The 72,089-nt window shown below is 36.6% G+C and overlaps 4 protein-coding genes across 5 annotated transcripts; 2 read left to right on the top strand and 2 right to left on the bottom strand.

The window, feature by feature from the left end:
- The first annotated feature begins 8,038 nt into the window (after window positions 1–8,038).
- LOC105231488 (venom serine protease Bi-VSP) lies at window positions 8,039–14,193 on the top strand. 2 transcript variants are annotated; one of them, XM_049456877.1, is made up of 8 exons: window positions 8,039–8,461; window positions 12,150–12,319; window positions 12,390–12,427; window positions 12,458–12,762; window positions 12,851–13,247; window positions 13,310–13,385; window positions 13,455–13,838; window positions 13,911–14,193. In XM_049456877.1, the coding sequence occupies exons 1-8, from the start codon at window positions 8,395–8,397 to the stop codon at window positions 14,052–14,054; spliced, it is 1,581 nt and encodes a 526-aa protein (XP_049312834.1). In that variant the 5' UTR covers window positions 8,039–8,394; the 3' UTR covers window positions 14,055–14,193. The 2 variants fall into 2 exon arrangements, with proteins under 2 accessions (XP_049312834.1, XP_049312833.1); XM_049456876.1 differs by having other exon boundaries at window positions 12,390–12,762.
- A 2,573-nt stretch (window positions 14,194–16,766) lies between these two features.
- Window positions 16,767–24,759, top strand: LOC125778586 (venom serine protease Bi-VSP-like). The gene is made up of 8 exons (XM_049456878.1): window positions 16,767–17,136; window positions 20,875–21,014; window positions 21,084–21,399; window positions 21,458–21,845; window positions 22,510–22,585; window positions 24,023–24,107; window positions 24,182–24,480; window positions 24,561–24,759. The coding sequence occupies exons 1-8, from the start codon at window positions 17,079–17,081 to the stop codon at window positions 24,696–24,698; spliced, it is 1,500 nt and encodes a 499-aa protein (XP_049312835.1). The 5' UTR covers window positions 16,767–17,078; the 3' UTR covers window positions 24,699–24,759.
- A 5,215-nt stretch (window positions 24,760–29,974) lies between these two features.
- Window positions 29,975–49,463, bottom strand: LOC105231486 (NGFI-A-binding protein homolog). The gene is made up of 6 exons (XM_049458069.1): window positions 48,516–49,463; window positions 34,747–35,008; window positions 33,776–34,673; window positions 31,017–31,108; window positions 30,849–30,927; window positions 29,975–30,606 (listed from the first exon to the last, which is right to left on the bottom strand). The coding sequence occupies exons 1-6, from the start codon at window positions 49,168–49,170 to the stop codon at window positions 30,247–30,249; spliced, it is 2,346 nt and encodes a 781-aa protein (XP_049314026.1). The 5' UTR covers window positions 49,171–49,463; the 3' UTR covers window positions 29,975–30,246.
- Window positions 49,464–54,164: 4,701 nt separating this feature from the next.
- On the bottom strand, window positions 54,165–68,630 carry LOC105231426 (protein masquerade). Its single transcript, XM_049458006.1, has 11 exons — window positions 68,408–68,630; window positions 58,927–59,131; window positions 58,718–58,867; window positions 58,222–58,494; window positions 58,002–58,160; window positions 57,868–57,941; window positions 56,926–57,805; window positions 55,889–56,855; window positions 55,379–55,577; window positions 55,195–55,273; window positions 54,165–55,115 (listed from the first exon to the last, which is right to left on the bottom strand). The coding sequence occupies exons 2-11, from the start codon at window positions 59,030–59,032 to the stop codon at window positions 54,793–54,795; spliced, it is 3,210 nt and encodes a 1,069-aa protein (XP_049313963.1). The 5' UTR covers window positions 59,033–59,131; window positions 68,408–68,630; the 3' UTR covers window positions 54,165–54,792.
- Window positions 68,631–72,089: the final 3,459 nt, after the last annotated feature.

Below are 72,089 nucleotides of genomic sequence, written 5' to 3'. Positions count from 1 at the left end.
GAAATGTGTTAATACTGGCGATGATTCTTGTATTTGTTTTTAAGACTCAGAAACATACCATCAATTGCCCGAATATCGTGGCAAAGGTGAGCCGAAGCCGAAAAAATCACATCAAAGAACGTCTAAAATTAAGGTTATGTTGACAGTTTTATTCGATTATTGAGATGAAGTGCACTTCGGATTCCTTCCGACAGCCTGAACTGTCCACTAGTCGAGTTTTATGCGTCATTTGCACTGAGCTATTTGTAAAAAGAGGCCGCAATTATGCGCCGACAACTTTGATTTTTGCACCACGATTACGCACCTTCGCAAACTGCATTGATTCTTCGTGAGTTTTTCGCCAAATTTCCTACCAATATCATACCGCAACCGCCGTATTCGCGTGATTTAGCTTCGTGTGACTTCTGGCTATTCAGAAAGGTCCAACGACCGCTTCGAGGAAATAGTTTCGAGTCCATTGAATACATTAAACTTGAATCGCTACGAGCATTGAAGACTATTCCGGAAATCGACTTTCCAGGATTGGAAAAAAAGTTGGCACAAGTGTATTGCGACCAAGGTGAATTATTCTGGCATTCTGACGACGAAGAATAAATTAAGAATTTTAAAAATTATAAACAAAATCTAACTATTTTTTGCTTATAGTAGTAGTCCCTCAGTTATTGAAATATCGATCTGAAATTTTGTTTCATTTGTCGGAACCGATATCGGACAACTATTAACATAAACATTGCTACCATTTAAACTGAGCGATCAAAATTTTTTACTGTGAAGAGTATTATAGCGCCGATGCCACCGATTTAGCGTTTTTTCCTGTTTGATCTATACAACAAATTTGTATTTTATATGAATATTATAAAAAAAATTATGTGCCGAAAATGGGATAATTGTTTTTGTCAAATTATACGTTCTGATACCCAACAGATAACGGTACCTTATAATTATAAACAACGAAAGAGTAAATTGCTATTTTCATCAGACTGAAATGATAATTCATATACATGTTTGGTAAATCTACGAAATCTTTACCTAAAAGCCAAGGCATGTGCTATTATGCGCACACCTACAATTTACATTATTTGGTATCAAATCAATATTCATGCCATTTTTGTGCATGAATTAATTAAAAGTGTGAATATCTATATATACGAGTATATCAGTCTAAATCAATAAGGTGAAATCTAAACTGTGAATGAATAACGGTAATTATACAAATTGTTGGTTTGCGGCTTGAACTTGAATTTATTATGAAGTGCAAGTGTGCGAGTTGGTTAGCTTAATTCAACTTATGTGTGTGTGTGTATGTATGTATTTTTGGTTAAATGTATTATACATATGACGACATATGCTTGACAACGGCATATAAACATATTCAAATCTGCACTTGTATGTAAATACTAATTATTTATGTGAAATGTAGCACGTAAGAGAATACGTCACCGAGCATTTTGCCAAATTGGTAAAATGGCACTCACACAACAACAACAAATGATATTAAAATTTTAAATTTGAAGTGTTAAATAAAAAAAAAAAAAACAAAAAATACGTGCATATTGTCTTCTATGCATGCACATACATATATACATATGTATGACTAACATATTCGTGGTGAAAAAGTTTCGACCATGGCAAAGAGCAATGCCTCTTTGAGTTCGGTCACGTTCAACGATATCTACTGTATGCCAAAAATTAGTTTTAGACTTTTAATAATATATCTATAAAGGTAATGAATAAATCACAATTGAGAAGCAAGCTAGACCTAGAAATCTGGAGCAACGAACGGTATAGCTTTCAATAAATATTGCTGTAATGAGATTAGAGATGCGACCGGACTGACTACCGGAACGGGAAAGGTTTGGGCTAGTTAGCGGTTGAAGCAAAACTTCTCAGCCGTTGTTTTTCAAATAGTTTTTAATCGGTTCTGAAACATGAAGTCTAGCATTGGGCTAATGGAAAGCTATTTCCTTGTATCTAGTCACAAATTCTGGATATTTTTCGACAACCGCTCGTTTAATTTCAATGAGCTTTTGCCGTTAGCGTTCCCCATTAATGGTTTCACCTGGTTTTAGAAGCTCATATAATACAGCACATCGTTCGGTTACCATCCAATACAGAACATTACTTTGACGTCATTGGTATTCGGTTTTGCCGTAGATCTGGCTGTTATGCCAGATTTCACATATGGGTTTTTGAATTTACGGCATTCGTCATAGTTCCATTTTTCATCACCTGTCGCAAAACGATGCAAAACTACTTCTTTTTAAGCAAAATTTCTCACACCCAAAATCATCTGCCAACATTTTCATTTTTTCTTTAGGCTTCAGTTCGTGTGGCACCCAATTTCCTTGCTTTTTAATGTTTCCAGCTGCTTTTAAACGTTTTGTAATGGTAGCTTGAATGAATCTCATGGTTAGTTAGGGACCCAGTAGATCGATTGTTTCTTTGTCGAATAATGTATCTTTCATCTCCTTTACTGTTAGGTTGCAAATATTTTAACTCTTAGGTTCTCGGAACTAATATTAAATAAATTAATCCAGTGCATTTCCTAAAAATCATTTAAAGCCACCTTCTCTGATCCTCATACGGGTCACGTTCAGCTGGTTAGGTTCACTTTGACAGTTTTTTGGTGTCTGGCGTGCTATTGTGGAATCACTTAGAATTCAATAGGTCATTTACATTTGTATAGGTTATTTGTTCATTACTTCAAACCAGATGTATTCACGATAAACATACTTCTAATTATCATTTCTAGACACAAACTCTCAAGTAGACATAGAAGTACATGAAGAGAGAGTCTCATAAGAATCACGTTGATTCAAAAACTTAAGCATGCGAGGGCATGGAAATATGTGAAATAATATTTCTAAATATATATGGAGCTAAGCATTTGAATAAGTACGAGAATAAACACTAAAACAACAATAAAATAGTGGGTAAACAAACGAGTATCTGTTTTGTTGATATGAAGGCGTAATTCTCACAAATAAACCGACAAAATCACTAAACACTTAAGTATGCGCATTAAATACAAGTTGAAGTTCAAATACGACTTGTTGTTGTTTTTAACTACGTGATTATATTGAACAGGTTGGTTTTGCGGTTAAATCAAATGTAATAACTTGTTAGCATCACACACTGGACGCCTGAGCATTACATGCAGAGAAGAATGGAATGCTCTTATCACCGAAGATGAGAACGTGTGAATATTTGAATATAAGGCGGGATCACTTTGAGAGCTTAATTGGCAGCGAGCGGGTTTGCGGTTACCAGGTGTAAAGCCGGCTTAGCTGAACTTGTTTCGTCTTCAATACTGCGTGTTCATGCGTTTATATGTTTTATTTTAGTTGGACAGGGTGCAATGTTTGCGCTGGTTGTTTGTATGTAAATTGAAGAAACATTTGTAATTCCCCCGTTTATTATGTTTATACGATTACACGTCAGTGTAGCAGATGATAATTAAAGACATGAAGGTGATTTTTTTGTTGTACTATTTCTTCCAATGTCTTCACTTCGCTCTCATCTATCTTTTGGTTGATTCTTTTGATTTCCGTAAATCTTTAGTTATCACCATTTTTGGCGCCACTTTTTATTGTGAATTGACCTGCTGCACCAGTGACCTCCAGACATCTCAGTCATTTGCGGTTTCTTTCCAATTTTGTGTGACAAGCTTTTTCATGCCTTCCTCGAGTTCATCAATCTGTCTTGATTGCGAAGTTTCCCTTGCGCTTTCTTGTTGTCCATTCTCGTTACGTGGCCGAACCTTCCTAGCGGCTGCCTTAGTCATCCGACTTAAAAACTTATAAGATTTAAAGGCTAACTTCGCCTTTTCTGGATTACGTATGAATGGTGTTACTGGCTAATTTTGAGATGAAGCAGATGTGATTAGATCTAGAATTGATATTTGATCACTTGTTGTTGGTAGGAAGTTCAGAAAATACATATGTGTTTAAACAGAACTTGATTAGCGAGCCGGACAATGGTTCACGCAGTTCAATTATCCTCTACTGACAGCAAGTCTCTCTGAGGCAATATTTTCTTGGAGTTGATTTCGAGATGCAACCAAAAATTTATTATCTGGATTGAATCTTCTTTGGCGTGCCCCAAACGTAGCGCACAACCCTGGGAAGGGGCTGTTTCGCCTTCTCCCTTTAGCTCGCCTATACTATAAGTCATTCATTACGAGTATTATCGTGCTGTTATATGATGCGGAGGCATGGACGATGACAACATCTGATGAGTCGACGTTACGAGTTTTCGAGAGAAAGGTTCTGCGGAAGACTTATGGTCCACTCCATTGGAAAGACCGCCGGGACAAGGACCTGGTCGCACTTGCAATCTTAAATGGTCGTAAAGCAGCAAAAAGGAAGAAACAACTGGCGCTCTATTGTTAACTCGGCTATAATTGCGTAAGTGGTTTCTATGACACTAAAGAAGAAGAAGAAAAAAGTTTAGAAACTAGGCAGAAGATGGGTTGCATTCCATGGTGTAATGGTAGTGCGCTCTTTTCCCTTTCTCCCTAAAGTTTTCGGGTTCAAAGTTGAATAACTTTCATTGTAGAAGAACAAAATATTTCCATAAAGCAACCAAACACAGTTAAGTAATTACTAAATAAGCAAAGTAAAAACCAAAATGTGTTAACAAACGAATTCATGAAATATTTGCTCTATAAAATCACACTCATTTGAGGTTTTGTCATATGTTTCACTTTCGAAATTTCAATCACATAATGACTCACTTAGAATTCTTGAAAATTGTGTGTACACGCAATATCAAAGCAATGAATAACAAAAACAAAACAAAACATAAACTGAACCACCTTGAAGCGCAAATCCGTTTATAATTTGGAATATCCGCGTGAACTAGACGCCAGTCTGTCGAAAATAGTAAATAAAATAATCAAAACTAAAGTGTAACTGCAGCACAGCGTTGACATTAAGTATGCTGACAGCGCTGTTATTGTTGTTGCTAATGTAGCTACTTCCAATTCGAGCATTTTGCTATGCAGCAATCGCGCACGACTGAACCAAATGATGACACACTGGTCATAATTCGAATGCCGGACACGCCAACAGCATTATCTTATTGTAATATCCTGTGTAATGTCCGAAGAATTTTAAATGTCTGAATTTATCAGAGAATTTCGATTTGTCATATTTTAGCGAAAATGCTTGAACATGCAAGTGTGTTTGTGCTATGTAAGGAATATGTGTGTGCTATTACAACTTTCTACATAAACGCTTAGAAAGGTGATTTTCTTATAAAATTAGATCAATGTTTGCATAATTACAAACATATTTACATAATTAATACTTAGCAACAGGCAAGCCTATATAAATTCGTTATTTGGAAAACAAAATTGTTTTAATTCTTAATGCCAAGGAAATATGAATAAAATATTAATAGATATGTGCGTATTAATAACTGTAATTACGGCGATCACTTGTGAAAATACTCGCATGATTTGGCGGTGTAAGTTCGCTTCCTCAGTCTTCTGTTTACAGCGTACTCATTTACGTACATACACACGCTGCTCTCTTCATAGCGTTGGCGCTCTTCTAAAGATTTGCGAGTTGAGCATTTATAGCGCGAATTTTACGCTCCCAAATATGAATATAGCGGGAGATTTGAATATTTTGAATAAAACGTAAACTTTAGTTAATATATTATCTTCTTAATACATACATATATACGTATGTTATAGTGGGAGGGAGAGTATTTGTGTCTAACTTTCTGCGATTAAGCATATTGATTATGCAAATTCGAAGTGTCATTTAAATAATGAAAATTAACTGGGATTTTAAGTAAAGTACATGCCACTAATTGCTTTATATTAATAAAGTTGTCATTCATTAACTTTCGCATATGTAAATGTGCTTGTATGTATGGATGTACATATATGTAGATATATGAATAATATGAATACGTATAAGGGTGGTTCGTTTTGACTACAGTTGGTTCTAATATCTTCATAAAAAACCGTTTGGCCGAATTGTATTTAAATATCGTTATAATTATGATTGGGTATGAGAACGATTTATTAGGAATTGAATGAATGAATAATTTCGATATATAGTATGATACAAAATGGGGTAGCATTCCTTAATTTCTATATAAATTTTACGAATTTTAAATTAGGAAATTCTCTAAAAAAATTTTGCTTATTGAAAAGTGGAATTTCCTCTCCGAACATCGCTTATAGATAACAATGAACCAAATACGCAAAGTTCTCTGTGATTTCTATATTTTCTATGATTCTATTATAAATTTGTCATTTATACTAATATTATGATCTAAAAATAATAAAATTTTTAATTTTTTACTATTTTAAATGTAGTTCTTAATGAATTAGTTAACAGGGCATACTAACTTTGTTAACACCCAGAAGCAAACGTCGGCTACATCATATATAATGTGCAGTAAGACGAGCTGAGTCGATTTATCCATGTCCGGCTGTCTGTCCGACCGTGTATTTCATACAAATTACGCATGTGTCCTTTTATATTTCGGGATTTGGCGACTCTAATTTTACAATTTGGCAATTCACAACAACAACAACTACAAATTTTCACAATTTTGATAAAGTAGATACTCAGAACGTTTTGACAAACATGTGTTTACAGTAACTTAAAATACTCATCTCGTCCAAAGAATGGAATTTGATCGCGAACATTTTTACGTCTTTACTTTTTTGCAACTTTTTACTTGGCTTATCTCAGTATTAGTGCATCGGTAAACTTAACTAAATTTTTGGTGTTGAAGCTCCAGCAAAGACCAGTGTTTATCGATTGTATGGTGAAACCAATCGATATTGTAGATCACTCCCAGACGAATTTCTTGAAGGTCGTCCAAATGCAGTTCTTGTTCCGGAAGCTATTGATGCTGTGCTCAAACTGGTATTGCAAGATCGTCATGTGACTTTTTTTTATGATTGAGATAACTGCAGGCTTCAGTGGAACAAGCATACAATCAATATTGCATGAGCATTTGAATAAAAAAACATTTGTTCACATTGGATCCCATACAATTTCTCAATTGGTCAAAAAATGCTCACTCATTCTTCACTACGCTAATGCGAGTTCGCATACTTCGCCTGAAACAACTGCGTTTTTGAGTACTTAAAATAGCGGTTTTAGGAATCATTATCCGTATAGTCCAGACTTGCCACCGAATGACTGCTCTTTATTCCCGTTCGTAAAAAAAAAACTAAGACGTGAATGTTTTTGTACACTTGAAGAGACGCTTGATGGTTTCAGAGCGCATGTTTCGGAGATACGACCAAAGTGCTTCGACAATTGGTTCACTGGCATACAAAAATATACAGATCTTAATTAAAAATAATTTGAAAAACAATAAAGCGTTTTTGATGATTAATATTTGCTTTTATTCTCTAATCCCGAAATATAAAAGGCAACCTATGGTATGTAGTCCCTCAGCTTATGAGATATCGATTTTCGAAAGTCTAACTGTCTTATAAATAAACAATATTATCAGTAAACTGGATAAATAAATAAAAGTTGAAGCGGTGCAATTAAAAAAATAGAAAATGTTTGAAGCATCAAATGATAAGTGAATTGATGTTGCCGATAGCTAGGCGCTATTGGAATGTGGCATAACGAGGATCCAAACTCAATTGCGACAAAAACCGAAAATGTTGGAAAAATATTTGATATTGTTATTATTGATTTCAAATATTTTCATTTCAAAAATATTCTTTGTCAATAACTGCTAAATAATTGAAAAAGCTTAGGATCAGACGTACAAAGTGGGAATTGATTCCTTTTCAAGCACGAGCTGAAAGCTCCATCTGCTGACAATATATAAATTGATTTGAGATCTGATTAAATCCGGTAGGATGTTAAATCTGTAATACTTTTATTTTTCAAATATTTTTCTTACCGCCTTAATACACATACACGCATACAGTTCTTCTCACACTCTTAATTGCTCATTTTGCTTTCAACCGGCTACTGCTCACTAGCTACTACTACTGCTACTAACTTGGGCTTCATAAGTGTAATACAAATATAAACCGGCTGTCAGTTTGTTTATGCGAATGATGCCGAACGGTTTAAGTTATAAAAGATTCGCTAAAAACGCAGAAAATTCAATTGCTACCTTGTGAAGATTCGAACGCGACTATTGCGGAAACAGTTCTGATACGCGATATACGCAACGAAAAGCACGCGCTGCTCGGCCTAATGCCTATAAAGTAACAATATACTTAGTTGTGCCATATTGTTACTAAGTGATGCTGTGAATAAATAGTTACTTGTACCAAACTAATTACAATTGTTATGCCCAAGTGTTTATAATTAATTGTAGTATATTACTTTTATCTACTGTAAAATAGAATACAATAATTTATATTCAAGTTTAAAATATTTAAAATTTAAAATGAAGGTGTTTATTCCGTTGTTAATATTCGCCTGTGCTGTGTTGCCTCCCGCTGTGTTCTCGCAAGGTAGGTTTTTCACAAGGAAATATATAATTGAACAAAAACGACTAAGTATTCAGCGCATCGAATTCACATCTGACGAGAATTTAATAATAGTGTGCGAAAATGTTTAGTTTGAAAAAAAGTACACTAACAATTAACAAATCTTTTAATTTTGTAAATATTTGATGGAGCAAAAGTTATAGTAAAACAAATGCAGAAAATTCTAAGTTAAACCCTCGTAAATTGTGTAGTCTTTCAAAGTTATGTAATTAAGAATGATCAACTCTAAATAAGTTGTTCTTTTATTAGCAAATTAGAAAATAAAACAAAGTTCGGAAGTGCTAAGTGCGATTACGGCCAATTATTAGGCAATTTGTAACTAAAGTTTGAAGATTATGTGAAATGTTGGAAGATATCAGCGAGAAATGACTATAAAAAAGTGACGAAATTGTGTTACAAGACCATTCTGTGAAGCACCAATAGGAGTGAAATTCGGCTAAAAAATTTTGCATTTCAAAAATACTGATCCGACTTGGAAACTTCATAAATTGTGTCGTATGAGCTTGACCGAAAAATATAATACGCCATTGAAATGAGAAAAAAGTGTGTATGGTGCCGTTAGAAGTATTTTAGTTGTTTTAGGGACTTGCAAACTGTATTTAATTACGGTATTTTCAATAAGCTAAATTTTGAAATTCGAAGCATAATTTGACATTGCATCGATTACATCGAAAGGCGTGGCAATAACTTTTTTACTTAGTGCTAAATTTTGAAAGAGATCGAAACAAATAAGTTTGTTTTGGTTTATTATTGAGCTTAAAGTTATCACGCGGCTTTTCGACCGGAAGTACAAATATATACGTAACATACGAGTATATAGAAATCTAACACCCATTAAATGGTCGTTGAGTTTATGTCTCTTTATTTAGCTATCGGTAGCTTTTTTCATCTTTTGCCTGTCAGTAAAAAAGGTGTTTTGTCTTCAGCTGGATGGAATGCTGGATATTTTGCCTTCAGAAAATTTCATGACACAATTGAACAAAGTAATAGTAGAGATCACTTTATAATTGATGCCATGGAAAATAATAAATACTGCTCTGCTGTGTTCCTTGATGTCTGCCAAGCATTTGATAAAATCTGGTGTCCACGCCTATTATTCAAATTAAAGGAAAAACTAGCAATGCCTTATTTAGACTTACTTACGCAATCGGACGTTCCACCTATGCTGATGATATTGCAATGCCAGCATCAAGTGACAACCCTAATTCTGCTTCCAGAAAACTGCCTCAGTTTGAAAAATAAGTTGCTAACTTATGAGGCAATATTTTGGCCAAACTAGACGTATGACATTCAAATCTGGGGATTTTAGCAAATTCAAATTTAAAAGCAATTCAAGCTTTTCAAAATAAAGTTCTGCGCATCTTAATGGGAGCCCCTTTCTATATAAAAAGCGATGTTCTCTACCAGGGTCTAAAGTTGTTCACTGTAAAGTGAATAACCGAAGAATTTAGCAGACGTTATTTTTGTTGATTGGAGCATCATGAAAATATATTTGCGATTCAATTGCTGGAAAATAGTTTACGAGATTGAAAATATTTCATTATTGAATACAGTTAAACATAATGAGTTGATAAGATTTTGCAAAAGGTGAGTAGTTTTTTCTGACTCATCAAAGTTGTAACTCAAAACAAAAACAAGTTAAATTAAACTACCAACAATTTTCAAAGCTCAAAAATACTCTCAGCTAGTTTCAAAAAAGTATGTAATGAGCTCAAAATATATTTAAAACTTGTTCATGCCTTCACCTTTAAATATTTTGGGGATTTTCCCAGTTAAGCAATCATTAGTGAAGAAGAAATTACATGTTACAAGGCTAATTTAACTAGTTTTAACACGCTACGACATATCACAATTAATTTTCTGAAAAAATACAGGCAATGACTATATATTTAAGTAAGGATCTGCCGAAGTGATTACTGTGTTCAAAAAACAACTGCGTATAATTTCTTTAGGCAGAACACACGAAGTGCCTTTTACTGCTGAAATTTTTCATTATATAATGATAATTAATCCTTTGCAGCCGAGAGCTGCCTAAAAAAATTACCGGCTCATCAATATTATATACACCTGCTGCATATTTGTATGTGCGTATGTAAATACACTTGTTTAGCTGCTGTGCGCGTCATTTTAAAAAATTTTATGGAGTATTTCGTATGCAAGTTCGGTAAACCAGTTAGCGGACGGTAGTAGCCGACTTCAAGGTTACGAATTTGGAGCTTGCAAAAAACAAAAATAATAATAAAAAAATTAAAGAAAAAAAATGAAAAAGGAAAAAATATATGAAAACGAAAAAAATACTCCATAAATTAAAATTATATTATTAACAGCCATGACAGTGAATTTAAAATATGAGAATATAAAACAAAAAAAGCAACTAAAATAAATACAAAAAACTTGAAGAGTAATAACCAAGTGCTAATGAAGATGACAACAATTCAAATTCGTTAGAAATCCACTAAAAATAGAAAACGTTCTAAAGAAAATAAAATGTGTTGAGTCGGAATGGTTATATACACTTATACGCAATATTTACTTAAGCAATTGGCATTTTTAAAAATTAAGCACCCATGTAGGACAACAAATATGACATATGTGATGAGAAATAACTGACAAATATATATATACATGGAGCTCTCATTTACTATTATTGAATTTAGCCCGCTTCTTATTGCCAAGTTTTCATTCCACTTTGCATAGACTTCATCAAAGTTTGTTTTATTTATTTTGATGACGCTGTCTTCGCTTCTCAGCACGTGTCAAATGAAATAAGCATATCTAAATAAATAACTGTTCATCAATAAAAAGCGCTCGCACGCTAAACAAACATATTTTGAGTGAGTTGAGTCAATAACTGAAGACTAGAAATTCTTCTCCCATAAAATTGTGATTAAATACATATTTATGTAAGTGTATTTTTATTATACGAGGAACGCTATACTGGAAAATTGAACAAGTGAACCAAGAAAATCTCACTGAATTCGAACTAGTTCAAACAATATTAGTTCATAACTATATTTTTTTTGTCGAAAATAACTACACCGAAAAGGAACACTTTTGTAAGAAAGAGCACATAATTATTAATGAATTATTTAATTTAATTTTTGAGTAAGTAGTCGTTGCTACTCTGAGACTATCGCAATATAATGTTTTTTTCTACACTCAAATACTTGTTTCACTTGGTGGCGACACACGCCCGAGAATGGGGCTGACAGATCGAAAAGATTGCAGGAAATGTCTAGACCCGCTGTTCGCAGCTGGCGTTCCCATGGCATGAAACGCTAGAGGAGTTATTGATAGTGAGGCCACAGAGTCTGCTAACATTCGCGTCAAGCGTAGGCTGCCTAAAGAAAGTACCACTCCTCATGGCCCTAGTATCTGAACTCAATCTGGTATCGCAAAGGACAAAACTGGTCTATGCGTGGTTCACTGGCCTACCAGAACAACTTAACCTAGCTTTTTTAACAAAGCCTCAAATAAAGAAAATTCTCCTTGCCTAACATCTTAGGGGAAAGGGAAGTGCAATTTGTCTTTAGATTTGGGTCTCAGTGTCATTATAAATCAATTTTAAAGTAACTAAAATAGCAATCATGATTCAATGCGTAAATTAACCACACATTGATAATAAAATTATTCTCTTCGATTCTACTTACAGCCCAGTACAACTGCGTGACACCAGAGAACTATTATGGCTACTGCGTGCTATTACAATATTGTCCACAAATAGCGAACGTTTTCAATATACGAAATCGCAATCAAGCCGAACGCTATGTTATAGCTTCACAACGCTCGTGTGGAACACGAAATGTCAATGGTGATCCAGTCGTAAGTTAAATAATATAAATTTATATAAAGAACATATTCTAGAATGATTCTGATCACTAAAATTATGTAGGTTTGCTGTTCACGACCAGTAAATCCAGCGCCACAGCCGCAGCCACGACCACAACCATTGCCACAGCCACAGCCACGACCACAACCATTACCACAGCCAAGACCGCAACCGCAACCGCTACCACAACCTGAACCACAAATACGTCCACAGCCTTCCACTGAAAGTCCAACTAATCCCTTCCTGCCACAAACTACATCTTCACCAAACATAATTCAACCGAGACCACCGCCAAACCAAGGTCAACTTTTTACCTCAACGGAGCGCCCCACAACAGCGCCGACTCTAAGCCCCACGACTGCACCCGTAGAAATCGGCGAACGTTTGACAGGCGACTCATGTGTGGATCCGAAGCTGAGGCGCGGTGTTTGTGTTGGTAAGTAGTTAAACTATCTACGGTTTTATACATCTTACCAAAAGCCCTGGTGAGAAGTCGTAAAATACAACGTTTCTCTCTTCCTCAGCCATTGCCAAGTGCAGCCAACTGGTTACAGAGCTCTACGCCAAGTCGAATGACCCCGAGTTTGCTGACTTCCTGCGTGCTTCTAATCGCAATTGTGGCGGTGTTGCATCCGTGGCATGTTGTCCGACCAGCGATAATGTTATTAAGGATCCAACAGTCATAGTGGTCAACAGCGATGACATACCCACACGACCACCCACGTTGGAGGAGGGTTGCGGCTACACGCACAACACCTACAAAAAAATTGTAGGCGGCGAAGTGAGCAAGAAGGGCGCTTGGCCATGGGCTGTGCTCTTGGCCTATCCCGACGGCTCAGCAAGTTCACCATTCAAGTGTGGTGGCACCTTGGTGACGGCACGACACATCGTCACAGCGGCGCATTGCATACGTGATGATCTGTAAGCGGTCAAATTGACTTGTATTCAGTACTTATCTTTAATATGCTCTTGTTTACTTGCAGCGCCTATGTACGTTTGGGTGAACACGACTTGAGCACAGACACGGAAACACGCCACGAAGATGTCAACATTGTGCGGGTAAGTGTATTCGTTGGCAATATCAATGTAGCTTTACTTAAACGAAACTTTAATTCCTCCCACGAGCAGAAAGAAGCCCATCCACAGTACAATAGACGCAATGGCAAGAACGATGTGGCAGTACTGTGGCTCGAACGCAACGTAAAATTCAGAGAGACGATTTCACCGATTTGCCTGCCCACCACATCGCCAATACGCCAAAAGTCCTATGTCTCTTACACGCCCTTCGTCGTGGGCTGGGGCAAGACTATGGAGGGTGGTGTCTCGTCGAATGTCTTGCAAGAATTGCAAATACCAATCTTTAAGAATGATGTCTGTGAACGTAGTTACAAGAACATCAATCGTCTGGTGTCTGATGATCAATTCGATGATGGTGTGCTGTGCGCAGGCGTGCTATCAGGCGGTAAGGATACGTGCCAAGGTGACTCTGGCGGTCCACTGATGATACCGGAGGTAAGTTTAACTAGAAAAATAAAAAAAGCAATAGAATGTAATTGTTACAATTTTTGTTTTGGTTCTTTGCAGTCTTACAAGAACAATGTGCGCTATTACCTGATCGGTGTGGTCTCGTATGGCGTGGGTTGTGCGCGTCCCGAAGTGCCCGGTGTTTACTCCAGTGTGCAGCACTATGTCGACTGGATATTGGAGAAGATAGCCGATACACCTTGAGATTCCTTTTTTAATTTATGCTTAAAATACATACTTTTAATACTTAATACACAACCAAGTGCTTCAGTTTTTAACGTTTACAAAGTGATATGATTTCTTTTTTAATAAAAAATAATTATGAAAATGAAATGAAAAATAATTTCTGTTTAATATTCAATGCGGCTTTAAGGCAACTGCCAAATGTTCCACCTTGAAACGACCTCTTTATTAAAATTTGGGATCTAGAAGCGAGCGCATAAGCAAACATCGTCAGCCATTTCTTATTTTCTTGCTTTGTGTGCCAAGCACGTTCCAAAATTTGTAATAAAATCTGAAAACGCTGACTACTGGGTTGTTGTTTTGTGCATCGTTAGTGCATATTGAGAATGTTGGCTGTGCTTAATTAACGCAATAAAATGATTTGTTGCAGTTTTATTGGTGTATATTAACATGGTAGGCATGGTTGCCGATGATGTGATCATTTCACTAATGGAAGTTTGTATAGATTAACGAAAAGTGAATGGGTGAAAGATTTAGAAAAGGAAATGTTAATGAGAGCGTTTGCTAAAAAATGTAAATAAAAACTTTTGAGGCGAACAATTACAGAGTTTTGGGTAAAACATTCGCGTTGATGAGTAAATTTTTAGGCAAGTTCGTGTCTTAAGTCTTTTGTTCATAGTTTATCTCTTGAAATTAAGTCATTTATGTTTTGCAGCAAGCAATACATGACGAAAACCATTAGCAGTGATAAAATGAGTTTTAAGGATAACATATTAATAAAAAAACTATGTGAAAATTCAATAACTAAATTTAAACAAGTAAGGAACGGCTAAGTGCGGTTGCCACAGAACATTTAATACCCCTGCAACTTACAAGAATCAAAACAAGAGATAAGCCTTAAGGTGTAAAACGTAAACTAGAGAATCGGACTCGAAGCAATTTTATATATATATATATGATATGGATAACTCATACACTAACCGACATATTCGGCATAAGGTTTGTTAGCAAATCGGAAATCTATATATGTAGTAGTTATATGGATGTTGTGGTAGTACCGACCCGATTTTATCTAGTGTTATCTAGTAGAGGAATGTCCTTAGGGTTTCATTGAGGCTTTATGTGAGGTCCTTACAATCACCAATCATATTGAGTAAAGTCATCCGGAAGTTCGAAAATCTTTGTGTTAGGCTCAGGTAAGGATTGACCCGATTCAACCCATTTTTGAAACAAAAAAGATGTTGCCAGAAAAGTACTCTCTGAATTTGTATATGTATTTGTATATCCCATATATTGACCGATCTTTTTGGTCAACAGTCAACTATAGATACTGGGGTCCACATATTCTATACTTAAGGGCTTGAACAGTTTTTGTTGAATTTGGATAATTGTTGGTCATAAAAATGTATATATAGTGTTGTTGGAATTCTCTTGCCAGAATTCGTAAAAAATTTGGATTTTTTAGTAAGAATTTTGAGGAAGAGATAATTCGAGGTAATGAATTTCGAGCCAAATTTAATCAATAAGAGCTAAATTGGTCTAGAGACTTCAAAAGCTGCCTTATCTTTGATAATTTATCCTGGAAGTAAGGTAAAAGGAATCGAATGTAACCCGTTCAGTGTTTATCAAATATGGATTTGAAGATGAAAAATCGTTATATTGTCGTTTTAAATCAAGGCTGTTGTTTTTAGTGGAGTCAGCAACTTGTTTTGTGCTCTTCATAATCCCTTTTACGAGGATCCAATATCTTTCGATGGGTCTGAGCTCCAGACGGTTAGGTGGATTTGTATATCTTGGCACCAAAACTGTATTATTCTTCTTATACCATTAAACAGCCGATTTGCTATAATGGCATGAAAGAGTCAGACAAAAAAAATGTGGACACCTCATGTCGTCTTATAAATGGCAAAAGCCGTTTTTGCAAGCACTCCTGGATGTATAAATCACTGTTGATAGTTCCAGTTGTAACAAAGGAGCTGTTTCTTTTACCACAGCTACAAGTTGCTTGCCAAATCAAAAATTTCGCTGGAAACTTTTTTTTTGTATCTTAAACTCCTCCTGGATATTCTCACTCTGCAACATAAAAATCCACAGCTGGAAGCTAAGAAATGTTCCCAAGCACATACCTTTCATCAGCCATAATGCAGCATTAAAAATTTTTAAGAAAATCGAGGTGAAGCCGTTTGGCTCGATTTTTTGTCATGCTGTTCTGTTTGGAATTACTGTCTGAGTATTATATTTCCTGAGAAGTGTAATTTGGTTTAATATTGTATAACTCTCCATCAAAAGTCGGTTCGTCTATTTCCAATTCTACAAGCTTTGCATACTTTCCAGCGTGCAGAGAGTGAATAACGCACATTAGCGATATTATACATACTCACGCACATACAAGTACATAAGCACATAATTGTTAACACATCTGCTTAAGTAAATATAGCCAATTAACCGTTTTATCCCCACCGCAGGTGCTAAACAGCCATTTGAGTGTGAGTAAGTCATTCCAAAAAGTGAGCTGAGAGACTGCCTTAAACAATAAGCATTGGTTTGTGGGAATCACCTCTTCTGACTTAAGGCAAATAGCAAACAATATATGAAAACCGGCTGAGATTTCGTTTTCGAAGCATAAATATAAAAATATTGCTCAACATCTCAAACTGGTACAGGTAAATAGCTGTCTGTATGTATATGGCTTGCTAATAGCTTCGCGCCGCTTAGACTAGCATTTTTGGAAACAGTTGCGAATTCAAAGCGATCGCGTTCAAAAGGGCTCAATAAAAGCGCGTAGTAAACCGTGAGTGAAGGAAATAAAATGTTTCGATTATAAAAATAAAGACTAACTAATAAAAGCTTGAAATTAAAATTCGTGCAGTTTGATGACTGGATCGGAAAAGTATTTTATGAATTGCACATAAAGAAGAAAAAACAAAAATTAAAAAACAATATTCAGAAAATTGGAAATTTTATTTAAATTAAAAGTAGATATAATATTTGTATTAGTTAAAAAAAAAGTTGTTGTGTTTTTGAAAAAGTGAAAAAGTGAAAACAATGAAATCTAGTTTGGCCTTATTTTTTCTGTGCTCACTAAAAATAATAACAATTAAAGGTACGCATAGAAAAAATGCTCATCTAAATATATATTATTTATAATATTATTAGTTAATTAAGGAAACATTATAAGAGCTTGAAAAAATATCTGCATAATAAATGTTTCGCTGGAATTCAGAAACAAGTTTAATATATATTCGAAAGCTAAATTTAAATCTGTTTAATAATATGGATAATAAAACTTTTTATAACTTGATTATATGCTTATTAAGGCAAATATATTTAAAATGTGCAAGATTGTGTAATTTCCCAGTACAGTTTTTGTATAGCTGAGCCACTTTTTTATTGTTAATTTTTTTGCATATTTACATATACAAAAATATTGAAGTTTTTTTATTGCGTTTTGCTTGATATTTTATTTTAAAACATGCAAAGCATTAACTTCGGCTGCAACAAAGCCATAATACCCTTCACAGGTGCAAATTTTATTGCAATTATCCATAAATCAATAATAAATGTAAACATCCTAAGGCTTAAATCTAACGGTAATGGTTTTGATGGCTCTATCTAGCCGGGTTGTTTGATAAAAACAAACTTCAAAACGAATTAATTACTTAGTAAGGAAAAAGTATATTCAAGAATATCTTTATTGCGATTTTGATCGGCCGGTTTGTCTGTCTTATGGATTCCGGTAAGCTTTGCCAATATTAAAGCTTTATATACAAAGGCTTTATTTCGACCGATCAATTCCCATGGCATATACATACGATAGTATTCCGATATCAGCGGTATTTAAAAAGTTAGTAAATAAGTTTGTGTATATACAGTAAATATTTAAAGTGATTTTTTTATTTTTATTTTTATTGATTAGCAAAATATATGTTAAATCATCGATAATTGAATCAAGAAATTATTAACTACACTACTTAACAAATCTGAAGGAAAAATTTGCGACAGAAGTGCTAAGAGGTCTGTGGGGTATTTGTAGTATCTTGATTGAAAAATCTTCCATCGCTTATAGCTATTTTTGTCATTTTAGTAAATGATGGTGTTTCGACCCTACCCTTCCTGACTACAACACAACAAATCCTACATGTTAGTCAGTTTTTACTATGATTTTCTTTTTTACTAACCCAAAATTAGTAAGAAACAGCACATCACATAACAGTCACAAGATGACTTTAAACTATTTTTGTACTTCACTGATATGCCTCATGAACCCTTCAGCTTTCACATGTTTTTGTTTTCAGTTAAACAAACCGTAATTATCCTTTTTTATGTCAACCAGAAATTTAAAATTTTGGGCAACTAAAACTAAATAGATAGTTTATGAAGATCTAAAAAAATATGTATACTAGATAACGATCAATATGCCTTCTAAAAGACTGTTTGTTTCTTTATATGTATATAAAATTTACGTGTCATTTGTCCGCGATGGACTCCTAAACTATTGAACCGATTTTAGCAAAATTTAGCATACTGTGTCCAATTCGACACAACTTAGAAGATAGGAGAAAGCTCTATTAAATGTACACTATATTAAGCGGACATCTCTATTAACTCAACAGAAAGGCTGGTAACCAGACTTTGAGAAAGCAGCCTTAAATTTGTTATTTTTTCCAATGAAATTTATTTGTATGAACATATTCAAAATTAAACCTCAAGTACAATCCCTTGGATTCTTATACCGGTAAAAACGTTTTCGCCTAAAATGTTCACTGTATTGAATAGTTTATTACATGAATAATAGTTTAAAATGTATACTACAGCAAGGCGTCGCCGGATCCACTAGTAAATATATATAATATAAAGTTTAATATGCCTCTTTAGAATCTGTATATACAATTTTGATATAAATCCGAACAAAACTCAGAATAAATTAAGGAGGATGAGTAGAAGTTAATACTTTTTCGACCATCGTTTCATCACATGAAGTATAATGTAACCATAAATAAATCAATAGATGTCGCTGGAATGGAAATTTCTATAAAATATTATTAGTCATATGTATGCTTTTGAGATTTGACCATATGCTCCCTGAAAGAGTAACAGGTACAAATATTTATGTATATTTCCACCAATTCCTGGAGGCCTAGAAGTATGGTTTTAATTAAGATAAGTGAAAGCGGAATATAACAACCGTACCTTGATCCCATAATTTATCATTTTGCTGTTTTAATAAGTATTTCTCCAATATTTTTCTTCAAAGAATTCAAAAAATAAAATTATTTTGCACGAAAAAAATTTGAAAGCAAATTTTGGATGGAATAACCCATATACCTGCTTTTATAAGCATTTGCGTTTTCGACTCAGTCACAGCTGGTTTCTGACTTGGAAGCTGGATACTGGGGAATGCCAAACGCTGAAATCTTTTGTCAGGTGTTAGGCTGTTGGAATCACACAATTCTGACAATTTTTCGTTGTTTCAACTTTCACCACAGTTACATATGTATATAATACGTTTTTATATATAGTTACCATTAATTAGTTAATTCGCCTCTTAAATTAAATACTTACACTTAAACGTTCTGCTTCATTTGCTCAGCAATTAAGATATTTACACATACTTTATACGCTCATTAAACGTTTTTCTTCATATTGAACTGAATTAAAAGGTTTCAAATGAAAAGGTTTTCTTCTAATAACTAAGCGTTACAAAATTAGTGTTTCAGTTGAAAGTGAGATTTCACCACACGCTGATTATTTCTTTCCATACATTCCGCTTCTTCTCCTTTTAATACTTTTCAGGAATTAATATTACACATTAAAACATAGTAAGAAGTTAAATAGATCCCGTGGTATTGTTGCTTTTTACAAAATCGTAATTGAATCATAAGCAGGCAATTTCATAATCTGTTTTAATTGATTTACGAGAATTTGATAAACTGAAGAGTTTTAAGAATCAGTTTCGGGAACATATTGGCATTAAATGACAATTACTTATTTCATAACCACGTGTGTTTTTCTAAGAATGTAGTTAGTCCTAAAATCAATAATAACAAAGATACAAAAAAAATATTCTAAGTAATGCCAAATTCCTTTGAAAACAAAATTTTAAAAAGAGACGGATTGATCAAACACGTCATTTGCTATATCATGCTCCATTGGATACTAGTCGGTTTGGGCGTTATTGTTATTCACTGTTCTCCAAAATGTTTCATCCAACTTAATATAAGATGGCCGATTTGATGAAGGTTTTTAGTGGCTAATTTGATTTCTTCCAATTCACCCCTGTTACTATTCCTCTCAAGGAGAGTTGGTTTTAAATTGTCACCGACTTCTGAAGAGAAGAAATGACCACAGACTATTGTGTATTCGGACATGCTTGTTAAGCGGTTGGAAAACTATCATTTTTAGGTTCACCCTTTTTTCTTTTCCTCACAATCTCGTTTAAAATGTGTATAAATGATTTACCACTTATACTATATGAATGAGTATGATATTCACCAAGAAACTGATGATGACTGATGAATCGTTGAAAACACAAAATATATTTCAAGATACAAGTATATGCATGTAATCGAAACGGACTGTAATTATTCATGTGTGCTGTAGGTTTTCTATAAAAACTTATTATTATTCCAGAATTTACGGAGCCTATGTACTCTCTGCTCTTCGACCTTATATCTTCCATAGTAGAGGTAGATATCCTACACACTATTCCTAAATTACTTTATCATGCTCCTAAGCTTTTTTCCCACTAAGTATATTTACTTCTCATCGGTATTTTGAGTTAAAAGAAGAATCATTATCTTTTGTCCAACCTAACAGTCAACTGTTTTCGTTTTTATTTCAGCTCAGTACAATTGTGTGAGTCCAGAGAATCATTATGGCCAGTGCGTTGCCTTCAATTCTTGCCCACAGGTGGTGAATGGTCAGAGAGCGCGCAATCAGCAATATGTGGCAGCTGCACAACGAGCGTGTGGTGGCCAATCGGTTAGTACTCGACAAATAAAAACCCTCTACAGTTATATAAATTAAAATAACAAAAAACATTTTGCATAGTTTTGTTGCGCGCAACCACAGCAGCGTCCACGCCCAGTGTCCCAACGACTGACCAGCCCGTTCGCAGCTCAACAGCAACAAAGTCGACGTGTACCTGCACCAAATACACTACAAGTGCGGCGATCTGTTGCAGCACAACCACAACAACAACTACATCAACAACCACAGCAACAGCGAATAATACGTCAACAGCCAAGAATTGATTTTCGCAACATTTTCGGTGTGAATGAATATAACCAAGCTCAATCAGGGTTTGTGGACTTTAGAGCTGGACAATTCTGTAATACTCCCGACAATGCAGAAGGAGCTTGTATGGGTAGGCGTTACCAACGTTAAATAAGGAAATAGTTTTGCAAATTTTCAATTTATTTCAGAAATCAACGATTGCCAAGTGTTGTTGGGACAGTTGTATCAACGTTATACAGATCCTAATTTCGTTCAATATTTACGCGCTTCGAATAGAAATTGTGGCGGTAGCTCGCATAGCGTCTGCTGCCCTGGTGGCGCACAGCCTTCACGTCCGGCGCCAGCACCCGCACCAAGTCCTGCGCCCAGTCAAGTAAGCTCTGCTGGTACTTGTGGCACTGTGCTGCGTACATTTAAGAAGATTGTCGGTGGTAAAGTGAGTGGCAAAAGTGATTGGCCATGGATGGCATTACTAGCCTATCCGGATGTCGATCCCAGCTCGCCATTCAAATGCGGCGGGACTTTAGTGTCCTCTCGACATGTTGTAACGGCGGCGCATTGTATACGAAGCGATTTGTGAGTTCGAAAGTATTTTATGTACATGAGACATACATATGTCGTATATAGACAAGCTTATAGGATTACTAATTGCAAAGAGGTTAGAAGTAGAAAACTTACTTTTTATTCTTAAAATCTGGTCAGATATTAGCCTGAATTTTCCTATGAAAACTAGTCTTAAAAATACTCCTCAGTTCTTAAAACTTACATCACTGTCAATTTCAGTTCAAGCAAAGAATTACCGTTAAGATGTGTACACCAGAGTGATGTCCTAATTTCTATCGTCTATAATCACTAATTTATATGCAAAGTGTTTAGCTACTAAAGGGCTCTGATCTGACTTTGATCTGAGATGAGCTGAGCTAATATCAACACAGCGAAGACAAATTAATCAATTTAACGCATAGACATTTTAATTATAGCTTATAAGAATGTAGATGTACGATTGATTACACTTGAGCAATAATACGAGTATTAAGAGTTTTTGTTGCCATTAAGTTGCTTACTTGAATTTGTATATTAATGGTATTCTCTTAGATGATTGATTAACTTGCGAATTTAATTTAAAGAAAGCATTAGTTTTATTTTTTATCTTATTTTTCTTCGAATTGCACAAAAAGTCATTATTTTATTTCATCAATTACCTGCTGTTTGTTTGTTTGTTTTCATGTGTATATTTTAGAAGCTACGTTCGTCTTGGCGAATACGATCTGAGCACAGATACAGAAACCCAGCATCAGGATATAAGCGTATTGAAGGTGAGTAGCATTACCTTTAATTTATGACACTATAGTATTTACCAGATATTACTTGTCTTCTGGGCTTCATATATTCGAGGCTCTGATTACTGTAATTAAAATCATAGTATTTAAGTAAATTTGAAACGTATGTACATACCTGATACTCATATCCAAAAATTTACATAGTCTTTATACGACATACTTGTAGATCCACTAAAATTATCTACTAGGTTGCCTTTATATTTTGGGATTTGACACTAGCAATCTGCCAAATCCCCAACGTTTTGACATACGAGCGCTATTTCTGTTGTTTAAAGTTACTTAAAATGTTCATCTCGGTCAAAAAATGGAATTAAATAGCGAACATTTTCGCGCGATTAATTCTCACAACTTTCGACGTGGATTATCTCGGCAACAGTACTTCGATGAACTTAATTCAACTGGTCCATCGAGGACCAGTGCTTATCGATACTATGTTGAAACCAATCAAACCAAACCAAAATCGGTTCTTGTTCCGGAAACTATTGGTACTGTTCGCAAACTGGCATAGCAAGATCGTTATATGACCTTTTGTATGATTGAAACAACTATAGGCTTTATTGGGACTATATTCCATAAACATTTGATTATAGAAAAAAAATTGCACGTGGGATCCCACACAATTTGTTGATCGTTCAAAAAAGGTTCGTGTCGAAAGAAATGTAAAAAAATACAATTACTGTGCTGTGCTATATGAATGAGGCGAAAAGTAAATGGTAGTCGACTCTAACAGAAGTTGTTCGACTACGAATCACTTCCAAGCAAATGGATGCCTGTTTTTGAAAAAAGCTGAACATGTCGCCACTAATCACTAGAACAACGCAGATCAGTAAATACTAAGTGGTACCTAATAATTTGTTTGCCAGTTGTCTTCCAAGAATTTAGGAAAACTAACCACCGAAGTCAAATCACTCATCACCACGGCAATGCGACCTTCCACACATCGACTGAAAAAATTGCATTTCTGTGCACTTAAAGTATCGATTTTATGAAATTATTTATGAATTTATGATTTAATCCACTTCATTTGCCACTGATTGACTTCTTTTAATCCCCGTTCGTAAAAAATAAAAGAAAATCAACGTTTTTCGACACCTAAGAGGCGGGTGATGTGTTGAGTAACAAAAGTGCTTTGAGAATTGGTTCAAACGCATGCAAAAGTGATAGGTCTTAATGGAGAATATTTTCTAAAACATTGAGGCTATTTTCCACGTTTAATATTTGTTTTTGTTCTCTAACTCTAAAAGGCAATCTAAGTATGAACAGTTTTTTTTCTCCGGAACCATTTGATACATTAAAACATCATATACATTTTAAGTTAATTTTTATATTAAAAAAAACACTAGATCGGAATAATAAAATATAATAAATAATACTAAAATCCACTACTTTCTTATTCCTTACATTCATCGACAGCAAGAAAAACATCCGAATTATAACACCGCTAATGGACGTAATGACATCGGTATAGTCTGGCTGCAGCGTGCCGTACAATTCACCAGTAAGCTTTACCTCACCAAACAAGCTCAGCTTTTTTCATCACTTCTTACATAATACTAAATTATCTTTATCTAGACAACATTAAGCCCATTTGCTTGCCCAGCTCACAGCAGTTGCGTAGCAAATCCTATCTAAATTACACACCCTTCGTAGCGGGTTGGGGCAAAACCATGGAAGGCGGTACCTCTGCGAATGTCTTGCAGGAGCTCCAAATACCAATATTGGATAACAGTGTTTGTCGTGACAGTTATCAGCGTGCGAACCGTCTAATCACAGCCGATCAATTCGACACTGGTGTGATATGCGCTGGCGTGCTATCCGGCGGCAAGGATACTTGCCAAGGCGACTCGGGTGGACCACTGATGATACCGGAGGTAAAGCAAATACTTTAATTATTAGTATCAAAATTATTTACTGTTGTTTTTTTATGTTTTTTTTTTATTTTTCTGTTTAGACCGTTGGTAGCACCATACAATTCTATCTGATTGGCGTCGTCTCGTACGGTGTGGGCTGTGCGCGTCCTCAAATTCCCGGCGTTTACACGAGTGTACAGTATTTTGTGGATTGGATTTTAGCGAAAATTGCTACTTAAAGTTGTAATTAATAACTAAGTAATGACTTTTGTGTTGCAATAAAATAATATTTATATTTAAGAGTTGTATTTTTTTATCATAGATGGTATACCTAGCTAAAAAGGTTCCAGTGAACATAAGAAATATAACTTTCGTTTTACTTGATAAATTATATTCAACTGATTTTTATAAAAAAAAAATATATTTTTTTTGCTACCCTCACTTTGTTCCCATGACTAGTTTTTTGTAGCATATAATCCCGTTCATGCATTCTGCTGCATTTCCCTTGGAAACGCTCTTTATGCATATGCAAATTAGTCTGCACATTCGTCGGTACCCGCTTGCCTGTCAAGGGGTTAGCATTGTCTTCATCTCTTCATACATACTTGTACTTCATCCATCACTGTCCTGAGCAAATGATTTTAAGACATACATGTATGCATAGTAGTTATATGTTTTTTTGATAACATTAAAAATTCTTGAAAAAAAATCGAAAAAAATATTTAATTGGGTTTCTTTTCGGTATGCTTATCTTCTAAGCCAAATTTTATGCTAGATCCATAGCCCTTTTCTTATGTGACCTATAGTACCATACATATGTGAAGTTTTTTCAGCTCTTCCAACTTAGGCATATTTTTAAGGAAGGGCTAAGATCGGGTATAACCGAACATTTTAGACATTCGCAAATTCTGATAGAGTAGTCAAAAGTATTTAAACAACGAAACTTTTTTGCCCATTCCACAGAAGTCGAGTTTTCTTGCAGTCGTTGTTTTTGCTGTGCAAAACCCTCTGCGCTTGGAGAGGGCCAAGTTTCTAAGCGGCAAATTCAAATATACTTCGGAGTCCTTCCAAAAGCCTACTTAGTTTTTCTACAATGGATTCTGCCCAGATGAGGTGGCATTTTAGTTCCAGGGCTGGTAAACACTTTATGTAATTACCAAAGTTGTCGCGCAGTTCCAAAGATACTCGTATATGACTTCACCTAAAGGTCGGCGGGGCCACACCTATTGTCCAATTTTAATATCGGCCTGCATTTAGCATGTACTATGTGAAATTGAATGCTTTTGACGTATTTATTTAGAGAGTTTTTGCAATTTTAGTAGTTTTCAACATAACATATGAGGTAAGGATTCCCCTATCAGAAAGTTTGGTACATAAATTTAGTTGGTATATATAGCTTTTTTGGTTTGGGTGGAGCGCGGTCTCCCGATCAGGCCAAAAACTGAAACCATGTAGACCATCAATCCAACTGCACAGACTTTTTGATATTAGAGAATCAAATATTTTGAATAAAAAAACTAAATAGTTGAAATTAATGAACATAAACTTTATAATTTGACATAAGCGACACTGCAATGATTCGAGAGTCCCTATTCAGCGTGACTTTCCAATTAAAAAAATATCAATTGTTGTTGCATATTTTTCGAAATAAAGTGGAGCATTTTCATTTCCCTCGGAGTCTGTAACTTTTACCGAATTTAATTGTGATTTAAATCTTATGCTCCAGCTGTCGCCTTCCTATGGCACTTCAATTCCCTTTCGCTTACCACAAAATACAATAGTTCATGGTTGTCTTATCCTATTTAAATCACATCGCGATCGCTTTGTTGACTTAAGCTGCCACAAGCACATTTGTATAACAATTTCTTGCATACATACAATGGAAATTACTTTCACCCGCGCTTTTCACGCTTCGCCTGACAGAATGCTGATAAGAACGCTGCCACATGCCGTTGATGTAGTGCCAGATTTCTTTAGTTTTCATTTATAAGTTTCTTTTCTTCAAATTTATTTTGTTATTTAAATTCGTAACAGCTGTTGCCGCTAATGGTTTTCAAGCCAACACGTCTTTACATATTTAGGCGGGGATTATGGTTTTCCTAAAAGAGAACATATGACTCTTATAAGGATGGAACGAAAGGATTAAAGCGAGTATTTACATAAAGATAAAATATGTGTGCATACAAACATACATGCAAAAAACTATTAATGTGCAGCAAAGCGTGATTTCTCACACAACTTGCACTCACACAGACATCTAATACTAAGATCTTCGAGTTCATTAAGAGGTTGTAAATCAGCGAAGGCAAAATTCTCAATAACTCAAGTATGCCGATGGGTGGTCGCAAAATTTTCACCAAGTATTGTCAGGATTTGCATATTTCAACATGTAAATTATCTGCATTCAACACTTAAAATCGCATTTGCATTAAATGATTTGCATACATCAAAAAGGAAAATTGCATTCCGATGGGCAAAGTGAACATATCATCACTCAGGCCTCTCGCAAACACAAGTTTTCGCAAAACAAGACACCCCAAAGTGGATAAAGTGGATATGTATGCAGCTAAGTTTCCAATATAGCGTACGATTGCAACACGAATGCTTGTGCGAACAAAGCACACGTGACAATGCATTTTCAATTGCGTGCGATCATCTCCGAGCCCTTCACGTACACACACATACAATATTTGCAATATTTCCCAACCCTTTCTTCCGACTGCGCTGCCACTTTCGTTTGCTAAATATTATTATTATCGAAATTTATTGACATTTGATGAGCGCAAAGAATGGCAAATACAAATGTATGCTGGTGAAGGGGAGTTTGGCAATACGATCTCTTTTTACATTGTTCTATGTTGCCGGCATAGGGTTGTTGTCGCAAGTCAAGAAGCACCTCAGCGCGCTCGCGCATGGAGAGCTTCGTGTGCCCGCACAAAGGCGTTCGTAAGTCAGCCACAAAGGCAGACAATCGCAAACGGGATAATGCTTGATGCATCAATATTTGCTTCAATAGAGATATCATCGCTGATCACTGCGATCAATGTTGGCAAAATATCATCAAAACTTAATTGTGTTACGATTGTAATCGAGCAGAATTGAATGGCATTCACATGGCGATAGAATGGAAAGCGAGCGGACGGCATTATGACGAAATTGAGATATAAATGTGAGCAATTAAAATGATTGGCGCACAATAGAGGGTAGTTAGGTAGAATGAGACAATGTTTGGAGAAGTGAAATCATATGTGTAATCGATCAATCAATTCGTATTCAAACAATTTAATACTTATTTCTAATATGCGTTCTTATTTAAATAAAGTATTTGTGTTTAATTTTCGGAGTTCACCTTTCCATATGTAGAAGCATTCAGGTTAAGCAGATGCAGTGGATGTTATTATCAAAGATTTTTCATGGCAAAAATGTACATGAGATTAGACCTGTGTTAAAACAGATCATCTCCATGTAATCATCAACTTAATATTAGTTTTCTTCCTCAATATAAAAGTAAAAAATTGTTATATCTTCATTTAAGTCGTATCGCAATGCACATCTTCTTTGATTAACCGCCACCGTGATCAGTACCTAGTAGTGGTTCGAACTGATAAGCGAATTCGAGCTCTCTATTATTTCTTGGACAGCATTGGTTTTCTACCTTTATCCGAGTGCAAATTGGTGTCTGTCATCTGTTTACTCCTCAATTTCAAATACCAAGTTTAGTTAACTTATATTCTTCTTGGGTTGCTCAACATTCTCCCTTATGCGCGAACGTATTGTCCAGAGCTCGGCATAAAGGAGCCTTTTAAATTGTCGGGTCACTGTAGTAAATTTCAAGCTGAGGTCTTTGCCATTGCGAAAGCCGCGGAGCTGGCCTCTAATACACCTGCAGGCGATTCCAGAGCCAACATCTACGAAAGCAGACAAGCTGTAATCAAGGCAGTAACCTCGTATCACATATCGGCCGGAAGTGTTTTGGAAAGCAGGGTAGCAGTGGAAAGTGTTACCAGAAGCAAGCAACTTCACTTCTACTGGGTGCCAGGCTACAAGGGCATCGAGGGCAATGTAGTAGTAGAAGAGATTACCAAGAATGGTGTACAGCTAAAATCCGAACCCTTGATTAACATTGGGAAATCCATGCATTGTCTATACGATCTGGACAGAAGCATGGTAAAGAAAATCAAAACTCGTTAGAACAACTGCAAAAGTCATGAGCAAAATGGTAGATCGGAAATACACCAAATTCCAATTGGCACTCGATAGAAGAAACTATAGGAACATGATCGGTATACTAACTGGTCACTGTTTGGTCGCGACACACGCCCGCAGAATGGATCTGACAGATCGAGAAGACTGCAGGAAATGTCTTGAGCAAGGCACCAGGGAAACAATGGAAAAACTCTTGTGGACTTGTCCCGTATTGGCAAGACTATGCTGTAAACATCTGGGGTCCACACAGTATGATACACTGGAAGAGGTACCGATGGAGAGACCACAGAGTTTGTTAAAATTCGTGTCAACCACAGGCATCCTAAAAGATTACCACTCCTCAGGAACCTATCAACTGAACTTTATTTGGTATTGCAAAGGACCAAATCTATGCGTGGCTAATTGGTCTACCAGATTAAACTAACCTATGATCAACTGTTGAAACAATAATATTAGCAGATCTGGAGAGCCGTACCTAATCAAACGACATCTCTTAGCCCACATAATCGGCGCATATATTTTTCAACTGAACTACATTAATGTTGTAATACATAAATACAACTCTATCAGACTCTTCAGATGTTGTCATCGTCCTCATATAAAGTACGATCACTGAGTACTAAATTAAGATATAAAACTTTAATTTGGCACAAGGGATGGCAGTAGCAAGTGGCACCTGTGGGAAAAAAGTTTCGGAAACGTGCTAATAAGTTTAATTTACTTATCTCCCAAACCAATATAGCTACAGCTACGCTTAGCGCAAGTACTATAAAAACTCCTACCAACAGCGTGAAGGCGGATGAAATCGGTTGACAGCCCCGTTCATTCCCATATAACGGTACTGTTAGAAACCGTTAAAAGCGCAATAAATCAATAACTAAATACCCAGGTAAGGTACCGTAATGAATCTCAGGAAACCTTTTGTTAGTACTGCATGTGTAGTATTGACAAAAGTAGATAAAATCGGGTGGATACTACCCCCAACTCCCATATATGTAGACATGAATAATGATTTTTGTTTTCCCAAAAAAGCTTATATCGAATGTATAAGTTATATATGTATATAAATAACTTATATTTATATAATTGCTTGGATTCCAAACCTCTAGAAGACGTTTTGCACCTTAAGGTATTTCCCTGGCTAGTTTTTTGGTCCTGGCTAGTTACAAGAGTACGAAATGTTCGGTTACACCCGAACATAGCCCCTGCTTACTTTTTAAGGATCAGTTTTAATTATGTATATCTTCAATAGAAAGTGAAAAAGTTTACAGTTTTCAAGAGCTTTTTATTTTATTTTTTAAAAGGCAGTTGTGTTTTGTGTTAGTTTAAACAGTGCAAGTTATTATTATATAATTTCTTATTTTTCTATATTTAAACGATAGATTATAAATTACTAAATCTATAAGAATTGCACGATTTCATAAAAATAGTAGTTTTTCCAACGGTTTGTGTGTTCTTTTCATTCATTTCATAACAACTAAATTACATCTAGATAACCATTTAAGCGAGAAATGAACATCATTATTTCCACTCCATTTCTTGCTCTCGCTTGCTAACAGCTCCTTTCCCTTTATATAATATTTACATTTCCGGGGTATTCGCCTCTCTCTTCAAACTCAGTGCCTCATTAAGCGTTGGACTCAACGCCAGCGCGGGGTTCGCCACCGCAATGATATGTCCACCGGCTGCTGAAATAACCTGCACACCGCCGAGCGGTGAACTGCTCAGCATACCAACAGGGCCATCGGTTGTGGGACAGCTCATAATTTTTAATTGGTTGCGCTGTTGGTGACTCGGTGAAGATTTATTGTGATTTGCAGTGTCTAACAGCTCTTGGCCACTGTGTACAGCTGTGCTGGAAATCACATTGGGCGCAAATGACGTTAAGCTCTTGAATTTCATCGCCTCGGGCAAGTCGCGCTCATTATCGAGTGAACTGGGCTATAAGTTTGGGGAAATGGAAAATATGAAAGAAAAACGAAAAATAAATTAGTTATGCTGGGAACATTGCGAAATTGGAGAGAGGGAATTAGTAGTATATTTTAAGAACTCATAAATATTGTTTTCTAAGGCTTGGTTAAGCCAATTGCTTGAAGATTTTGACAAATACTTTAATCTCGCGTCTATATTCGGCATTTTATGAATCGTTGAATTTTGCTAAGTAGCATTTTGTAAATACTTACAGGCATCGAGGGCGAGCTGGAATTGCTGAAGGAGAGCCTTGAGTCATTATCGTTGTCGTCATATTCACTTTTGCTGAGGCTATGAAGAAAAAAATATTGAAATTTTTTTGTCTAATATGATAATGTTATATACAATAATATTAATAACTAGCGATATATGATATTTACTTGAATTTGCTGATGTCCGTTAGATCGAATGGTGGCTTAGCAAATTTCTGATACATCGCGAAGAGATTGTAACGCGAGTCCTCAGTTGATTCCTTCAAGTTGGAAATGCATTAAATTTTTTACGAAATCTTTTTTTAGAAATGTGAAAAGGGCAAGCACGCACGATTCCAAAGCAAAGCAAATAAGTAAAAAGCGTTTTCGGTTTTGTTTTTAAGCATAAAATTTATTGGCAAATTCATGAAGCATAATAATTTAAAACTTTACATTTAAGTTAATAATTGAATAATTAGCTCAACTAAATAAATTCGCTACATTACAAATTAAAAAACCAACAAAGTCAACAAGCAACACTTATTTTACACCAACAACTGGGTTATTGTATACATAATAAGAAGATTGAGGTTATGTGTGGTATTAATACGAAAAAGAAACATAAAAATCAACAGGCAACAACTACAGGATTAACGAATAACTAATAATATTACTATAATGTGGGTATATATAGTTAAATAAATTATGTATATATTGCAGTACAAAATAATAACACAAAATTATGGATACTTTTGCAAGCTTAATCATACGTCAACTGTAGATTTTAAATATATATCGTTCCTAATCCTTCTACTGCTTCATTAAATAAATAATTTCTGTCATAATATTTGGTAATAAAATAAATTCTAAAATTACGGTCAACAAGCTAAATAAAGTACTCTTACAATATATTATAAATTACATATAAATCTACATTTTATATACGTTTAATATAATAAATTAAACTCCTCGATATGTCTTTCAATTTTTATCAAAATAACATAAACTATTTTTATTTTATCCCTATTTTATTATATCAGACCATTTGACGCCTGTAAATTGTTCTTCGATTCGCCTGCCTTCAAGTCTTGTTTTAAAAAAGGCGGCTAAAACACATAAATAACAAGAGATCCAAGTAGAGCTACTTCCTTCAATAGATTTTTTCCGTGAGTTGTGTAAAGCTGTCATGTTATTTTGGTTCAGTATTGTTTGGCTTTTCATCGAGGGAAGACTTACGCCTGAGCAACGTTTACTTTAAATAATGTGTTTCGCGCTTTGCTCAACTTATGGTCAACATAATCGGGCTACTGAGCGTAATATTCGCAACATCATCACCCATCTTGACAGCGAGCATTCATTATTGGATAATATTCAACCGAATAGACCACGTCCAGCAGGCATTGAAGAAAATAGAGCAGCCGTAGTTGAGAGTGTACACGAAGACCGTGACCGAGACTGAAGCCGCTCGACCTTCCCAAGCGACATCGCTTTGCTCTATGGGGCCTTGAAATGTTTTCGAGCCAAATTTTGTTCAGCGATGAGGCCCATTTCTGGCTCAATGGATATGTAAACAAGCAAAATTGCTGTATTTGAGAAAACAAGTATTTGGTGTAGTTTGTGGGCACGAATCAGTCATCGAAAATTGGGCTCAACGGAAGAAACATTTGAGACGTAGCCGCTGCCAACAATTGAAAGAAATAATCGTCATAAAATAAATGCAAAAGAATGTTCTTTAGAATGCTATAAACATTCTCCATTAAATTTGAAGTTTCGGGGTTTTTTTCGTAGGGAACCTCGAAATGGATCACCCTTTATATAGCACTGATATACCAAAATCATAAAACTTAACTAATTTATAGCTATTTTTTTAACTAAAAGATCATTTACTGACTATCTGAAACTTTATCAGTGATAATAGTAGTAATCAGTATAATATAAATTACATTCAAACTATTCACCAAAACTACTACAGACGTAAATAAAGCAATCATTTAATATACAGTTAGTAATATAATAATACTTTTTAAATGTTTCAATACTTTGTTTAATACTGTGTCAATTCCAAACATCTGTGTACTAATGTGTCTACTATTATACTTCTTACTTATTGTTTGATAATATATTAACAACTTTTTTTAAAAAGAAATTTCAGGATATCTTATTTGAGGTTAGGTTTATCATTGTCTTAGCAAAATATACAGGGATATGTTTATACGACCATGGCAAGAATCTCACATTCAATATATGTTTTTGTAGGGAAATGGAGCTGAAAACGAGACATTCTTGAATGTAGAACTTCTATTTTTGAAATCTGTCTTTGGTTTCTATGGCATGGATTCCGATTATCCTTGAAGCAATACCAGAGTTTGGGGCCGCTATTAAGATATTAAATTTTCACTAACATTTTTCGAGAGTCTGGTAAACATTTTCACAAACAAAATGCTTAAGCTAAGAACGTAGAGGAAGAAGTACCCAAGCAGTATAGTAAAAATACCAAAACACTAATTGCCTTTTTCTTTAAGTATCACCTCTGTAGTAACGTGTATTCCAATTATTGAACGTCTACCTATGATATATCACTACTTCCGAACGACCTCTTCATATTCTGTTTAAAAATAATCTGTAAAACAATCAATTTCGATTCTCAATCTATATAATAGTACCTAGTTGATATTCCCGCTTAAGCACTGCGACAAATATAATTCTGAGAATATTTATACGCGTATTTCTCAATTCAGAATCATAGTAAAATATGAACGAAGCCCATAACCCTAAGCAATTGTACTGTGGGTACTCCCTTTCAAAGCATTCTCCACCACATTTGCAACCACAAGCTGAAGCTAAAGCGTGTCATAAAGCAAAAGAAGCAATATTGATTAAATTTTTGTAAATATAACACAGCAATAGGCGTAAGCATTTTTGTACTGTTCAGAGCGTTATTTGCTTACCCGACTCAGACCCAAATCGGTTGGCGTTATGGCGTTCGTTGTCTCAGTAGAGGCCAAACGTGTACGCTTACTCGACGCCGAAGCTGTCGAATCACTAGACTCACAATCCAGGACGGCGGCGGAACGTGTCATGGCCTGCTGTGCTTGCATTACTTGCGGTAAAAGAGCGCCATAACGCGCTATGCTCGCCGAGTGACCGAAACCAGCATCTTTGACGATTTGACGCGCCAATGGAAAGAGTTCGTCGCGACGTGTCAATAGAGCTGGCACTAGGCGACACAGTTGAGCCGCCGCCTCATTCACACAGACTTCGTGCAGTGTGAGCGGTTTCTCTGGACGACGCTTGCAATCGAAGCGCCCATAAATCGCTGAGTATTTGCGAATTTCGTCCATACGACGTGGATCATTCTCATGCATGGCGATGACTTGTTCAAGCTCGCGGCTGGTACGCTTCTTCGAGGTGTGTGCGCGCGGTTCGCGTTGTGGCAATTGACGTGCGATTTTCTCGGCACCTTGTGTTATGCGCGCCACTTGCATATCGGTGAGTACGGGTGTGAGTTGTGGCGAGCTGGACGAGACTTGATGTGTGGTGCCCGCTGTGGTGCTGCCACCAGTGGTGGCGCCTAATGTAGGTGGTACGACTGGTGTAGCGGCAACAGGAAGCGTAGCTGCCGGAAGCGGTAACGGGGTATGTGGTTGTATGGCAGGCATTGGGATAACAGGTTGACAGATTTGTGAAATCAAATGGGAGGATGTGGCAGCGAGTGGTGTGGGGTTAAAGGCGGATGGTGTGGGATTGTAGGTGGGAAATGCGGTGCGTGTAAACGAAGGTGAGACGTCGTGTTTCATATGCAGCGTAGTTGATTTGGTTGGTGTGTCGAAGAGTCCTGCAAAGAAAGTAAAAGTTGTTGTTAGTAAGTTGTTGTAAACATTTTGATTGCATGAAGTTACCCGGTGTGCTGGAGGTGGATGTTATAGGACCCTGAAATAACGTTGGATTATTGGCCCACTCATGTAATGCTTTTTGAAGTCGACGTACATGCAAAGGCTTCGACGCCATACCTACTAAAGCCATGATTTCGAGGAACTCTTCTTCGCCCGCTTCGTAAAGTTGCTGTACATCATCCCCGCCCATTTCCAGCAGTGTGTCATAGTAGACGAGTAGACTCGCGCGTTGCAGCACGCGATAAAGCTGCGTTTCGGCCTCATTATTAGGGCGAGATGTGGCGACCACTGTAACGAAAAAGATAGAGTGTAAGTTAAGTTGATTAAAGCTGAAGGCATAATTAGTTTGATCGAGGTTTGAAAAATATTATTAATAAAACTGTTTATATACAGCTACTTTAAGTTTCAAGCACAATTGTTGCTGGGTTTGGATATCTTTACAACTTTAGAAGCACGGTGATTCCTAGGAGACCTCTCGAATAGTGAAGCTACAAAAGCAATTATGTTACAAGTATATAGGAGAACCTTATATATCATTGATGGAAAATAATGAATTACTAATTAAAGCTTTACTTTTAATGGCTCGATGGTAAAGATAAATGAACCTTGAGAATTTTGTTTCAAATTTCGCAATGCGCCTAAATGTAGGCAACATTTTTTTGTATGTTTTCTGTTTTGCGTGTCAAAGTAGACGTTGAAAGATTAGAATATACTCATTTTAAACTGAAAATAGCACAGTTTTCAGTTTAATTGTTGCGAGTTCATTATATTTTTTATTTTTATTTTTCAGTAAACTATAAATAATGTAAAAATATGTAAATTTTTACTGCTAATAGGTAATGGATAATACCTTCACGAATTAAAACAAAAAATCAATTAATTTAAAATCCTTTAGCCCTACATTTCATGCACTCATTCTGCTCATATTAAACGCTGCTGCACAGATTTAAAAAATACCATGTTTTTTGCCTCAAAAAGCGGCGTAAAAATAACTCTTGTCAGCGCAAATGAGATTCTCCGCACATTAATGAGATTCCCACAACACTTTCAAAACCATAAGAAAAAAACTACAGCAAAGCCAGCATCGAGTTAAACTTGGTCGGCAATAATAAAAATAAAAGCAACAAAAATGCCTTTTTTGTGATAAACAAAAAACATGACGGCCGACGTACATATGTGGACCATAACCCTTTTTCAAACAAGCCAAAGACGACCATAGCAAAAAAAAGGGACATGTAAAAAAATCCCCCAAAAATGAAATGCCAGACAAGGCAGGCCACGCCAGACCAGACAGACCATACCCGACCAGCCCAGACTAAGCTAAACTAAGCTGCGAGCAGCATAAAAAACTGCCCAAGCGTACGTACGACTACGCTGCGCCGCTACCTTTACTGCCGCAAAACAATCTGCATAAGGAAATGGGTGTGCAATGTGCATAAAAAACACATACATATTTATACAGGAGCATTCAAGTTGCTATGTAGTTTGTATGTATGCAAAGCGTAAGCACATCAACAATATGCGCGCTGCGTTGCGCTTACGCAGAAGCGCTCAACCCGTTCCATGCAAAGCGGTGGATGATTGAGCGTTGCGGCTGCGCGTTTCATTCAAATTTCGTCAGCAACACCACCGCTAAGGTGAGCGCACACAATGAGCCGCACAAAAAAAAAATGATGAAAAGGATCATCAGCAGCATTGCTCGTTAGATACGCACGCAGAAGACGAGCGCGGAGTGATAATCTTAGAAGGGCGACGGCGGTAAGAAGGACTATGTTTGTATTTTCGATTTTTTTCTGTATTTTTTTCAACACTTTCGATATTTTTTTCATAGTAAAAGCAAGAAAAAATTGCTTGCGTATTCAAATTAAGCGTGTGAAATATTGAAGACGCTGCGCCGTTTGATCAAAGTGATTTGAGCAAATAATAAAAAGTGAAATGATCGGAAAAAAACTCTTTAATATGTGGGAATTATTTAGAAATGAGTTGGGAGAATAGCAGGACTGTTTCTTATTTTTTATGCGTGTGCGATTTGTGGTGATGGACCTTATGCGAGTAGAGATGATAGCGAAATATTTTGAATATTTTCGAAATTTTGTCTAGTAGAGATTACGAACTTAAGAAACTTGACAACCATATCGACTAATTTATGACTGATGTGCGCTTTACAAAGTTCTATGTGGTTTCCGAATACTTATCTTTTAGATGCATTCGGTGTCATAGAAAAGTAATATCTGAAATAATCAGCGTATAAGATGATTAAAGTTTGACTTCAGCGGACCTATGTTACGAAAGAGGTTCGTTAGCTTTTAGAGGGATAATGATAATGTGGACATAACTTTTTTGTAAAGAATTAGACAGAATATACAAATATTGTAGAACTTCACAATTTAAAAATCAGTAATTTTAGTTTTTGATACCAAAATACATATTTCCAGATTTCCAGCATATTGCAAAACATATAGTATAGTGGTACTACGCACTTCATGATCTTCATTGAGCAATGTTTGTTCAAAATCAAGCGGCTAGGCCCATAGCGTTTTTCGCGGACGGATCGAAGCTTGGAAGAGCGGTTTGAGAGAAGTTTTCTTCAAGGAGCTCTAAGTTTAGTTTAAGGCTAATGATAACTGCCATACCGAAATTTCTGGATACTACAAAGTTGAATAGCACGCAAGAGGCATCTTGCATCCTTGTTCCACTTACCCCGGAGTTGAAAAGAGCTGGATCTGGTCCGTTGTCCTCCTACGTTTTAGCGCTGAACCTATGGACCTCATGTGAGCTTAGAAGACGTTGGTCGTTTACCAGCTCCTGAGCTACTATGAGTTTCTTTAAGTCTTGAGTAGAACGTAGAGGATCTAATTAATTATTTAGGGTGAGGCGAAACATTTCATCGGACGCAAGTTTTATGGAGGACATTGAGGTAGAAACATCCAAGTATTTTCTTCTTCATTGTCCAAATTTTACAAGGTTGAGTTGGAATATCTCGATAGTACCAGGAAAGATAGCCCAAACTGATATTAGTCGCATCAAGAAATGAGTGATTTGTGTTAAGCTTAAAGCGCTTTGTCGAAGTAGGAGGATTTTTATGATAATTATATGCTAGTTTAAGGTACCACAACGGACAGGCGATTGAGACTGTCAAAGCTATATTCCTTTTGACAATTGCTATAGGATCAGGCTTTGAACCTAATCTGATTAGCTACTACGGTATTTGTCTTTCAAAGAACCACCACTTCCAAAAAGGTTCCGTTCAAAGTCTATGTATAGAGCTAATGTCAATTGACTTCAGAATGTTCCTGATTAAGTACTACACTGATGGATATGATAAATATAATTTTATATATATATGAATACAACGAATCTATTTTTTTGCCCAAGTTCTTATTCGAAAGCCTTTGTATGCGGATCTACAACAATAAAAGAGAAATACACTAACTTTGATACTCTCCCAATTAAAATATCAATCTTTAGCTACCTTTGCCTAATAAAAGTATTTTCCTTTAAGGAAAGTCTGATTTTGTTGACCTCTTCGGGACTCGAGCTTTAACCCACGAAAAGAACAAGTGCAAGTAGCTTCATCACCCTCCAATCGTATATGTATATATATATATATGTATACATAAAGTCATATTGATGTATGCGTAAAAAACTGCAACTCAACCCCGTGTAGAAAACACAAATCACCTAGTCGCCATTTAAGTATGTTCATTATCGATTGCGATCGTTATGGGTAGCCATGTGCCACTCAATTGTTGTGGTTGTTGCTGTTGTGCGATTGTTGATGCTAACGATAATGTCAGTTGAACGAACGCTAAGTATTGGCATTAGCGCAATAAAAACATAAACAGACGCACACTTACATACATACATACGTACAAACATATATATGTACATACATACATATATGTATATATGTGTGTGAGTATGTGTATGCAAAAAGTGCAAAAGCGCGCAAAGAAAAAGCCTAATGAACAGAAGCAAAATCAAGTGATTGAAGGGCCATGGAGTGAGCCGCTGACGGACGAACAGGCGCGTAATGTTGATGCAGCGAAAAGTGAAAATGTCGCACAGCAAAAACAACAATGCAAGCAAGCAAATGAATTGAAATAAAATACAAATATATGGCAATGCTGCATGATAATGTGAAATCGTAAATAATTATGTGAGAACATATATTTTTGTGCGTGCGCACGGCCATAAAATGCCGCAGCGAAGCAGTTAGCAAGAGACGGACACAGAAGACAAAAGACGGTGGTAGCCAGAAGTGAGGTTAGATCGAGCGCCGTATGGCCCACGCGTACGTCTGTGCTGGCGAGGTGGTAAGTCACAGGCAGTCTTATGTTTTGCTCTTGCAGTGGCGCAGTTGTTGCGCTAGTGGGGCAACTACAAAACTGTGTGCGCACAACTCGAATATTGTTGCACGAACTGTCGCCGATGCGGCAATTACTGCCGCCAACAGCTAACACGGACTTGTACATAAGCTGCTGGACTTGGTTAGCGAGTGTCTGTGCATGTGTGCGTGCAGTCTGCCAGCGTTGCACCCGCCACGCAAGCGTTCTGACAGCCGCTGTAGCTGTTGTCTTTGGTGTTGCTGCCAATGTTGCTACGCTGCCCTGTTGTTGGTGGCACTCGCCGGTTGGTGCTGATCGTCAACATCGGCACGGCCGTCAGCCAGCCAACTTGCTGGACATTAACAATATAACACGGTTAAAGCGCAGAATAACAACAACTGTAATGTCCGCTGATAGGCCCACTTTTTTGCTAGTTGTCATTTGCTTCTGCTCAAATTATTGTTGCAAAAAATTATAATTAGTAAGGCTTGGTGCGGTAGGTGGGGGAGTGGTATGCTGCTTGCATGTTGACTTGAACGCCACTACATATCTCCTCACCGCGTGCGATGAGTATGCAATAGCGCACTAATAAATACATATAAACGGTTGGAATGATGTCTTTGCTGCGTTGAGTTTTGCTGTGTTTGTTGTCAGCTGCCGTGTGGCACAATACAGCAAAGCAAACTGTTGCACACGCTCTGAGGTATTAATGATAGCAGCGCTGATAAAAAGTATGATGTGCTGAGAACGAGAGAAAGGCACAGTTTACATAAGCGCTAACAAGTAGTGATAATATTAACCCTTGTGTTGGGGTAAAGGCCTAAAATGCCCTACCAAGCTACGTAAGTATTTGCAGCTAATCTAGGGACCGCTGCTCCGTTATTTTACAAATTATCTGAGTAAAATCAGTTGATCTGAGTACATTGTTAAAATACAGTTATGTATAGGAATTTTCAATGCCCTTGCTTATCAGTTGGCTTTTAAATGTGAAATGGAGTACGCTAATCGAAAATTAATAGTGAACGAATTTATAGCAAATCCGACATGGTCAGGTTCAAAAATTGGAAAAAAATTAAAATTGTCCAAAACAACAGTTTGTAGTGTAATTAAACGGTACAAAAATACTTTGGGCATAGAAAGAGCTAAAAAAATGTGTGTAAAAAGAGGAGCGCGGGATTTAGAATTAGTAAGGAAGATACTAACCTCAATTAAAAAAAATCCCGGGCCATCTGACAGTGATCGCGCCAAAAAATTCGGGACAAGTATAAGTACCGCCAGGCGAATACGTTTAAATACTGGGCTAAATACATACCGTGCAATTAAGTACCCAAACAGATCTGACAAACAGAATATTTTGGCAAAAAGACGCGTACGACTTCTGTACAATCAGATTTTGACGAAGTTCAAAGGCTGTCTTGTAATGGATGACGAAACTTATGTCAAACTCGATTGCAATCAACTTCCTGGACAAAAGTTTTATGTGGTAAAGAAGGGTGGGAATGTGGAAGCAAAATATAAATATAAAAAAATTGATAAATACGGTCAAAAAGTTATGATTTGGCAAGCAATATGCTCCTGTGGCCTTAAAAGTCGTACTTTCGTAACGTCGACCACAATGACATCGGATATTTATAGAAAAGAGTGTCTTGAGAAAAGATTACTGCCGTTTATTCGACATCACAGAACTTCTGTAAAATTTTGGCCAGATTTGGCAAGCATACATTATTCTTCCACTGCCATGAAGTGGTATCAAAATAACAAGGTGGAAGTAATACCAAAAATCTTTAATCCGCCTAATTGTCCACAGCTTCGCCCAATAGAAAAATATTGGGCGATAGTAAAAAACAATTTGAGGAGAAGTGGTCGGGTAATAAAAAAATATGACTCAATGTTGCCTTTATGGAATAAACATGCAGCTAAAGTAACAAGAAAAACTGTTCAAAAGTTAATGTCCTCTATTAAAAAACATGCTCGCAACTTCCTACATAACAAAGTTGAATAATTATATCTTGTATTAAAATTAAGAGCTTAATAAATTCTCTTCTTTAACGTATTAAAATTTTTAGTTTCCGTTGTTTATCTTTTTAGTTATAATAATATTTTTGCGTACAGATTTTAAGTGAACAATGCTTTACGTAAGTATTTGCAGCTAATCAGAGACGTACAATTTTCAAATCAGTTAGAAATTACATTTGGGTGTGAATGGTCCATATATATAGTTTTTTTATTTAATAACAACTGTTAGACGTTTAAAACATTCTCTTGAAAGTACGGAGAAGCTCATCAACCATCAAAAATCACACACATTTATGTATATCTCGTCTAGACTCTTTGCATTTATCGCAGGCCGCCAAAAAGTAAGATAGAGCACATACATGGTAAAATAAGTGCTAGCTTTTGGGCTTGGCCTAGTGAGCATACATACTATAACGGGTTTTGCTTTTGGCAATGAAAACACATACAATCCTATAGCTTGTTGAAAACTTTTAAGCCAAATGAAAATATTCAAATATTATCTTTCATTGGTATAAACTATGTACGGCGCCTACTGATAACGACCTATAAAATTTAACTCCTAGGCTCGCTTAACTTTTTATGAAGGAGATTTAGGTTGTAGGGTTGAATTATCCGCAACAGTTTTTTAGTGTCAGATCCGAAACTCGTACAAGCTTTTAGTTGACATTGTTTCAGAAATTGTCCTGAGGCGACTTATTTGATGTTTGAAACAGTGAATTAGAAATGTTCTGTTTGCTTTTTGGAAACTTTCCATAGAAGGCTCTAAAGCTTAAAGCTTCGTGAAAACCAACATAATGTCTCTCTTCGTAGAAGTGTGGTCTTTCATGTTACGTCGAGTCCATGGATAATTATACCCTAAACAGGTCACATTAAAACTGTCTTAAAATTTTTAACACTTAGACTGAGTCGTACCGTTTCCAACAACAAAGAGTGTACACGAAGACCGTGGAAAGTTGATTCGGTGCCGTTCGCAGCAACTAAGACTGATGTCTGGAACGACTAGGCGCATTTTACGTCAAGATCCTAAATTGAAAGCATAGAAAATACAGCTTTTCCAGAACTGAAGCCGTTCGACCTTCCTAAGCGGAATCGCTTCACTCTATGAAAAGTGCCAAAAAGATACGATGAATTCATACCAAATTTTGTTCCGCCATGTCGACCAAGGGTATATAAACAAGTAAAATTGTCACATTTGTGGTGAAGAGCAACCTGAAGATATTCAGGAGCTGTCATTTTATTCAGTAAAACTATGCTCTGATGTGGTTTGTGTCCCGGTGAAATTATCGGTCCATATTACTTCAAAAATGATGCCGGTGCGAACGTAACCATCAATGGCGCCCGTTATCACGTCATGAAAACCGACTATTTGATACCTGAAATTGAAGCACGCGATCTCGCCGACGTTTGTTTTCAATAAGACAGCGCCACAACCCACACATCACATTAATCAATGGAGTTATTGAGGGAACACTTTGGTGTGAAGTTAATTTTTTTTGCACATTTTGGGCCGGTAGATTGGTCACCAAGGCCATGTAATATGACATCATTAGACTTTTTCCTGTGGAGGTACATATGTAATGTGGACTATCCCGCTTCGATTCAGGCCTTGAAGCAAAACTTCACGCATGTGATTCGCCAGTTACCAGTTAAAATGCTCGAACGAGCCATCGCAAATTGTACACAATCTTTATGAGGTCTCGATATTTGAACCGACGGTATGCAATTTCCATTTTCGGGATGTATTTAACAACTGAAAAAATTGCTACGAAGAACTCTCGAAGACGTTCGTGATGACCGAATTGTCATTGCCAAAATAGTTAGCATTATAGGGGCTTGGATCCATTATTGAACTTATATTTTTTATTAATATGTGATTGATTTGCTTTCTTTTATTGTAAAAAATAGGCAACTAAAAATATGAAAACGTGGGCATGGGCTAACTCCAGCCACCTGGTCCAGTCTAGGGGTTAAAGTCTCACGGTAATGCTCGTGTAATTTTGTACCTGTCATTTGCCGCTGTTTAATGCTGCGAGTCTGTGCGGCATTGAGCGTGTTTGTGTGTGCGTTGCTTATTTATTCGTCTCTTTGGAATTGCATTGGCAGCAATAAATAAATGAGACGTGATTTTAATACACAAATAATGTACCACATTTCCTTCTCATTTAATTTACGATTTTTTTTTGTTTCAGCTACACTTCCTACATACAAACAAACAACAGTACACACAAATATACATACGTGCAACTGTATGTTGCAACATGATGCTGCGCTTGCGTGGCATCACTTAGAAGACATTGTTACTTTTTTGCCCCCCAACAAACTCCAACACACACACATACACATGAATATGTAAGTAAGCGCAAATGTGCGCGCGTCTTGTTGTTGTCATTTGCTAAATATGCTGTTTTTACTGCAAAAGTCGAGAGCGGCAAGTGCGAAAAAACAGTAAGTAGCTGCTGGAGCTTTTTACTTGCTCGCCACTTGAAGGCAATAATGACAACAGTCGACGCTGTCACATACCAACGAACCAACGTCTGAGGCGAATGGACGGACAGACATTGTCGCACAGCGCAGATTCTTGTCGCTGTTGATAATGTTGCTGTTGTTGTCAGCAATGGTGTTGAACAGCGTAACGCTGCGCCGCGCCACCGTTGAAGTATTGATGAGCTATAGGCGCTGCATTGCTAACCAGCCAACCAGCCAACCGGCACTGGCGGCCAACAGTCAGCAGTCAGTAGTCAGCAATCAGCAGTTAGCCGCCAGCTTGAGCGCAGAAAAAAGCCAACTCGGCGCATTTATTTGGGGAAGTGCTCGCAACGAATGCAGTACAAGTGAAATAACGCAATAAAAAAGCAAAAGCAACAACAAATACTCACACACTTGTATGCGTATGTGGGCATGGGCAAAAAACCTAAACGATATACGGCGAAACTATTTCTCATATGCCCGTACGATAAATTAAGGAGTTTTTAAACGACCAAATTCTTGTCGATCAAAATTCCAACGGTGGCAATAACGCCGATGCGTCGATGAGTTCGTCGATGACTTGCTGATGCGCGTAGCTGGTCGCAGTGCATGATGCGCATGCGCAACAGGCCGTAGTAAAAGTTGTGTGCCAGAGACAGCCTACCAGGCCAGCCAGCCAACCAAGCAGTCAGACACTCGCTTACCAATCACAAGCGAAGGGTGAAAGACGCACAACAAAAACAACAAAAAACAAATGAATAAGTAAAAACGCCTTGACTGCAGCCTCACAGGCCAGCTAGCTACCTTTGCACTGACAAGGAATGCAAAAGTGGCTGGGCGCAGCCTCAACACCCGTGTAATGGGCGGCAGCAGGGGAAAGAGGCGTGGTGTGGCGGCGCTCGGGCATTACCTTAAGATTGATGACAATCGTGGCCGTTAGTCAACAAAATGTTTTGCTCCTGATGTGGCCAACTACGAATTTCTTTGCCTTAATAGGAGACGTGTAGTTATGTGTATGCAAGTGTGTACACATGTTTGTATGTATGTACATGTGTCATGCTGTAGCTGCGGCTAGCAACAAATTGCCGAGAGCAGCTATTAATGCAGCACTGCACTGCTTGCCTCAAGGTAAGTTGGCCGGGCATGCGCGTTGCACGGTGAGCGTGTGTGTTGGTGTGCGTGAGTACATGTGTGTGTATTTGTGCCTTCATGCCTGCCTGGAAACGAAAAAAACACCCCTCCTCAGTTTAGGGGTGCGTTCCCTGGCTGGGGTTGGTCTAACTGTCGCTGCTTTTACAGTTCGTTTTTCGTGTGTATATGTGTGTGTGTCCTTTTTACGCATATCCTTCGTGCTGTCAGCCTATCAAATATTAGAAACTTGTTTTTCCTTCTAGTTATTGAAGATCGCACACCTTTTGTTTGCTGACTTGCGCTTGTATGTGTCTAACGGTAGTTGAAAGATCTCTTCAAGGGTGCTATTGAATGCTGCAAAACGGTATTGTGGTTTCTTCTTTCAAATATGGCGTTCTCAGGTAGACAAAGGTTGTATATTTTTCTTGAGTAGTTGAGAAGCTAAGGGTGTTTTTCTAGCTTGGCTTTTATTTATTTGAGAAATAACTTTTTTTATTGTTGCTGTTTTTCGTGACAATTGCAAGTCTTTTTAGTAGTTTCTTCAGTTTTGAGATCCGTTAAAAATACGTTGCAACGCGTTCTAATTAAGCGTAAAAAAGCCAGTGACGCGAGACCGCTTTTATTTGCCTGCCAATAATGTTGCCTTTTATGCGTCTTGTTGCTAGCTTTTTTAGCTTAGAAAATGTGTTAAAAAAGACGAAATCTCACAACTAAATATTGAGCTTCCCGGCGGCGCTTCAGCTGCAAACAATACCAATTCAAGACATATCTAACGGCATATCCTTGCTATTTTTGGCGCTTTTTCTACGCTTTCATATAAAAATGTGCGCTTTTTCCGATTTCGTATTCACTATTTATGTATGTGTATGTGTATATTTGTCCATACATAGATTTCTCCACACCACACAAATACATATGTACATATATAGATATATGCGCTTTTAAATGCTTTGAGGGTGGAAAAAACCGCCGCGTGTTTTTATCGCCCTAAATAACTTTCCTTTTTGCTAAAGCTTTTTCTTGCTTAGCTGCCTGCCTTTCAATGCTTTCACATGATTTTAGTAATGTCATGACTTTAGATATTGTCAACTTGTGTGTATGTGTGTGTGTTTTTTTTTAATTTTTTCATTGATTGACATAGACTCACAAAAACTTCTACTCTGGCGGTGAGTGAAAAAATTGGCGTCTAACTGGGTGAGTGCATTTTTGTTGTGCAATGATGCAGACAGATTTTTATACCCAGCGTATTAATCCGAAGCTATTATGCGCATAACTGTTGCTGGTGAAAGGTTAAAGTTTTTTGATTACGCGATTTAATAAAATGGCAACATTTAGAATGAGCAATTGAACAATAAGATTTTCGAGCCAGCTTTCGAAGTGTGTACAGTTCACTTGAGCTATTATAAATAAATTATTTCAGCATATTTAGAATGTATCATCGTTTGAAAATTTTGCCTACTGAAAAATGTTAATTTTATATATGAATCATATCCATTTCTCAAACACTTCTCTCTAAATGGTTTAACCTCGGATTTCATACTGCTAAACCCAGCTTCAAGAACTGATCGAAATCAATAGTAAGCTTTTGCAACATGATATAGAAGTTACACTTCAATACAATATAATCACTCAAAAATACTGAAGCTACTGCAGTTGCATCCCAGATTCAGGCTAATTCCAAAATAGTTGTATTTTAATAGATCGTAATTGAGGTACTTTTTTCAATAGCCTTGTTTTGACAGATCACACGTGAGTCGTGTCAAACTACCATGTTAGTTTTCTTCAGTATTGTTTGGCATTTCATTATGGAAAGGCTCAAGTCTGAACAATAAATCGTTCAACTTTATTAGGAAAATTCATAGTCTGTAAAGAATGTGTTTCGCGCACTTCACTCAACTTTTGGTTAACATTGTCAGCCTACTCGGCGTACTATTCGCAACATCTTGAAATCCAGCATACATTATTGGCTAATATTCGAAAGATTATACCACGTTCAGCACACAGTGAAGAAAATATAGCAAGCGTAGCTGAGAGTGTACACGAATACCGTGGAGAGTCGATTCGGCACCGTTCGCAGCAACTCGGACTGACGTATGAAACGACTTGGCGCATTTTATGTCGAGAAGATCTTGAAAACGTACAAAATACAGCTTGTGCAAGAAACCGAAACGAAGCTGCTCAACTTTCTTAAGCGATATCGCTTCGCTATATGGGCTCTTGAAAAGTCCCAAAAAGATGCGACGTTTTGGAGTCAAATTTTGTTCCGCCTTGTGACTCATTCTGGCTCAATGGGTATTTAAGGAGTTACATGGGTTTACGGGTTTCAAAAAACCGAACTTTTTTCCTAAATTTTCAAGTTGATCCGAGTAATAGTTTGGTCTTGAGAACTTGTGCACTTGAGGCTAGCTAGGCTAAGTGCGCCGTCTTTAAACGCGTTTTCACGAAACTGTGTTTTTGAAGTCGGTTGGCAAGATTTCTCGAGAACTACTCAACCGATCTTCATGAAATTTTACACAGGTCTTTGAGATACAATTCTTAAAGACTTGGACGAAGGGTTTTTTTCGATTACAACTATTTAAAAAAAATATGTCACTAAATTTTTACTGAAATCTTAATTTTTGTTTTAAAAAATATTTGAAATGATGAATAATGATAGCGGCGAAGAGCAAGTGCTTACTTCTTACTTAAAAAAAGTATAAAAAACATTCAAAATTATAAAATTTTATTGTTCATAAAATTAATTATCCTGTGTGCAGGAAACGTAATGGCTCTATATGATTTGACTTGAGGTCGACGAATCGAACAAACGTCTCATTAAACAGCAGAGTTCAAATCCAAGATATATTGCATAAGTAGCAGCAGGATAACCGATACATATTTGCACCCTGCACAGGCATAGTAAGTTTGTAACACCCAGAAGAAAGCATCGAAGACCCTTAAAAATGTATATACTATATATAAAGATCAGTGTGTAGAGCTGAGTCCATTTAACGATGTCCGCCTTTCTGTCTGTATATATGGTCTCTCAGTTTTTGGGATATTGAACGGAAATTTCGCACATGTCCTCTTCTCCACAAGAAGCTACTCATTTGTCTGAACCGCCAATATCGGACCACTATAGACTATAACTATATCAATTCATAGTATGTAGAACTTTTTTTAATAAAATCTTTACTATCTTTATGGTACTCTATTTCATAGAATCTGAAAGATAACTTTGTTGTTTTATTTTATAAGTAATCAGATAACTGGTAAATCGAAGACGGATCTGTTAGCCGAAATCACTTCCAATTACTTCTGGATAATACAGCTCAGTTGACAGTCTTTGGAGAGATCTGGGATCGAAGGAAGATTTGGGAGTACATGTTGTTGTCGAAAGGTCTGTTACAAAGTCAATACTTGTATAGGAAGTCAAAACTTTCTAAATTATATTTGATAAACGTTTTTCTACCGATCTAGACAGACTTAAACTGCTGGCTTATAATAAAAGAACTCAACTAGCTTCAGTCTAGTACCAGTGTTACAATTATAGGGTGTGCCAAAATTAACACAATATTTAAATTTGCCGCCATTTTAGTTAATCTTCAATTGACGAAGTTAAAACAGTATTCCGCGGATATTTTGTATGAAATTTTCGAACAGCGGCAGCCAAGTGTTCATTATTTTTGAAATATTGGTCAATAATAAAGACACCTTGTTTACTAAGCCTAAAATGTCAACTGTCCATTTTTTTAGGGTTGTCAACACTTTACTACATAAATGGAAGTAAATTTAAATCTTGCGTTAATTTCTAAACTCGGAAATAAACAGTTTAAGATAATAAAATTTAAGTAGACTTAGAAACTGAAACTTACTTGTGCCATTCGCATTGCGACCGAATATTTTGCCAGGCGGACTCAGTATCGGACTCGATGAGGCGGACGGCGCGGCAGAGAGTGAACGTTGTCCTTCCGAAATAATGCTGGGTATCGACGAATTATTAGCATCGTCACCACGCACGAGATCGATAATAGGCACTGCCTGCTGCGGCTGTGTGGGCTGACTGCAAGCCGCCGTTAGGCTGAGCGTGCCACCCACAGCGGTCGCCGTTGAGATCGGCGCTGGCGCTAAAACCGTTGCGCTTTGATTGCCGACGGCTAAGCCGGACGTTACAACAGTGGCGGGAGCGCTAGTATTGCTGGTGCTGGTGATGGTTGTAGTTGCGGTTGTTAAAGCGCACGCGGTTGTGGCCGCGCTCGTGGCTAATGTACTGGCGGGCACGACAACTGTTGTGGACGTTGAGGCGTTGGGTGGGGCTGTTGTTGTTGCGGTGGTAACACTAACTTGACTGCTTGGATCCATTGTGGGCGGGAGCTTTGTGAACACCGTAGTGTTGCCGAAGTAAAGGATGCGGATGTTTAGGATGAAGGTGCGGGAAAGGATTCGGGATTTTGTTATAAAACGATTGAAATAAATTGAACTCTCACACACAAAATACAAAATGTTGCACGGAGCGTGTTTGTGAAACATGCAAACTACGATTACAATAAACGACAAGATGCACTAATTGGAGGACACACAACACAAAGAGAGTGAAGGCGCGTTAGTCACCAACTATGAAGAAAACAAACAAAAAACAACAGCAACAAAGCTACACAAAACGTCGTGCTTTCTGAGAATACACTAATATTTTGCGTTAAAACGTCTTTTTCGCTTAATCCACTTTAATTAGTAGTTTCTTTGTTTTTATTAGACTAAAAAATATTATATAGTTTTTTGCTTTTGCTTTGAGGACCGTCAACGCGGTAGTGCGCGCCACTCGTCCGTTCTAATTGATGGCAGACAAAGTTCTAGTCACTCGCGTCGTCGTTGGACAACTGTTGTGTTATGTTCTGCTGTGTGGAAGCCGGCCGGTTGGTCGGTCGGTCGCTTGCTGGTTTGCTGCTCGCACGAGTGTACACGCGCTGGATGTCGAACTCTAAGTCGAAGTAGCTGTGCCTGTGCCAGAGCTGTCGACGACCACAAGACTGTTTGTATGTGACCGTCGATGACGTTGTGTCTGCTTTCTTGGAGGGAAAAGTCTTAGAACTGCTTGCAGTCAAACAGAAAAGGGCAGATACCAACAAAAATATTAAAAATACACACACATACAAGCAACCTCGACTCTGATTGCTGCTGTGCGACCGTAAGGATTGCCATAGGGAAGGGTTAAATTGTGCAAGAGCACGCTGTCACAAAACGATGTGAGTGCAAAAAGCATAGCGAGGAAGAGAGCGCTGCTTGAAAATTGAGAAATCACGTGCATACCAACACAAACGCCTGCATATACACACACACACAAGCGCGCATGGTTTTCGTTGCTGTGTGCGCGCAATCGTGTAGTCAAGCACATCACGGTTCAGGCTGGCTTGATATTCGGGCGTCTGGCTGCCCGAAGGTTGGCTAGGTAAACCGTAAGGGGTGAGCTAACGTGTGAGCACACAGTGCACCAAATGCTTATACTCACTCACCGTGGTCGTATAGCTACTCGCTCGTTGGAAGCTGTGACTTTCTGATCAGAAAATAAGTTACGCATGCGCCGTATCGACTACAATGAATTACAAAAATCTGACTGATTCAGAGAGCGCGAAAGAGTGGTAAAAAGTGCGTGCGTGCGTGAGAACGGCAATATGCGTTGGTCTCTATGTGTTTGTAAGAGGAAATGTAGACTATTTAACAAGGAACTCCGCCTAGTTTTCGCGATTTTACTATTTGTAGATCTGACAATTGTGTGCATGTGTTTATGTGTGCGTGAGTGAGTTTGGTGGTAACTTAAGGATGCTTGGGTGCGCTCAAGGATATGCGAGCATGCGCACACATACATACAAACCAATTTTATTGCATTTAGGCTTAGCATAATTTGTGCGTGTTTGAATTGAAGATGCTCAACTTTTATATAATGTATCTAAGCGTAGTTACATAACATCTTTTCGCGCTGCTTTTGTATGTGTGCGTTATATGTATGTAAATGAATACATATACATAAATATATGCTTTTTAATATATGTGTGCAGATATGCGCTCAGTTTCATTTCCTCGTGCCATTTTGATCATTATGTGCTTGCTATTTCATTAACTGTTTTTTTCTACTGCTATGGGTGCTATGGTTTCATGTTAGATTTTTTTAACGCACTTTCCGTTAAAATTCACTATTCACTGAAATACGTTATTTGACTGAAAGGGTTATGTGAGCCTTTGCCATTACATACGTGTATAAGTAATAGAGAAATATCGTTTGACATAAAAAAGTGCACTTTATAGTTTTGGCGCGCAAATACACACAAAAACAAATTTGATGAGCGAAAAAAATGTTCAAAGAATACTGTTGATTTCATAACTGTTTCAACATAGAATTAATTGCTTTACTTTTTGCTTATTGAAAGGGTGTTTTCATTTCATTTTTTTTCAGTTTATATTATCGTTAGGTTTCATGAATAATACAAATTTAATTGGATTAACTTATGTTTGAATAATCAACATGTGTTGAAAGCAAAATTGTGTGAAATTTTCAGCTCAAAAAGGCGCACTAATTGTAAAGTCGTGGTAACGATTTAGATTGAAAACTAAAAAAAAGTGTTTTTGCATAAAAATATTAATTTCATTTCATCTTTGAAAAATTGTAATTTTAGGAGGTAGTGATTGTCCTTGACACAAAAAATTATTGCAAGCAATAAATATAATATATTCATTTTAATTAAATCAAGCTGTAAATTGAAGCTGTCAAAAACCTTTTTTTTTACGCTCTCAAACAACTCTTGCCTTAAATAGTAAACTCGTTAACTATTCATTTCTCATTCAAAACTTCTTTTGTGTTATCACTATATGTCTGAGACTATTCAAACTCACCATATACTCCGCATATTTATTGTTATTAATATAAAAATAATAGTTAAAATTTGAATTTTTTTTTTTTGAAATAGGAAAAGTCGTTTTTCGACTGCCCAATAATATTATATATACTTTATACTTCGGTGGTAGTGAACTTTAATTCGTTCGAAATTTGCTATATAAATATATGTTCTCAAAAGAACCAGAGCAAGTTGTCCAGAGCATACAAAATAGTTTCGGGAGCTGCAAAGTGGTATTGGTAGCCAAGTCTGGCGAATAGGGGGGCTAAGCGATGACTTTTATTTGTATTCCGTTTGTAATAATATATCTTTTGAGCTCTACTAGGCGGTCTTACTGCCAAAAAAAGACGGTATTTCGAAGCATTTCAACTGAGAAAAAATTTGGTTAAAATGTGTTGAGGCGATGTTAAAATCTATTGCTCACTGGCAAAATTTGACTCGAATGCTTTCGAAGATATTTTCCGTGACTTGACTTGATGTTCCCTCATTTCATCCGTCGACATAAACAGTTTTGTTAAATTTTGAATGATTTCGTAAAGGTCGTGATATTGAAACTGTGAAGTTTAGCAGAGGTGATCTTTACTGTGCATTAACAAACCGTTGAAAAATAAAAGCTCTATACTTTCCAGACAAGCCTAAGACAAATTTAAAGTGGTTAAATAATACAGAATTGTGTTAATATTCCAGAAAGAAAAAATTAAAATATTCAATTCATCTGTTTTTTTTGCACTTATAAAAGATCTCGTATAGAAATGTGAACATCTATTAGATATAAGACCAATAGAAATATTCAGAATGATGGAGAAGACCATCGGTGACAGTTGTTTGTCTCGAGCTAGTTTTTTTGATTGGTACAAATTATTCAAAGAGGGTCGAGAACGTGTTGACGATGAACCACGTGCATCAACATCAACTGTTGATTAGCACGTCAATAAAATAAAGGAATTGTTGCTTAAAGATCGACGATTAACAGTCAGAAATCTTACTCACATCGTTGGAATGTCGGAAGAATCATTTTGAAAAATCATTTGTGCCTAAGAAAAGTGAAATCACGATTGGTTTCAAAATCACTAAATTTTTTCGGAAAACCGCGATGTGTTAACGTCTGTCAAGCAATGCAATCCGACTACTAGGCGAAGAGTCTTGGATATATGTATGCTTACAACTCGGAAACAGACGATAAATCAGCCGAATATCATGGCAAAGGTGATCCGTAGCCGAAAAAAACACGTCAATGAAAGATTTTGACAGTTTTGTTTGAATATTGAGGTGTGGCAGACTCCGAATTCCGGCCGAAAGCTTTTCGGTTTTTTACCAGGATAATGCACCGTCGCATACTGCATTAATTCTTCGTGAGTTTTCCGCCAAATTTTCGCGGGATTTAGCTTCGTATGAAGCATGGCTAAACAACAAACTCAAACGACCGCTCTGGAGGAACCGTTATGAGTCAATTGAACACATTAAACTTGAACCCTAAAAAAGTTGAAAAAATGTATCTCTTCAGTTAGAGGGTCACTTATAATTTGTAAAGATCTCAATTTGGTAAATAATATTAAAATGTCAAGCACTTCTTCTTCTTCCATCTACTAACAGATTTTCTTTTCTCTGTCGTAAAGGTAAGATTGAAACACAAAAGTATTGTTTCGGTAATAAAACTAGAATCAATGGAATAAAAGTTGATCAGAGAAGATCAAAAAAGTAGTCAATACATTCTAAAAAGGTAAATATTATTTTACTCTAATGGAAAATTTCTGCATTTTTCGAATATAAATTTAATATAACAATATTTGTATTAATTCGCCAACATCAATAACAAAACTAGCGACTATAATTTGAAGGAGTTAAGAAATCTTAAAGTAAAATATGATTGAGAAGAGTTGCCATATATTAAAAAAATAATAATTTTAAAAGTTAATAAAACAAATTAAATAATACAAAAACGGGTTAAAAAAAACTTGTCTAACAAAATATTGTTGAAAAGAGTTACCAACTATTACAACGTGATTTAAATTTATAGGGCACTTAATTAATAAGTTAAGTCAGGTTGAAAGATCAAGCCAAAAATAATGCCACTTAGACAGCTGAGAACGTCGGTCTATTGTGATATCTAAATAGTCATAAATACTTAACGAAAATACTCTTAAAAATCGACGATTTTGAGTCAGCTAAAAATTTGTTGAGCGGTTGATATCAATTCCGGCAATTTCGATAGGTTCGTCAAAGATACAAGTGCCGAGATGCTTCAATAACAGTGTTGCAGAAGCTGGACAATGGAGGAGGAAGTACCTGGATATTTTTACGTATACTTGCTCCATACTGCTCTAAAATCGACAAATTTTTCAGCCTTATTAGTTTGATCAATGAGAACTCCAACGATTGCTCATCTTGAGTTTCACTGGCAGAAATATTTCCGTAGATCTCCCTTGTTCTACAATAGGAAAAAAGGAGCTCGGGGTGGCATAATAGGTAGTTGTTGACCAGCGCCTGTTAAACTCACGCGAAGCTCAGATGCCGAGCCCTACAGTGCAAAAAAATCAACGGACACAACTCGCTCGCAATCCGTTGGCAACGAGACAACATAACTAAAATTAAATTCCTCGAAAATAGAGATGCCTATTTCTGAAATTTTTTTTTTTAATTTAAATGTGTACTTTATTAAGCAAATTTATATGCAATTATATGACAAAATAAGCTTAAATTATATACAAATTGTATTTAACAAACATATGTATGTATGTATGTATAAATGCAAATACGTGTAAAACTAATATCGTTGCTTCGCAGTTAAATTTTTGAAATTTATTCATAAATAATACACAACTGAACATACATACATATAAGTAACTGTACTCATGTACGTACATGTATATATGTATGTTGCCGTATGTGTGTATTCGGAGCATTAAATAATATTAATAATAAACAGTTCATGTAACTTACACTAAAGTTTTAAACTAAATATATGTATATAGTATGTAAATGTGTATATGTAGTAGTACATACGAATTATATAGTTTACTATTTAGTATAATATTTTATGAATCAACAGTTGAAAATATGTGTGCAAATTTAAACTTAAATGAACCACACATTCGTAGAACACTCGAGCAGTTCCACGGAGAGCGTTCTACAAGTGTGTGGATTCGCGCTAAACATACATTCTTTAAAAAATAAATACTCAATTATTTGCTATTTAATAACTAAACTTCATATTTCAAATTTCAAGTGATGCGTCAACCTTTTGTTCCATTCCCAACTTATTTGACTATAAATTATTAACGCTGATTATTTGATTGATCCAGCCGATGAAGGAGGAGACCTTCACATAAACACCCGGCACATCGACGCGTCCACAGCCGAAGCCCCACGACACCAGGCCAGCCAGTTCAAAGAAGCCATCATCTTGACATACCAGCGGACCGCCGCCGTCACCTTGGCAGGCGTCGTTGCCCTCCTCACCGCCGGCGCAGAAGCTTGAAGCGGGCAGTATGAATATTTTCTCGGTGACCGCATTGACCTTGCGTATGCACTCTGCATCGCTCACAATCGGTATCTCAGCTTCACGCACGCGCAGCGGAATGGGACCGGCTGGATGGTGAGAGATTGAGAAAATATTTGTGTTACGCATGTCACTAACAGTATGCGTTTGAGAGAAAATTGTACATACCTTCACCCATATAACCGTAACCGGTGACTGTGCAACGTTTACCAGCAGCATGATTGACGCCACGCGCTGGCAAGCAGACCTAACGTAATGAAAATGTTAAAATATTAGTATTAAATGTCAGCTTAAATTATGAAAATATCAAATAAATCAGTTAACAATTAACGGTATATAGTAGAATACTTACTAAGCACACGCCGTCTCGTAGCTCTGCCTGGCCGTGCAATTTCAAAAGCGCTATATCGTTATCCAGTGTTTGACTGTTGTGATTGTGATGTATGTACGTGGTGGCCACTCGCAAGGTCTGTGCGCCGGGACTACCGTATTTGCGCGTCAGATCATAGTCGCCAACTCGGACGTAAATGGCGTCACCAGAACGAACGATACTTAAATGGGAAAGAAAGCCAAGTTAATGCCAAATATGAAGAAGCTAAACTTAGAGTAAAAAATGCATGTTAAGGCTCGACGAACCCAGATAGACTTTTCAATATAGAAAGCCCGTTGTCTGAGCTGTAATTTGAGTTTTCGAGCACACCTGATATAGAGACAGAATTGTGTTAAAGGTACTTTGATATCTCCAAAATCCTTGGCACTGAGAATTTGGAAACGGATCGCTTTGCTTTACAGATAATTCCACAGGCTTATCCCTCTTTCGATATATTTTCTACTTATCTTATTCCTTAACACAAAAACTTACTTTGTGACACAATGTGCCGCTGTCAGCACCCACTGCGTACCGATCAGAGCTGCTCCACACAAATACTGATTCAACGAGTTAATCAGCGCCACTTGCCAACACCACTCGCCATTGTCGCCATCCTCACCGCCAACAACACGCGCACGCCGCCTCGAGACATTGTAATTCATTGCATAGACTGGCTCACCGGCCACTGAATGGCGGTAACGGCTTTGCACAGCTGCCGCCGAAATCGGCTGTTGCTCGTGATATGAACGCAGCTGGTTCGCATCCGGCCACTCATCGTTCGGTATCAGATCATTGTGTATTTGTATGGGCACAATCGCTGATCCTAATATGAGGCGTTCATTTGATTTGTTCAATTGCGTATTCAATGGTGTATACACCTGGTCTAGCTGTCGCGAGGAACGTTGTACACCATACATGGCGCGTGCGTAGGAGACCAACGAGAGGGCCGGCGAAGAACGCGAACGGCCACTGCGTAGCGTACCCTTGACGCCGCAAACATATTTTGAGTAGACATGTGGACGTGGTGTTGTGGTGGTGGTCGTGGTAGTGGTCGTTGTGGTGGGTGGTAGTGCCGGTGCTGGTGGCGGTGGTGGTGGTAGATGTGACTGCTGTTGCGGCATCAAGGCGGCGCCATAATGCGAGTAATCGTATGTGGGTTGTTGTGGTTGAGCTTGATGTTGTTGTTGCAATATTTGTGGTGGCGGCGGTGGTGGGTAGTGAAGATGTGCCTGTGGCGGTTGTGTCACCATGTAGTGTGGTGGCGGTGGAGGTTGAGGGTATGATGGTTGCGGTGGGTATGGTTGTGGTACGCCAGCCATTGGTGGTGGCGGTGGATAGTTGGCATAAAGTGTATCATTGCGTGTCTGGAATTGTTGTTTCTCGAGTATGCGACTCTTGGGTGCGCAGCAAATCTGGCCGGAACGTTTGCACTTGAATAGATCCGTCATCTCGGCGTTTTCTAACGGGATAGAGAGAAAATGAGTATTGTTGGAGATTGTGAAGGTATGCAAAGTATGTCTGAGACTTACTGAAGCAAGTGAAGCTGAGCAACGGTACAATGCAGGATCCCGGACACTCTTCACGCGGATCGGGTAATGGTGTACTGGGTACAACATAGGGCTGGGTAGCCACTGAGCTAGGTGGTGGCGTAGCTGGGCGTCTATTTTGTGGTGGCGGTTTTGGTGGCGAAGCGCTATTGTCACAGCACACTGAGCCCTTGGCGCAGGTAGTTGGTGTATTGATGAGTACCGATGGACGTTCGCAGAAAGCGGCCATTATATTAAGTAAGCAAAAGCCGGGACAACGTTGTACTGGTGGCGGTGTCTGCGGTGTTGGCTGACTGCCTGTGCCACCGAGCGTATTTTCGGCGAATGAAAGTATTTGTGAGAAGAAATCATTGCCACCGCCGACAGCTTGTAATAGAGGTGGTGCAGATTGTGCCGGTGATGCTGGCTTCGCCGCCGGCCGTTGTTGTGGTTTTGCAATTTTCGTTGCAGGTTTGGTTGGTGTCACCTTGGTCGCCTGCAATGCTGGCGTAGCCTCTGAAGCTACGCCGGTAACACAACAGCTGCCTTCACCGGGACAAAAAGCCTCCGAATCGATGTCATCACAGAAAATGGCGAATATGCCATTCATGCATTCACCTTCGCACTCCTTCAGCGTTTGACCATTCGGGTTATCCGCTTTATCATTGGCATCGTTGTTGGTGTCATCTTGCGTTTCCGCATCATCGTCCTCCACTTCCTGCTCTTCTTCGGCGGGATCTTCGGTCGTGGTAGTGGTTGTGGTGGATGGCGCCTTTTTGTGTTTCACCGGTTTGTTGGCATTCGCATTGTTGCTGATTTTGGTGCGTGCCGGTTCGGCAGTGGTGCTAGTTGTGCTTGTTGTTGTGGCCGCGGAAGCTGTTGTCTGTTGAAAGATATTTGAATTTTGAGTTTTTATTGTGAATGAAATTAAAGATTTTTGCTAACCTTTGTTGTTGTTTGCTTAATAGCGGTACTTGTCTTGTTTTTGTGTTGCATGTTGCTCAGATTCGTCATATGTTCTGGAAATATAAAAGAAATCCGTTTAATTGGTTGCATAATTCGAATTGAAGCACACTTACTAGCTGGCACATAGATATCCTTCGGCAATTTGGCGTTCGCGTAATCGTTCAGCGAGACGCAACACTTCGTGCCCGTTGTACACAGACCATTGGTCGTTAAGTAGGCCTCGCAATACTCAGCAATGCGGTCGGCCACACAGACACCCGTACAGTTTTGCACTGATGATAAAAATTAAAATCTATAACGGTTATATTACTCGGGATTCTGTTGCATGTTTACCTTTTGCACCGTCAACATTGCCCGCATCTTTCTCTGCAGCCTTCTTGGGCGCCAATGTGCTGGTTGTTGTCGGTTTCTTGCTGGTTGTGGTTTTTTTTGTGGTTGTTGTTGTAGTTGTGGTTGTGGTTGGTCGTTTGGAAGTGGTCTTCGGTTTCGGCGTCGTTGTGGTTGTCACTTTAGTTGTTGTAGTGGTTGGACGCTTTGTTGTACTAGTGGTTGTGGTTGTCGTCGTAGTTGTACTTGTACTGGTGTGGGCCGAAGTGATATTTTTACCTACAAAAATGGGTTTATTTATCAAACGAACGTATGGAAAATAATTTTTGCTAAGATTTTTGAATTTGGTTCCAAAAGTTAGTTTAAGAAATTTTAGACCCGGGGTTATTTTAAAATATTTCCCGACACAATTTGGAAGGTACTGCTTTAAAGCCATATATAGCAAAGAAATCAATATTTTAACTATTTCCCCCATCGAGTTCAATTAACATACTCCACTTACCCTGTGCGCTTTCAATACAACACTTCATACTAGGCGATGGACACGGTATGTCATCGAGCACTTCGTAGCAGATGAGTGTGGCTAGCGTGTGTACACAAACACCGGGGCAATCCTTCGAATCGGCTGTACTTGTTATGGTATCCAAGAGACCTGCAACATATAATTAAAAGTTTGAAACTTTAATTAAAAAAAAAATGATTTTAACCAACCCGATAGAAAACTTCCCGCCAAAGAATCATCTTGGCTGTGTATGCCAAACGGTAAATTGAGCAGCGTCAAACAGACCACTAATGTGGTCTTTAAATTTAAACCCATTTTCAAATACAGTGGACTTGTGGCGAACGTAATAGAAATTTGTTTTATCCCTCTGGATGTGCTTCATAAACGCCTGTCAGGCGCACATCAGTTATATATCTGAAATAAAGATGAAGAATAAAGATTTAGAACTCTGTACCTAACCTATACATTGTTTTAAATGTACTAGTAATCCAAAGCGCGAAAATGCAGTTTACGAAGGATCTGATTAATGCTCTAGGAGACCGGTGGTGCTCGTTACTGCAGAGAATTTTCAATGAAATATTTTTTTTATTGATTCACCAATTCTCAGTCACATTCGTTAGTGTTTAGTACTCGACTTTATGGGATCAAACCTGACATTCATTATTGTCAGATATACAAAAATGTTTTTTAACATCGACTTCCTGCTATTTAATGAAACTGTTCAAAAATATGTAGAACAAACCATATTTGGTAGTTGCATGAATGAAAGTTCGGTATGCAAAAATATATTTAAATATATATTCATATATGTGTAAGTATATGTATGGCATACAGCAAAGGCAAACAAAAATTAATTCACACCTGTCTATGCGAACTTTCATTTCACTTTATAAAATTTGTTGTATTTAGGTTTTCCTTAATAGCCACCGGTGCTACCACTTTTGGGCATAGCACACAGTATCCAAACGCGATTTTTATGGCTAACACTAGCATTCTTAAATACCCAATTATATATACACATATGCATATGTATATAACATGGCTTTCTTCTTGTTGTTTTGAGCTGCTAGTTTTGCTACAGTTTTACCAGTGAAATATTGACAAATTAACACTTAGCACATAACTGTAAGTTTTATGGCTTGAGTACTATGTAGGTGTAGAAATTTAAAAATAACTGTAAATGTTTTAGATGGTTTAGAGTTTAAAGCATAAAAGGCGCATTAGATGATGGCAATCTCTGGTTTGGCGATCTTAAAAGAAAGGTGATTATGCCATTTATCTCTCGAAAACTTTAAATCTAATGAGTCTTTCGGCCAGCAAAATCATTTTTTCGACATCTTAACAACATAAAACTCCTCTCAATAAAAGCATATCGGGAATTCTTGAAGTTGATCTCTTAGAACACTCGTTAGATTTGTACAAAGGGTTTGACTGAGGTAATTATTAGCTTATTTTTTTCAATAAACTTATGGTCTGAAACTGAAATCACAGTTTATAATAAGGATTTAATCTGTGGCCCGATTCAGCTCAGTGTCGGGTATTCAGAGTACCTCAAGCAGTTTTTCGAGGCTTTGAAATACTGGAGAATGGTTGTTGAATAGCACAGAGTTAAGGTTTACAGCTGAATATTGATAGTTTCGGCTATGGATTCATATATACTCCATATAATCACTGTAATGTTTCAAACTTTGATAGACATAAAGTCTTCATAAAACTTTTGAAAACAAATGCAATTCCCTGAAAATTAGTAAAAGTAGTGAGTCCAATAACTAATTTGAAAAAGGCTCCTACTCTTAGAAATAGACATTTTTGTATAAAACACTGCTATATGAGCTCAAAACTATACAAAGAACTCCAGCTCAAAAGAGCTTCTAGGATCAGGTAAGCTTGGGTCCAATTGTATCACAAATATCTAATGAGTAGCATAACTTTTATAGTTCCTAGCGCCCATATTTATAATTTAATCAATGAATAATTTTCGACTGAAATTAAAACTTAACTATCATATAGAGACCTATCAACATGTTAGTGACGCAGAAAATGAAAGTGTACCGAAATTTTCGAACATTTCCAACAAAGTCTTTAAAAATTTTTCAATTTTTTTTATTTTTATTGAGGTCGACAAAGTGACGAACAAACAACGGAAGCTTGTCGTTTAACTACGATTATTTATTTGCTCACGCTTCACTTTCGCTATAAATGAAATGAAAATGAAAATTTCATTAAAAGCGATTCTATTGGACTGTGCGTATGTATGTATTGTAAATAGGCAGCGGAAGATGGTTAAAAACGTAATGACAACATGCGACAAGTGCATACTCTTTAAATACAAATAAAAATGTGAGTAGATATGTATGAATATACATGTGTTGTATATATGTATGTGTAAATACTACAACAACAATTAATTTCAGTTTTACGGCACTTTGATTTGTAGGTCTTGGCTATCAGTCGCTTCCTGCAAATATTGCCAAGTTTTTTCTTTTAGGATATTAAATGTTGTTGGCAACGCGCGCTTTTTGTTGTGGGCAAATGTTTATTTACAAAAAGTATTCAATAAACAGTTATTTCCTTATGAGAAGAGTATATAGTTTGGATGCACATGATATATATCTATAAGGTTATTGTTCTAATTTTGAATCTGTCCGACTTTATTTAAATGTTATTTATCGCTTTTCTCTCTTTATTCTCAAAAACTGTATGTCAAGTGAAAAATATATGGTGAGTAGGTCACACCGACCAAAGTTTAGAGCTTTTCTGGAAATATTTCTTTCGTCAAAACTGCTGCTGAGGGGAGATTGAGATTTGAGCATTTTTCAGCTATAATTTTTGAAACTGTTTTTCAATGTTAATGACATGGTGTTTATTAAGGAAGGAAAAAACAAGATATACCAACCGCTTATGCCATCTATATGAATAAAAGTTTTCGGAAAAGAAATACCTCGTTGTAGAAAAATACATTAACCACTTATGTAAAAGAAAATTACGCAAAGAGAGCGATTATCAGGGGGAACCAAAAATCTAACCTTTAAAAAATGGTTTTAATCCATCGGAAAGTATAGTAAAATGTACAGTATGCATACATACGAGTAATTTTCTCAGGTGACTTTTTCAACCTACTTCTGGAGAAAATAATCCGTATATCTTGGAACCTGTATTAAAAGAAATAGCAATGTCAGCCTCGATAATTCTACGCAATCTCTTAACAAGTGCTACTTCGGGCTGAGTGGGCAATTGAGAAGTAAAGTCCTCTCTCGACGAAAAAAACCAAACTCTAGAAGTCACTCATAAACTGCACAAATTCTATATGATGCAGAGAAATTTTTCGTATTCTGTATAAGTACTCGTAAAATACACTGATTTTCTTTTATTTTTTCTGCTTCTGGGACACTTACGGTCAAAAACCCTGCACATTATATCGACGAATACTGAAGGCAAGTTTTGAAAGGTTCAAAGGTTTTTTCTCCGACGAATAAATTATAATTTTCATCGCCAAACTAGGGAAAATACCGCAAAATTTATAGAGATTCCAATATGAGTACAAATTTTTGAATCAATAAATTTAAAAGTTTTCTCAGAAAAAAATCTGGGAAATTCGTTTTTTACGGCCTTCTAAATATATATAATCCCGTAAGGGTCTTAAAAACGTTGCCTATTGTGTAAACTAACTAAACAAAAGTTGTTTCTTTGTCTTGTTCTATAATTATCCAGCTACTTTCAAGCTTTTTAAATCTATACAGAGCATAAAAGTAATATTTAAATTTTCACCTAAGCCGCTTTAGATAGAAAGCACGCTTCGTCTTCGTTTTCTTAGTTTATTGAGATTGCAGCAAACCAGTTCGTTCGCCTACTCAAAGTCGTGCAGCTACTATATAGGAATTTTCAAATTTCTTACATTTCTAATATATCAACCTAAATACATACAAATTATGTGCTATCAATCCACCAGCAACAACAAACACAGCAGTTACCAACGAAGGCGTTGTTGTCGTTGGCTTTGTCTTGCTTGGGCCTGGTGTGTGAGTTGTGTGGTTTTATGTTTCTAATTTATGGTTTTGCGCCAACATTCTGGCATGAAATCAAGACGCGTAACTTAAAAAATGGAACAGACCGAAAGAATACAGACAGCAATAGCGTGGGGTACGCCAAAATAACAAAAGCAAAATGCGCTAAAGACCAGCACCCATAAGTTAATAAATGTCTGTTCGCAAGTATATATGCTTTCTGATGCTTCCCTCATGGATCAGCGCTGCCGCTTTGTTGGTCGCCACACGTTACCTGCTGCATTGCTACTGGCATTGTCGCACACGTCGTGGCTCCAGCTGAAGCCAAGCTCAATTAGCATGCAAGCTGTGATGCTGTACAGATGTGTATATGTGAGTGTGTGTGTGTGTGTGTTTACGACGCCGCAAGTGGCTTGTGGTAACAATAACAGAGCAACAAGTGCAGAGCAGTATAAAGCAAGAGATACATTTCCCCGCACATACACACACACACACCTACCGCTGATGGTATAAGAACCACAATGGTTAGCTTGGAAATGCGGCTTAAGACGCCGTTTCGCGTATTATGGGTCAAAGCTTTGTCAGCCAGTTGATGAAGATGAGCAGCAGCGGCGAGGATCACCGCAAGATCAACAATATCAATAAATCAACAATTACGTCCGAACACGTTTTGTTGGCGCTTTTTTCACCGTTCGCTTATCGCTCCATTAATCAAAACAATATTTGTTTTTTTTTTTCAAGAATTTCATTGGTGTCGTCGTCAACATTATGTCACTAGTCAGTCAGTCAATCGTAGTGATCATCATCGTTACCTTTAGAAAAGCGCTCGCGAACTTTTTTCTTGTCTCTTACGCTTCGTGTGCATTATTTACGTTAAACGATAGCACACACACGAATGTATATATTTTCATCATTCGTCGTGTATTGCATATTTGGTATGGTAATCTCCCGAGTAGCACCGTTACCTATGACGACACTGACACACATTTCTTGCGGCTACAATTCACAAAGCGTTTATGAGTATACTGAACTTAAACGCCCGCTAAACAGGGTGATTCACCGCATACATACTTTCACTTCGGAAATGTTGAATGACCTGCAATTAGTGGGGATTTTGCAGTTTGGCTACTATTCTGCTAATTGCTTAATTGGAAACGCAGACGAGAAGTTCGTTTGATGTTTAAGAGTGTGTTGTAATATCTCCGCCGAAGTGATTTATAAATATTCTTTTGACCTCGTTTTATATTTCGTAATATCTTAACTGTAATGATAATAAAACCAGCCAGTTTTTTAAATACAAATAAGAGGCTTAAAATGACTTATAATGTGTTAGCCAGGAACCTGAAAACTTAACGATTTTCAGCAACTGATTCGAGTTATTAAAGGATAATATTTAGATCAGAAGGCAGATTAGATTGCTGAGGTTTCAGGCAAGTGCATTGATTTTTTGATGGCTTACCAGGTAATCCAGAAATGAGCTCCAGAAACACAGAAAGAGCAGTGTCCGTACTTTTATACTTTTCACTTTTACTCAGCTTGACATTTGTGATCTATGATTGTATTAATTCGGAGGTGTTGCAAAGTTAGAGTGAGTTTCTTCTTTCTTTTTCAATATTTGTATTTTTCTGTGTGGTTTTAACTGAGTTAATTCGAAAGAAATATTGCAATTACTAATTTTGTGAAACTTTCTCGATGAAATTGTTATTAAAGTCCCCGCGATCGGTCAACCAGTTCGTTAACCAGCTGCTTAAGTCGGTAGACCTCGGTAGTGCATTGTGATTTTTACAATGAATAAAAATATCAAACAAAGAAATTGTCTCAAATTTTGTACTTCTAACCAAATTTCTTATGCGGAATCATTATGAATTTTGGAAAAGACTTACAGTGATTCAGTTTTATCAAACGCTGAAGCCTACGAGTGGTACAAAGCCTTCAAAGACGGTCGAGAGATCGTTGAAGACATACCTTGTTCTGGACGACCTTCGATCTCTTCAACTGATGAAAATATTATAGATGGAAATAGAGCTCGTCATCTCCCACGACTCCGTTCAAATGATTTTGGGGGATATTTTGGGTATGAAACGCGTTCTTGCTCGACTTGTCTCGATAAAGCTGACTTTTTTTTCAAAAAAGAATACCTTAAACACGGGTCTTTGGACATGCGTGATCGTGCGAACTCCGATCCCACATTCATGGAGAGTATTATTTTGATCTGTTAAATAGTTTCGCATATATGAGCGTATTTACTACTACACTACTTTAAACATGTTTTTCTCGAAACGTGGTATTTAGAGTGGATGAGGAAAATCTTGCCAATCTGTATAGATCGTTTTGAAAACTTCTAGATATAGTTTTTCTTAGAACATGACCAAAGGAAAGAAAATGTTGATAATGTTTTCGGTTTTTAAGCCACTCTGAAGTATAAATTTGTTCTGGAAAACCGAGTTATTTGGGAACCCGACATTTTTTCAAAAAAAAATAGTTTTTATATTATTATCTTTTCATATATTATAGTATTTTTTTTTTTTCGAGATAATAAGAAGCAGAAAAATCTACCTTATCGCAAGGCAAATTTTTTCGGAGATCCTCTTGTAGATCAACTATGGGATCCAGAGAGTCCAATATTTGGCAAAAAGAATCATCAAGTATAGTAATTAATGCTATAGTAAATGTGTACTATTTTTACTAATTTATGAAATAAAAAACCTCTTCAAAAAATACGAGAAAAACTTTTTATTCTAATTTGCAAGTGAAGATAAGCCCTAGACTAAGCAAATTTGCAATAAATATTATATTACAATTGAAATTCGCTAAGCGTTCTCGATCACCCAATACGTTCATTAAGGCTATACTCACCGCAGAGTACATCGTGCCACAATTGCGACAACAACATAATCCCTTCTATACAAACTATGCCACTAGACTTATGTTGGTCTAATTCGGTTAGTGAAATTTCTAGCAAGAACCGAATATAGCATAAACGTTTTCAATTACTTTACGTGATCAGAATTTCGACAAAACATAGTTACTTACACACATACATAAGTCTACAAGTATTTATATGTATATATATACAATAATTGCACGCATACATACAGACATATGGTACATACCAGTAAGCAGTACGTACATATGTACGCTTCTTCAATCAATTACTTTAACTTTATTATAGATTATGGCCAACAGGTTGCCGACGCAGTAGGTAGTACTCGGACTAATTGAAATGAAACTGTCACCGGCGTATTTGCGCATGCGCGTTAGCAACATACCACAGCGCCGCTCATGCCCCACCTTTTCACCGCGCAAGCAGTTGCGCATTGCGCATACTTTTATAAATATATTTGTACACAAGTATGGAAGTAAGTATGTATGTATGTTTGTGTGTGTGTGTGTGTCAGGCACATTTGCACAATTGCCGTGAGTTGCCGTCGCACAGCAGAGTTCAGTACGCGCGCGAAAGTGTGTCAGAGCCACCAGCTAACTGGCGAGCCAGAAGTAATAAACAACAACAAAATAACAAAAATGAAAATAAAGTAAATAAAAATCAAAGAAGTATGTATGCATACATATATATATATATACAAGTATGGATGTATGTATGTATATTTATAAAGCGGAAAAAAGCCAGCTTATAAATGGGAAAAGAAAATATTGTATGCACAAGTTTAATGATGGCTTTTGCTGTAGTTGTTGTTTTAGTTATTGATTTTAAGTTCTTTTTTATTTTTATTCTTTTTTTTTGATTTTTTATTTTATTTTGCATTTCTGATTTTGGCGGCGTTCGGTATTTGGGTGACAAGCAGCGAATTCCTTCAGCGTAATTTAGCTTCAAGGGTTCGCAGAGAAGTAGAATGAATATGTATAAGTGTAAAAGCAATATACATATGTACATATATTTATGCCTGTAGTCTGTACTTTAAAAATGTATTTTTAGATTTCAATATATTTGTTTGCTTAAGTAGTATTATTTCATCTGGTAGTTATAGCAAAATATATACATATATAAGTACATACATACATACTGACTTTAAGGGGCTTTTTATATTTCTTCAATCAAAATCTCTTTCAAGTTTAAAATTTTTCCAAAATAAATTATTTTATTTTTCAATATTCTAGCAAATTTTTTTGTACTAAAAATGTAAATACTAAATCAAAAATAAGTTTGAAAATATTTTCTGGGCTTCTAATTATTATTACTATTTTTTTTTTCAAAGTAGTATCTCATAGCCGTTAAGCGAAAATAATTTTTAAATTTAAAATTTTTCGAAAATAAATTTGTTTATAGTTTTTCAATATTCTAATAACTCTATATGTACTAAAAATCTAAATATTGAGTCAAAAATAATTTGAAAATATTTTCTAGGCTTCAAATATTTTTTTTATTTCAAAGTAGTAACTAGTCAAAGCCGAAAGTCGAATATAATTTTTAAATAAATTATTTTCTCTTATAAATTTAAAATTTTTCAAAAATTGATTTTTCATTTGTTTTTCAAAATTCCAGTAAATATTCATATATGCACTAAAAATCTAAATATTAAATCAAAAATAATTTGAAAATATTTTTTGGGCTTCGATTTTTTTGTTTTCAAAATAGTATGTCATAGCAGAAAATTGAAAAAAAAAAATCATTTTTGTACTAATTATTTTCTAATTATCATTTGCACTTTATTTCCAATTGAAGCTTAATCAGGATTTTAACATTAGAAAAAATAGTTTGATCTTGAAACTAAGACTTAATTTCTGTAAACTGCCAATCTCTCACGAAATATATTTTATTATTAAAATTATTTACTCAAAAATAATTAAAAATATTTGTAACTTATACATTTTTTAAACTTTAATATAACAAATCAAGCCAGCTATGGCTAAAAATTACCAAACTCATGTATAATGGAAGTTTTGTAAATTATCTAAGAATTTTTTAAAATAAATTACTCAAAAAAAGTTTAAAAAATTTTAATTTCGATTTTTTTTTTCTAAAATATCTAAGTATTTTTTATGAATTTATCTAGGTATCAGCTCTTCTTTAAACAAAATATTTGTTTTTTGGACTTTTAATCTCTTTAGCTAATAAGTTTTGTCAAAAAAAAAAATGCTAAAAGTCTCGTTTATTTAATAAATACGAGTACAAAAGAAAAATACACATATATTAAATAGTTTATATATGCACTCTTGACTTATCGACCACTAATTTAAACACAATAATTCTTTTAAAAATTTTAGATTTAGTATTGGTTGAAAAAATCATTCAATAGAACCCTTTTGAAAAAAGTTTTCTCAATTCCTTTTAATTGGTTATTCCCATTTCGCAGCTTCTTCATTTATGTAATTATATTTTTTTTTCATAATTTCCATAAAATATCACAATTTTTCGCAATTTTCTTAATATTTTTATGCACTTTATAAAAATCTTTCGAAGACACACAGGAGTTGTTAAACAAATTTATTTTGCTGTCAATCAGTTATACACTTTTGCCACTTTCCACTTGTTCTTCTAACGGTATTACGCATATTTCTACAATCAAGTCATTAACAAGTTGAAACTGACACTGGCCAGCAGCAGCCAGCAGCCAACAGCCAGGAAACCGGAAATTGTAATTCAACACACACACACATACACTTCTATATGCCTGCATATGTGTTGTGACATTTTAAATTTATATATATTTTTTTCATATTCATATACCTTCACTGTAAACCACAATGGTTGTACGAGTATTCCTTTTAGTTTTAATCAAATTTAGCTCCTTATTGAATGCAACAACAATTTCACTGCACTTCTTCTTTGAGCCAATTGTGTTTTTATTTTTTCGCTTTCTAATTATTTAAATGTGGCTGGCGAAATGCCGCGTTGCAAATTGAAACTTGTCTGCTCCGCCCGATTGCCAAACGCAAACTGAATTGTCCAGCAGCAACAAGTGGACGACAAAGGCCAGAAATCCACACGCACGAACAGTTAAGCGCCGCCAACATCTTCAATCGGCCACCAGAGTGGCAGCGGTAACAGCAACAGTGACAGTGCCAGCGATTGTTAGACAGCGCTGTAAAAGAATTTCTACATTATCTAGACAATTTTCTTCTTTCACACTTGCCGGCTTGAGCCGCAGCAGCAGCAGCAACAGCCAAGGCCAAGTCCAAGTCCAAGAGCAGAGAGAGAGCAACATTGAAAAAGAAAGCGGCTCAAAAGCAATTTCGACTCTCACCTGTGACGTGAGGAAGAGAATTATGTATTTATGTGTGTGTAGAACGCATAGTGGACATGCTCAGGTAGATTTCTTTTGTTCTCGGACAAACTCGGACACGCGTGAGTGGCGAGATTTTTATTTGTCGCACTTGACCAGTTACGCACCTGTTGCTGTTGACTTGCGCTGAGATTAAGTGATTTCATAAAAGAGAATAATAATGCAAGACATAAACACTGTCAAATATAGCAGTAAAGTAATGTCAAAGAGACCTTGCAGGAAAAATTATTAATTTTTAGGAAAAGAAGGAGAAATCTTCTTTTAAAAGAAAACTTTTTTATAAAAACAGCGTTTGTGACGAAATATTGAAATCCCGACTAAATTCAAGAAAAGCGGTATCTTCAGCTGCACCCACGCTATATTACCCTTCACAGTTGCATTTTTTATAGCATAAAAGGATATGAAAACATCTTTACCTTGATTTTGATCGATCAGTTTATATGTCTGCTATATGCTATAGTGTTCCGATCTAGCCAGTATGTTTGGATATTGTACTGATTGCTTAGATAATATTGTATATCAAATTTGGTGAAGATAGCTTGTCAAATAAATCAGTTTTCCATATAGGCACTTGAGTTCGATCAAACTGACCGATAGATTGTTATATGCTATAGCTGTCCGATATCGGCGGTTCCGATAAATGAACAGCTTCTTGGAGAGAAAAAGACATATGCTGAATTTCAGGTCGATATCTCAAAAACTGAGGAACTATTTCGCTTATATTGACAGACATATGTATAAAGCTTAATTGACTCAGCTCATCATTTATATAAAAAGTGATCTATTTCTAAGTGCCCTTCTTTTTTAAAGAAAAAACACAGAAATTTAAAATTTAATATGAAATGTTTATTATCATTCAAAAGAATATTCTATTAGCATTCATTTTTTGAAGATTACCTCTTTCAAGTGTTACCCGCAACTAAGTCTCAGATGGTTCATCCGTTGAGTTAAATTTTCGATGACTCGTTCGAGCATTTCGACTTCGGAATTATCCGCATAGACTATAGACTTTACACATCCCCACAGGAAAGGTGTGATATAACACGATCTTGGTGGTCAATCGATCGGCCCAAAACGTGAAATTGTCTGCTCTCCGGTGTGTGGAAAGCGGCATCGTCTTGTTGAAATCAAATGCCGCCGAGATCTCGAGCTTCATATCATGGCACGATAATGGATACGTTATAACCAGCATCATTTTTTGAGAAATGTGGACCTATGATTCCGACGGCCCCCAAACCATACCAAACCGTTTTTTTTCTGGATGAAATGTCAGCTCTTGAATCTCTTCAGGTAGCTTTTTGTTTCATTGAGTCAGAAATGGGCTTCATCGCGAAACAAAACGGATCCTCGGATCTTCTTGAAACTTTTCAAGAGCCCATAGAGTGAAGCGATGTCGCTTAGGAAGGTCGAAAAGTTTCAGATATAATTGGATCGCCCGTTATATAGAGTTTTCGAAATTCACTTTTGGGTGTTACAAATAATTTTTCAACAAGACCATCCCAAAAAGTTTGAAAAATTAGCATATCTTAACCACAAAAATATTTTCCCATACAAAAACTCTAAAATTTATCTTCAAGAGTCGCTCGTCCTATCAAAAATACACAAAATTGCAGTCACCCACGAAAAAAGCAAGGCAATATTTGCAAACACCATCGCACATAATCACCGATAAACAATCATTTGCACTACTCCCTTTGTAGAAATTTAGTCTCATTATTATCATGTATGACAACTTCATTGATCTCTGCAAATACGATCATTAACAATTGACGATTTATTGCTATTGTGCCAACATTGAAGCGGATAAAGATGCGAAAAGTAGTGCAACAATGGCAAACGAGAAACATTGCAAAGGCGTGTGGCCTGAAGAATGCCAATGCCTAAATAGCTCTATTACTGTGGCTGTTGACTTGTGTGTGTGTGCATAATGATCTTCTGACAAGCATACAATGCGCGCTTTGTGCCATGACCCCTAAGGTCCTTCGACAAATGCACTAACATACACGCAGGCGCATAAGCGTATATGTGTGTGTGTGTGTGGCGTTCTCTCATCGGCGCAGTGCCAATAAATTTTGCTAATCATCGCGAATGGGCGCTTCAGCGCTTTCGATATTTTTGGCAAACGAAGGTGCTGAAATCGATCGCAATCTGCTGATCTCTTGTCTTGTCACGTGGTTGCACACATGTATGTTTGTATGCAAGTATGTGTGTAGGCTTGTTGGCATTAAAAGATCAGTGCTAAACCAACAAGGAGTGCAAAAAGGATGCATTTTCTGCAAGGGGTCTGCTGCTATGCGTTGAGTTATTGTTTGCTGAATTGGCAATTTTCTTCAGCGTTCGAGGTGTGTGTGTGTGTGCAGATTATGCAAATCGAATTTAAATGCGATTTTAAGTGTTGTTCGCACACAATTTGCATTCGCACCATATTTTTTGCAAATATTATATTTTTTTGGCTTTTGCCCGAATGAAAGTATGCAAATTAGTTGGTTGGTTCGTTGGTTTTTTATACAATAATTTCTCTTTCCTTTTCAGCGTCTTTTGTTGTGTACGTGCTTATTACAAGATTAACGGGAATCCTAATGAACTCTTGACATGTTGTAAGACTCTTGCGTGAGAACTACAAATATTTGCATGATCGCCAAGAAGTGATCGACAAGCGAGCTGTTGCTTCCTGAATGTGTGGATGTATATGTGGAAGTATGTGTGTATGTGTGGATGTATGTATGTATGTGTTGATGTATGTACGTGTATTTGTGTATGTAAATATGTATGTGCACATATGTTTTTGCACTCATCTATCCATATGCCTCACTTATCAAGCTGCGTGCAAGAACTTCATTAGTGTATTGTGGCGAGCGGAAACTTTTCGAGTAGCTTAAAGGATTATGTGCGAAATTATATGCAAATTTCCAAACAACATAATATATGTTTACAAATATAAAAGGTTTAAAATGCAAGCGAGCTGTTCTTATAACAGTTTGTTATACAGACTACAAACTCTCTTATATATGTATGTAGTGATATTTAATGAATCTCCAGAAATTACTAAAAAATCAGATCACTCTGCGCCTTATCGCTATTTTCCCGCCTTTCTAACGTTATTACAAAACGTTTAATATTTGAAAA

The sequence above is a fragment of the Bactrocera dorsalis genome, chromosome 5, assembly GCF_023373825.1.
Source record: "Bactrocera dorsalis isolate Fly_Bdor chromosome 5, ASM2337382v1, whole genome shotgun sequence".
Classification (NCBI taxonomy): Eukaryota; Metazoa; Arthropoda; class Insecta; order Diptera; family Tephritidae; genus Bactrocera; species Bactrocera dorsalis.
Note: the sequence above shows the minus strand (reverse complement) of the source record. Positions and strands in the feature narration are given on the sequence as shown.

Excerpts from the sequence above, each read along its gene's own strand:
- LOC105231488 (XM_049456876.1), top strand. The coding sequence starts at position 8,395 with ATGAAGGTGTTTATTCCGTTGTTAATATTCGCCTGTGCTGTGTTGCCT. Across the intron at positions 12,320-12,389 it reads ATGTCAATGGTGATCCAGTC|GTTTGCTGTTCACGACCAGT; the intron begins GTAAGTTAAATA and ends AAAATTATGTAG. Across the intron at positions 13,248-13,309 it reads CATTGCATACGTGATGATCT|CGCCTATGTACGTTTGGGTG; the intron begins GTAAGCGGTCAA and ends GTTTACTTGCAG.
- LOC125778586 (XM_049456878.1), top strand. The coding sequence starts at position 17,079 with ATGAAATCTAGTTTGGCCTTATTTTTTCTGTGCTCACTAAAAATAATA. Across the intron at positions 21,846-22,509 it reads CATTGTATACGAAGCGATTT|AAGCTACGTTCGTCTTGGCG; the intron begins GTGAGTTCGAAA and ends TGTATATTTTAG. Across the intron at positions 24,108-24,181 it reads GCGTGCCGTACAATTCACCA|ACAACATTAAGCCCATTTGC; the intron begins GTAAGCTTTACC and ends ATCTTTATCTAG.
- LOC105231426 (XM_049458006.1), bottom strand. The coding sequence starts at position 59,032 with ATGGGTTTAAATTTAAAGACCACATTAGTGGTCTGTTTGACGCTGCTC. Across the intron at positions 58,495-58,717 it reads TTGTATTGAAAGCGCACAGG|GTAAAAATATCACTTCGGCC; the intron begins GTAAGTGGAGTA and ends CCATTTTTGTAG. Across the intron at positions 55,274-55,378 it reads TACGAGACGGCGTGTGCTTA|GTCTGCTTGCCAGCGCGTGG; the intron begins GTAAGTATTCTA and ends TCATTACGTTAG.
- LOC105231486 (XM_049458069.1), bottom strand. The coding sequence starts at position 49,170 with ATGTTTCACAAACACGCTCCGTGCAACATTTTGTATTTTGTGTGTGAG. Across the intron at positions 35,009-48,515 it reads TCGCAATGCGAATGGCACAA|TGGTCGCCACATCTCGCCCT; the intron begins GTAAGTTTCAGT and ends TTTTCGTTACAG. Across the intron at positions 34,674-34,746 it reads TTATTTCAGGGTCCTATAAC|TTTCTTTGCAGGACTCTTCG; the intron begins ATCCACCTCCAG and ends AACAACTTTTAC.